The 71,282-nt window shown below is 44.5% G+C and overlaps 1 protein-coding gene, 1 long non-coding RNA gene and 2 pseudogenes across 4 annotated transcripts; 3 read left to right on the forward strand and 1 right to left on the reverse strand.

The window, feature by feature from the left end:
* The first annotated feature begins 525 nt into the window (after positions 1-525).
* LOC129043558 (interleukin-9 receptor-like) lies at positions 526-8,261 on the forward strand (annotated as a pseudogene).
* A 3,667-nt stretch (positions 8,262-11,928) lies between these two features.
* Positions 11,929-38,771, forward strand: LOC129044269 (tubulin beta-8 chain). Of its 3 annotated transcripts, XM_054502067.1 has the most exons (5): positions 11,929-12,108; positions 35,778-36,281; positions 36,776-36,884; positions 36,962-37,072; positions 37,542-38,771. In XM_054502067.1, the coding sequence occupies exons 2-5, from the start codon at positions 36,126-36,128 to the stop codon at positions 38,597-38,599; spliced, it is 1,434 nt and encodes a 477-aa protein (XP_054358042.1). In that variant the 5' UTR covers positions 11,929-12,108; positions 35,778-36,125; the 3' UTR covers positions 38,600-38,771. The 3 variants fall into 3 exon arrangements, with proteins under 3 accessions (XP_054358042.1, XP_054358043.1, XP_054358045.1); XM_054502068.1 differs by lacking the exons at positions 11,929-12,108; positions 35,778-36,281 and adding an exon at positions 36,451-36,507; XM_054502070.1 differs by lacking the exons at positions 11,929-12,108; positions 35,778-36,281; positions 36,962-37,072 and adding an exon at positions 36,451-36,507.
* Positions 38,772-52,037: 13,266 nt separating this feature from the next.
* LOC129043407 (uncharacterized) lies at positions 52,038-56,413 on the reverse strand. The gene is made up of 3 exons (XR_008504457.1): positions 56,378-56,413; positions 54,619-54,820; positions 52,038-52,351 (listed from the first exon to the last, which is right to left on the reverse strand). It is a non-coding gene; the product is annotated as an uncharacterized LOC129043407 (long non-coding RNA).
* Positions 56,414-65,249: 8,836 nt separating this feature from the next.
* On the forward strand, positions 65,250-69,235 carry LOC129044223 (large ribosomal subunit protein uL23-like; annotated as a pseudogene).
* Positions 69,236-71,282: the final 2,047 nt, after the last annotated feature.

Here is a 71,282-nt window from a genome sequence, read left to right on the forward strand (position 1 = left end):
CTGGGCAACAGAGGGAGACTCTGTCTCAAAAATAAATAAATAAATAAGTAAATAAATAAATGCATAGAGGTTGTCTATGTGACCCTGGGCAAGTGATTTCTCCTCCTTCCCTTCCTGGGACTCAGCTCCTTGCTTGTGAACGGGGACAGTGCTTCTCCATTACAGAGCTGTTGTGAGAATTAAAGTAGAAAATGCACCTGTGGTGGTTGTCGGTAGTGAGTGGTTCCCCCAATCCTGACTCCCCTGCAGGATGGGCCCAGGACAGGGGATGGGCTGGCAGAGGATGCCTGTCCCACAGAGGAGCCTTCTTGGCAGACGTGGAGATCTAGCTGAGTCAGAGTCCAGGATCTAAGTTTGAGGGTGCATCTTACAGCCTGCAATCATGAGTCTTTGGCAGGGTCAAGTGGCCTTTCTGAGCTTCAGTTCCTTATCAGTAAACCCTGGGCAGTGGTGCCCAGCGTCTTTCACAGGACACTGTGTGAGTGCAGATGGAGACCCACTGAGCACTCTGCTGGGGAGCAATTCATGGGGAGCACCCCTCCAGAGAGGGATGGCTCGCACAGGCCCTCAGCCCAGCCCCTTGCAGGCTGGACCTTGGAGAGTGAGGCCCTGAGGCGAGACATGGGCACCTGGCTCCTGGCCTGCACCTGTGTCTGCACCTGTGTCTGCTCGGGAGTCTCTGTCTCGGGGGATGGATGAGGTGACGGCTAGGCACTAGTGTCTGTATGAGGTGGGTGGAGAACTAGGGTATGTTTAGGGGATTGGGTTGTCTGATGTCGAGCCCCTAGGGAAAGGTTTGGCCCAAACTGTGCTAGGGCATGTCCTCTAGGGGTCAGCCTGGACCTCTGTCTCTAGTCTCCCTTCCTTTACCTCCCTACCTCCGGTCCCTGGACCGACCCTTCCTTCACCCTCTTGACACCTCTCTGGTTCTGACTTGCCCATGTACCATGGGTCAGAGCCCACCACTTCCCAGGCCTCCCAGTGCTTCCCTGGACAGATTGTGGGATCATTCACTGGTGACTGCCCTGCTAGGATGTCAGCTGTTGGATCTCCCCCAACCCCCCAACTCAGCTCTCTTCTGAAGCACTCACTGTGGGCTCCCAGCTGTCACTGTCTCCAGGGCCAAGGGCTGGAACCTTCACCTGCCTCACCAACAACATTCTCAGGATTGATTGCCACTGGTCTGCCCCAGAGCTGGGCCAGGGCTCCAGCCGCTGGCTCCCCTTCATCAGGTGAGGGTGGAGGGCCATGCCTATCTAGACAGGGATGAAGGTGAGGATTGTAACAGCTGCACCAGGATAGTGTAGCAGCCCCGTGGTGCTAACACATGCCCTTTTCAGCAACCAGGCTCCTGGTGGCACACAGAAGTGCATCTGGCAGGGCAGTGAGTGCACCATAGTGCTGCCGCCCAAGGGAGCACTCCTGCCATCTGACAATTTCATCATCACTTTCTACCACCGCGTGTCCGGGAGGGATCAGGTCAGCCTGGTGGACCTGTAGTACCTGCCCTGGAGACACGGTGAACAGCAGCTATAGGCCTGGGGCAGGGCCCCCTGGCAAGAACATCCTGGCTTCCTGGAGGCTGGGAGAAAGGCCCTGCAGCCTGTGACCCCTGTGGCCCAGTGAGTGTTCTCAGTCCCCGCCCAGTGAGGTCCAGGGAAGGGAGGGTCAGTCCCCGCCCAGTGAGGTCCAGGGAAGGGAGGGTCAGTCCCCGCCCAGTGAGGTCCAGGGAAGGGAGGGTCAGTCCCCGCCCAGTGAGGTCCAGGGAAGGGAGGGTCAGTCCCCGCCCAGTGAGGTCCAGGGAAGGGAGGGTCAGTCCCCGCCCAGTGAGGTCCAGGGAAGGGAGGGTCAGTCCCCGCCCAGTGAGGTCCAGGGAAGGGAGGGTCAGTCCCCGCCCAGTGAGGTCCAGGGAAGGGAGGGTCAGTCCCCGCCCAGTGAGGTCCAGGGAAGGGAGGGTCAGTCCCCGCCCAGTGAGGTCCAGGGAAGGGAGGGTCAGTCCCCGCCCAGTGAGGTCCAGGGAAGGGAGGGTCAGTCCCCGCCCAGTGAGGTCCAGGGAAGGGAGGGTCAGTCCCCGCCCAGTGAGGTCCAGGGAAGGGAGGGTCAGTCCCCGCCCAGTGAGGTCCAGGGAAGGGAGGGTCAGTCCCCGCCCAGTGAGGTCCAGGGAAGGGAGGGTCAGTCCCCGCCCAGTGAGGTCCAGGGAAGGGAGGGTCAGTCCCCGCCCAGTGAGGTCCAGGGAAGGGAGGGTCAGTCCCCGCCCAGTGAGGTCCAGGGAAGGGAGGGTCAGTCCCCGCCCAGTGAGGTCCAGGGAAGGGAGGGTCAGTCCCCGCCCAGTGAGGTCCAGGGAAGGGAGGGTCAGTCCCCGCCCAGTGAGGTCCAGGGAAGGGAGGGTCAGTCCCCGCCCAGTGAGGTCCAGGGAAGGGAGGGTCAGTCCCCGCCCAGTGAGGTCCAGGGAAGGGAGGGTCAGTCCCCGCCCAGTGAGGTCCAGGGAAGGGAGGGTCAGTCCCCGCCCAGTGAGGTCCAGGGAAGGGAGGGTCAGTCCCTGCCCAGTGAGGTCCAGGGAAGGGAGGGTCAGTCCCTGCCAAGTGAGGTCCAGGGCTGGGGGCAGGCTTGGCCCCTGGGAAGGGAGGGTCAGTCCCTGCCAAGTGAGATCCAGGGCTGGGGCCAGGCTTGGCCCCTGGGAAGGGAGGGTCAGTCCTTGCCCAGTGAGGTCCAGGGAAGGGAGGGTCAGTCCCTGCCCAGTGAGGTCCAGGGCTGGGGCCAGGCTTGGCCCCTGGGAAGGGAGGGTCAGTCCCTGCCCAGTGAGATCCAGGGCTGGGGGCAGGCTTGGCCCCTGGGAAGGGAGGGTCCACATGGTTAGTGCAGGGGCCAGAGGAAGTCACTGCTGTCCTGTCCCGCCTGGGGCTTTTCTGGACCAGTCTCCCAGTGAGGTGTCTGGTCTGAGAGGGTCTTGACCATGCCCCTTGGGAATCTTTCAGATCCCCAGTCTTGGGTGTGCTGACTGACACACCCAGACCCATGGGGCTTCAGCCTTACATGGATTCTCTCTGTTCCCGTGAAGCTGGACCCACTCTCTGACTTGCAGAGCACGTCAGCTCTGGCCACTGCACCCTGACCTGGAGCCTCAGTCCGCCTTGGAGTCAATGAGCACACTTTTCAGCTATGAGCTGGCCTTCAAGAGGCAGGAAGAGGCCTGGGAGGTGACACTTTGGCTGGCTTCTCTCCTGGGGGCCTCTCTCGTGGGAGCAGCAGTCCAGGGCAGACTCCCCACTCTAAATAAGGCGAGGCCAACTTGGAGTGATGAGGAGGGGAGGAACTGGAGCCAGGTGTGTGTGTGCGCACACACATGCTGACATGCACATGTGTGCGCTTCGTGTGTGTGTATGTGAGTAGGGTGAGTGTGCCTGTGTCTCTGTGAGTGTGTGCACATAAGTGTGGTAAGTGTGCATGTGTTTGTGTGCACATACAAGTGTGCCCATGTTTGTGTTTGTATGTAAGTGTACATGAGTGTGTCTGTGCCTTGTGTTTGTATGTGTGAGTGTGCACATGGGCATGCCTATGTGTACATGTATGTGAGTGTGGTGAGTTGCTTCTGTGCACACACTTGTGTATATGAGTGTGCATGTAAGTGTGATGAGTGTGAAAGTTGCCTGTAGACATGTTTTCCTGTGGGTGCATATGTGTATTTGTGGGCAAACGCAGCTGTATCTGTGTGTGAGTGTGAGTGTGCCTTCTCTGTGTGTGTGTGCACGTGAACTTGGCGAGTGTGCCTGTGTGAACACAGGTGCGTTCATGTGTGTGTTATGTGAGCGTGTGCATGTGTGTATTCTCAAGGGCTGAGGGACCCAGCCCCACCTTCAGCACCTGCCAACTGTCCCCACCCCCACAGCGGGCCCAGCACAGGGATCACATTGTCAGTATCACACCTGGCTCATACTTGAAGCCTTTGAGCTGGACCCTGGCTTTATCCTTGAGGCCAGGCTGCGTGTCCAGATGGCCATGCTGGAGGATGACGTGGCACAGGAGGAGCGTTACACAGGCCAGTGGAGCGAGTGGAGCTAGCCTGTGTGCTTCCAGTTTCCCCAGAGACAAGGTGGCCGCTGCTATGGCTGCTGCACTTCCAGAGTCTGGGCTGGGCATCCTCTCCCCTGACACCTCACCCCCGCACCCTTTCAGCCTCCTGGAAGCCCCTCCCTGAGGCAGCCGTGCCCCAGTTGACCCCCTTCCTCTCGAGGTCCGAGGTCTGTAGGGAGGACACAAACACCTGCCAACTCTGGGGCTTCCTGGGAACCTGTAGTCAGTGGCTCCTGTTAGGAATGAGGGTGGCAGGGCTGCACACCAGGGCTGGTGCTCCTGCCTGGAGACTGGACATGACCTCAGTGTCCTTAGTGAGGGCTGCACTGACCCTTGCACACTGCAATGCTGAGACGGTCCAGGGACCTTATGACCCACCGTGTGGCAGATGGGAAGAGTGAGGCCCAGGAGTGTGGCTCACACAAGGTCCTTCAGCAGGTGACACAAACCTCCAAGGCCCATCACAAACCTTCCACTTTGGCCCAGGGCACTAAAGGGTGCACTTTTGCCAGGTAGGTTTGGGGGGGATCCTCCTGGCACTGAGGCTGCTCACAGCCCTGGGCCCTTCCTGCCCATGGGCCCTCTGATCCCACCCTGGGGGCGGCCAGGCAACACCTTTGTTGCTGTGTCTCTCTTTCTCCTGCTGACTGGCCTGACCTACCTCCTGTTCAAGCTGTCACCCAGGTAGGTAGCTGATGTGTGTGTGTGTACATGTGTGAGTGTGTAAGAGTGTACATGTTAGTGTATGTGTGAGTGTGTGGTGGGTGGGCCATCAAGGGCCACCCTTGTCTGGTTCCTCCCCTCCCCTCTCCACTGCCCGGTCCTGGATGGGAATGGGCTTTACAAGTCTCCACTCTGGGCCAATAGAGAGTTGTCAAGTTGCTAGGGGAGAGAAGGGAAGGGGAATCTGAGGCAGAGGCTGAAGATAAGGGCAGCTTGGTCCCAACCAGTCCCAGAGTCACCGAGATCAAGAGCCCGGGGTCCTAGTCTTCTGCCTCTGGAGGAGCTTGGTTTGTTCATTTGTTCACATGTTCTACGAAACGACAGTTGGGGCATCTGGTGTACTGAGGACCCTGTTCTCACCCTGGCAGATGCCTTAGAGAACAAGATAGACAAGGGCCCTCCTTAAATAAAACGTCACGCCTCATGCACCACATGTCAGGTTACAAGATGGGGTGCAGGGGCCATGTCAGGCCTCGGATGTGAGGAAGAGGGTGTGGGGAGAGGGGTATTGGGTCGGGCTAAGCGAGAGGGTGATTGGCTTCTTCTTGGAGCAAAGGAGAGTGTGAAACTGTGTAACACGACCTAGTTTGTTTTGAGGAATGGATTGCTGGGAAAAGGGGGCATAGGGGAGCTGCTGGGGGCCAGTGGGGTGCCCACAGGGAGGTGATTTGGCATGAGCCAGTGAAAGAAGTGGAGGTAGAGCAAGGTGGAGGAAATTGCAGGGTCTTAGGAGAAGAAATAGAGGGGACATGTGGCTGGATGAGATATAAGTGGTGACCCCTGAGGTGGGGAAATGGGGCACAGCCTTGGGGGAAGGTTGGCAAGGTCTATTTACACCTGTTGGGTTGGAGCCCCAGGTGACATCCTTATGAGAGGATCAGTGGATCCTTGGCAGCAAGTCAGGTGCTCAGGGAGACACTGGGTGGGGTGGGAGCCACAGATGTGCTGATGGCAAAGACAGAGTTCCTGGAGGTGCGGCTCCCTCTGTGGGCTGAGGATCTAGCTGATAACTCCCCGTTCTGAACCCGCCATCGCAGCTCACACTGTAAAGGACGCGCGCCTCAGTATAAATCAGTCCTGTGAGGCCGTTAGGCAAGGAGGCCCAGTTGGGTCCTGTCCTGAGAGTGGGTTGGAATGTGATGAGATGGGAGAGAGGCAGCAGTAGGGATGAGCTGGGCGGGCCTCCTGCTGATGGAAGGAAGCTCAGCCTCTGCAGTGACCTCAGGCCGCCTGGGTCCCCATAGGCCTCTGACTGGCCTCTCCTGGCCTCAGGGTGAAGAGAACCTTCTACTAGAATGTGCCCTCTCCAGCGGTGTTCTTCTAGCCCCTCTACGGTGTGCACAATGGGAACTTCCAGGTGTGTGCAGAGACCACAGCAGGGCGTCGGGGGCAGGTGTTGCCCAGAGCTCTGGCCTGCCCGAGATGTTGGCTTTCATGAGAGTTGGCGGCCAGAATGGGAGCTTTGTCAGTGCTTGGAGCCTTTTTTGTATATTCAGTGTATTTCAATTTATACGCTGTGTCTCAAGTGGGGAAAAACTAGCTTTATTCTCCATTACTGATTTATTTTTGTTCTCATGTCTCCAGTTCCGCTGTTGATGGAAAAATGTAAATTTCTCATGACTTATCTCTGTCCCCTCTGGTTTGCGGCTGTCTGCACGCACCATGTGCCTCACCTCCTCCTTCTGCAAAGGTGTCTGTCCTGTGGCCATGGGGAAGGGTCTGTGGTATGTGTGCTGCCCTTGGGGCTGTCACTGCCTCTGGGCTCCTGCTCTGCTTGGTCCCCTGGTCCCCTGGTCCCCACGGATCGCATGCTGGCACCACAGCTGTGGAGCGGGCTCTGCAATTCCCCATCTGTGGCCCTGTTGGGCCCCCACAGCCCAGGAACCAGTGAGCAACTTGGGGGTTGCATCAGCCCCTCCCCTCCCTGCTGGGCTGGGGGTTCATGCCCCCTGGGTGGGAGGAGGGGGAGAGGGAGGGCTCCATTGAATGGTCTCTGGTTTTTTCCCTCAGACTCCTCACTTTGGGCAAAGGACAAGAGGCAGTGAGGGCCCCTCCCTGGGGTCTGGGCCAAGCTGACCCCTCTTCTCCAGGATCTTCCCTCCCTGTGCCCTAGGGCATCCCTGGGCCCTGTGTGGCAAGGATGTTCCCTCCACACCGCGGCTCCAGCTTACTTTGCAGAAAAATCCTTTTTTCTCTAAATGACGAGCCTAGTTTTCAAGAATTTTTGTCCACATGTTCAATTTGAACCATAAACCGGGCACCTGGCTCTCGGCAGAGTCTCCCCCTTTCCCCAAGGTGGTAGGTGTGACTGTCACGGGCCTGGGCAGCCGAGTACAAGGCTGAGCAGGACACAGATCATGACTGTCCCCCGGACTGTCATCCTGTTGCAGGCACCAGCCCTTCCCTAGAGAATCAGGGCACCTGCCAGGGGTTATTTAGACCCGCGGGTGGGGATCTGGTGCCGTAGGTTTGTCTCCAGGGAGCAGTGCAGTGATGGAGGGTGTGTTGTGGGTTTAGGGAGCAGTGCAGTGATGGAGGTGTGTTGTGTGTTGTGCATGGGATGGAGGTTCCTGGTCTCACCAAGGGAAGAGCTTCCTTTTGGAGGCGGGGGCCTCCTGTGTCCCCACAGAAAGATCCAGGTCTGCTAGCCTTAGCCCAGTGCTTTGAAAGTCACCAGTCCTGACGGCGACTCGTGTGTGTGTGTGTGTGTGTGTGTGTGTACGTGTGGTGGGAATGCCCAGTCTCTGCAGCTGCTGAAAGGCCTTGAGGCACATGCCATCAGGAGTTGGCTCTGTCCTGGGCAGACATCACCATCTGTACCTTGGTTCAGGCTGCTGTGAGCACCAGGCCCTGTGCTGGCGGAGTGGTGAGGAGCCTGAAGGGACTCAGGATCCCATGATGAGGCTGGGCTGGCACATGGAGGAAAGACAGAATGTCCAAGACACAGGCGCTGCTTGGCCTCTGGGTGTGGACCTCAGGAGGGCTTCCTGGAGGAGGAGGGCTTCCTGGAGGAGGAGGGCTTCCTAGAGGAGGAGGGAGGCTGGGCTTGCCAGAAAGGAGGCAGCTGCTCCCAGGATGAGTTCCGAACATGCTACCTGAGCCCTTCCCTCCTCCTGCACTCTGTTCCAGACTTGGATGGGGGCCCACAGGGCTGGTGTGCTGCTGAGCCAGGACTGTGCTGGCACCCGACGAGGAGCCTCAGAGTCCTGTGTCCAGGAGGCCACTGCACTGTTCACCTGTGGCCCAGCAAGTCCTTGGAAATCTGTGGGCCTGGAGGAAGAGCAGGAAGGTGCTGGGACCTGAGCTCAGAGCATGTGCTGCCAGCAGGGTGTACGGAGTGGAGGGTACAGCCACTTGCCTATCTGCCACGGGAGGACTGGGCCCCCACGTCCCCCACCAGGGCATGTTACTCCCTTCTGTCCTTAGCAAGGCTGGGTCCTGGAGGTTCTAAGTCCCTGACTTGCTAGATGAATCATGTCCGTTTTGGGAAAATGGACTTAAGTCTCCGGAGCCCTTGTCTGGGACTGAACCTCCTGAGAATGGGCCCCTAGCAGTGGTCGGAGGTCCTGTCTGGATGGAGACTCAGGGGCAGCTTCAGGGAGGAAGGATCCCTCCGCTCAGTGCCTGTAGGGAGGAACCTCTACCCCCAGCATCCTGCCCACAGGTTCCTCCTTCGGCTGTCCCTTTTCTTTATCCCTGGCCTCTCTGAGAAGACGGGTGTGGTTTCTCAGCTGTTCCACCATCATCCCCTTAAAGGGCCAGCCTGGGCCCAGTGGACACAGGTAAGGCACCATGACCACCTGGTGTGACCTCTCTGTGCCTTCCTGAGGCACCTTTCTAGAGATTAAAAGGGGCTTCATGGCTGTTCCAAAGTGCTGATGCCTGGGAAGAGGGGCCAGAGGAGGAGTGAGGGGTGAGGTTTGGCCAGCCCTAGGCTTTCTGGGCTCTAGGGACAGCGCAGTGGATGCTCAATGACAGTTTCGGGGACAGCAGGGTGGAAGCTCAGGGGCAGCTCTGGGGACAGCAGGGTGGAGGCTCGGGGCAGCTCTGGGCTGAGGTCAGGGTGGAGGCTCAGGGGCAGCTTCAAGGACAGCAGGGTGGAGGTTCAGGGACAGTTCCTGGGAGGCCAGAGCCCTCATTCCTCCTTGTCCTCATCCTCCCACTCGCTTCTGGAAACTGAGAGCTGAGGCTGGAGCTCCCAGACAGTCAGTGCTGGAAGTGTCCATCCAGCAGTGATGGTGGCCTGTGAAGGGTCCTGCTTCTGTCCTCAGCCTCTCATGGGGTGGGCTTGGGGAAGAGCTGTGGTCTGGAGAGAGCGGCAGATGGAGCAGAACGTGCCTGCATTTGTTTCCTGGGGCTGCCGTAACAAAGTGCCACAAAATGGGTAGCTTAGAACCACAGAGATTTATTTCTCAGTTCTGAAGTCCAGAAGTTGGAAATAAAGATGTTGGCAGTGTTCCTGACTACATATTCTTAGGCTCCCATGAAACAGAAGTTGATACAAGGCCAAGCAAGTTTCCCAGACAAGGCTTTATTAAGTCTTATGTCCCTAAAGGTTGAGCAGAAGAGAGACATACTAAGTCTTATGCCCTAAAGGTTGGCCAGGAGGAAGGATTCTTGGCTGGCTCCCCAAGGGGAGTGCATTGTGGTGTCTTGAGGGTGACATGCATAATTTATGAGTTAGGTGAGTGTCATTACACCTACGGGGTGGAGTGAAGGGTGCTCAGATGCAGTAAAGAATCGTGCTGACGCATACGTTGCATGATCAGAAAATAGGTGAAAAGCCCATACCTGGGTGGGGAATTTAGTATTATAATGAGGCCAGGGGTAAGGATCGGTCATTCTCCTGGCCTCATGCACAAGTGGGTGATAGAGTCAACTCCCTTGAGTAAGACTTACGGCGAGACGCTGCTTATCTTAGTGTATTTCAGACAGTTGGCAAGGTCTGGCCAGTGAGTATGGCACCTGGAGGGTGGCGCTGCAAGGGCTGGTGGTCAGCGGGCATGTACGGAACAACACGTTAGTGGGGGTGGGCTGAGTCCCATTTCTACTCTGTCTCAGTAGGGCCATGCTCCCTCTGAAGGCACTAGGGAAGGATCCGTTTCGGGCCTCTCTTCAGCTTCTCTTAGTTTCTTGGCTTGTGACAGCAAAACTCCATTTTTTTTTTTTTTAAGATGGCATCTTGGTCTGTCACCCAGGCTGAAGTGCAGTGGCGTGATCTCAGCTCTCTGCAACCTCTGCCTCCCCGGTTCAAGTGATTCTCCTGCCTCCACCTCCCAGGTAGCTGGGATTACAGGCGTGAGCCACCACGCCCAGCTAATTTTTGTATTTTTAGTAGATACAGGATTTTGCCATGTTGGCCAGGCTGGTCTCAAATTCCTGGCCTCAAGTGATTGCCTGCCTCCTCTTCCCAAAGTGCTGAGATTACAGACATGAGCCACTGCACCTGGGCATGTCATCTGTATATCTTTTTTGGTGAGGTGTCTATCTTTTAATTGGGTTGTTTTTCTTTTTGTTATTAGAATTTGTTTGTATATTTTGCACACAAGTCTTTTTCAGGTTTGTTTTTTAAATATTTTCTCTCAGTCTGTGGCTTGTTTTTTGATTCTCTTAATGGGATATTTCACAGAATAGTCATTTTAAATTTTAATAAAGTCCACATTATCTTTTTTTATTTTATGAACTGGCTTTTGGTATTGTATCTAAAGACTCATCACCAATCCAAAGTCATATGGATTTTCTTCTATAACTTTTACAATTTTGTATTTGAAAATTTAAGTCTACAGACTATCTTGAGTGATTTTTTTAGGGGTGAGCTATGAAGTTTGTATCTACATTCATTTTTTTCCCTGTGGTTTCCGATTGTTCTGTCGCCATCTGTGGAACAGACTTTTCTTTCCCCATTGAATATTTTTGCCCCTTTGACAAAAGCAGTTGACTATATTTATTTGGGTCTTTTGGATTCAGTATTCTATTCTGTTTATCTATTTGTCCATTCCTTCACCAATATCACTGTCTTCATTACTTTAGCTTTGTGGTAAAGCTAACAGTAATGAGTGTACTGCTCCTAAACAATGAGTATCTGCATTTATTTGTATATTTTTTATTCTTCTCAACCATGATCCAAGGTTTTCTGAATGCATATTTAGATGTATTGTGTTACATTTATACTTAATAAATTCAATTTTGGGGGTGCTATTGTAAATGGTATTTTTTTTTATTTGAAGTTCAAATTATTCCTATACATTATTGCTGATAGAAAGAAAGTCAGGCAGTTCATGGTGGCTCACGCATGTAATCCTAGCACTTTGGGAGGCTGAGTTGGGAGGATCACTTGAGCTTGGGAGTTCTAGACCAGCCTGGGCAATATAGTGAGACCCACCCCCCCAATAAAAAGTAAAATAAAACAATTAAAATAAATAAATAATAATTAAAAGAAAATCAGGTGGGGCTGGGCACGGTGGTTCACACCTCTAATTTCAGTGCTTTGGGAGGCTGAGGTTGGACAATCTCTTGAAGCCGGGAGCTGGAAGCTGAACCCAGGAGCTGTGATTATGCCACTGTCCTCAAGCCTGGGTAACAGAACGAGACCCTGTCTCTTAAAAAGAAAGAAAATCAATTTAGTTTTGTCTACTGGCCATTTTCTTTTTCTTTCTTTCTTTTTTCTTTTTTTTGAGAAGGAGTCTCGCTCTGTTGCTCAAGCTGGAGTGCAGTGGCACAATCTCAGCTCACTGCAACCTCTGCCTCCCGGGTTCAAGCGATTCTCCTGCCTCAGCCTCCAAAGTAGCTGGGATGCCAGGCACGCGCCATCATGCCTGCTAATTTTTGTATTTTTAGTAGAGATGAGGGTTCACCACGTTGGCCAGGCTGGTCTCGAACTCCTGACCTCAAGTGATCCGCCCGCCTCAGCCTCTCAAAGTGCTGGGATTACAGGCGTGAACTGGCCATCTTCCTTGATTACTATCTCAATGCGTTCCCGTCAAGGCACGGGATGGCGGGCTCCATTTCAGTTGAAATTTCCAAAATCTCGGCCTGGAAAAATCCAGACGCAGATTTTCGGAGATTCTCCAGAGCTGCCGCGAGGGGGCGCGCGGCCCCGCCAAACCCGGAGGGCTGCGCGCGCGAACCGGGTCCGAAGCGCACGGCGGCGTCCTGGGGGGTCCACTGTGAGGACGGAGCTTCCTCTCAGCACCCACCCAGGAGGGGCCGGGGCTTGGGACACGTGGGGCCACGTCCGCTGTGAGCACAGGGAGACGCTCCGGGACACCTGGGGCCGCCGAGGAGAAAGTGAGAAAAAGGCTTCCTGCCCGCGCTGTGACTGCGGCGGAGCGAGCGCGGCGCGTTTCCCGTCTGGCCATTTGTACCCGGACTTCACTTTGTACGAGCGTCCCTTCATGGCGGCTTGGGCGGGTCACCCCCAGCACAGGACAAGATGCCGGTTAAGGATGCGATTTTGTTTCTGGGAAGAGATCTTGGTCCCGAGAGAAGAGGAGGAACGTGGAGACGCCGTCGGGCGGTCGGGATGTTGGGGACTGGCAGGCGCCACAGCCTGAGGTCGAGGAAACAGGCGCCCCCAGATCAGTGCTCATTTTTTGTTTTGTTTTGTTTTGTTTTGTTTGAGACGGACTTTCGCTCGTTTCCCAGGTTGGAGTGCAATGGCGCGATGTCGGCTCACTGCAACCTCCGCCTCCCGGGTTCAAGTGATTCTCCTACCTCAGCCTCTCCAGTAGCTGGGATTACAGGCGCCTGCCATCACGCCCGGCTAATTTTGTAATTTTAGTAGAGACAAGGTTTCTCCATGTTGGTCAGGCTGATCTCGAACTGCCAACCTCATCAGGTGATCCACCCACCTCGGCCTCCCAAAGTGCTGGGATTACAGGCATCAGCCACCTGGCCTGGTCAGTGCTCCGTGTATTCAGGCTCATTTGTTAACAGAGTGGAAACAACACAGGAAAATGGAAAAGTAGGCACATTATCATGCTCACGCCACTGCACTCAAGCCCTGGGCAACAGAGCGAGACCTTGTCTCAAAAAACAAAAACAAATGAAAACAAAACCAAAAAAGCCATTGTGTGCGTCTAACGGAAGTGAACTCGTCAACAACAGTTTTTCTTTTGTTGAGAAAGTCTGTTTAATTTGCAGTGTATTTGTAATGGTACATAAAATGACGTGTGTTTTATAAACATTCGCATCCTAAGTTAGTTGAAATGTATTAACTATATCAAGCTTTGACATGATACCATAAAATTAATTGAAGAAAGTCACTACTCTTTTCTTCCTTGGCCTTGACCATTTTAAATAAAATCAGATTTCGTTAAGGTCACTTAATACTGAGCTGTAAACCTGTATGGCCCTGCGGTGTCTTCTCTTATCTTTTTTTTTTCTCTTGTTTTTTTTTGAGATGGAGTCTCGCTCTGTCTTCCGGGCTGGAGTGCAGTGGCGTGATCTCAGCTCGCTGTAACCTCCACCTCCCAGGTTGAAGCAATGCTGTCTCAGCCTCCCCAAGAGCTGGGATTACAGGCACCTGCCACAACGCCCAGCTAATTTTTTTGTATTTTTAGTAGAGATGGGGTTTCACCAATTTGGCCAGGCTGGTCTTGCACTTCTGACCTCGTGATCCACCCGCCTTGGCCTCCCAAAGTGTTGGGATTACACGCGTGAGCCACTGAGCCCAGCCTCTTCTCTTTTTTTGACATGGAGTCTCACTTTGTTGCCCAGGCTGGACTGCAGTGGCACGATCTCAGCTCACTGCAATCTCCGCCTTCTGGGTTCAAGCACTTCTCCTGCATCAGCCTCCTGAGTAGCTGGGATTACAGGCCTGCATCACCACGCCGGGCTAATTTTGTATTTTTAATAGAGGTGGGGTTTCACCATGTTGGCCAGGCTGGTCTCGAACCCCTGACCTCAAGTGATCCACCCGCCTCGGCCTCCCAAAGTGCTGGGATTGCAGGCAGGCCTGAGCCACCATGCCAGGCTGCTTTTTTTTTAAGAAAATTTTGTTTGTTTGTTTTTTGAGATAGAGTTTAGCTCCTGTTGCCCAGGCTAAAGTGCAATGTCCTGATCTTGGCTCACTGCAACCTCTGCCTCCTGGGTTCAAGCAATTCTCCTACCTCAGCCTTCTGAGTAGCTGGGAATACAGGTGTGCACCAGAATGCCTGGCTAATTTTGTATTTTTAGTAGAGATGGGGTTTCACCAGGTTGGTCAGGCTGATCTCTAACTCCTGACCTCAAGTGATCCACCTGCCTCTGCCTCCCAAATTATTGGGATTATAGGTGTGAGCCACTGCACCCAGCCTTTACATCTTTATTGATTGATTTTTTTTTTTTTTTTTAAGAGAGAAGGTCTTGCTCTGTCACCCAGGCTGAAGTGCAGTGGTGTGATCATGGCTCACTGCAGCCTCAACCTCCTGGGCTCCAGCAATCCTGCCTCAGCCTCCCAAGTAGCTTGGACTATAGGCACCAGCCACCATGCACTACTAATTTAAGCAGGATCTTTACGTCGCTCAGGTTTGTCTTGAACTCCTGGGCTCAAATGATCCTTACACGTCAGCCTCCCAAAGTGCTGGGATTACAGGCGTGAGCCACTGTACCCAGCCTAAGGTCTCCCCCACTTTTTTTTTTTTGAGATAGATTTTCACTCTTTTTTCCCAGGCTGGAGTGCAATGGTGAGATCTTGGCTCACTGCAACCTCTGACTCCTGGGTTCAAACGATTCTCCTGTCTCAGCCTCCCAAGTAGCTGGGATTACAGGCCTGCGGCTAATTTTGTATTTTTAGTAGAGATGGGGTTTTACCATATTGGTCAGGCTTGTCTCAAACTCCAGACCTCAGGTGATCCCCCCGCCTCAGCCTCCCCAAAGTGCTGGGGATTACAGGTGTGAGCTACTGTGCCCGGCCCTGTGGTATTTTTCTTTTTTCTTTTTCTTTTTTTTTGAGATGCAGTCTCACTCTGTTGCCCAGGCTAGGGTGTAGTGGCACGATCTCCGCTCACTGCAACCTCCCCTTCCTGGACTCAAGCGATTCTCCTGCCTCAGCCTCTGAAGTAGCTGGGACTACAAGTGTGCGCCATGATGCCCAGGTAATTTTTTGTGTGTTTTTAGTAGAGGTGGGGTTTCACCGTGTTGGCAAGGCTGGTCTCAAACTCCTTACCTCCAGTGATCTGCCCGCCTTGTCCTCCCAAAGTGTTGGGATTACAGGCATGAGCCACCACGGCCTGCCCCTGGGGTCCTTTTTTAATGGGGATCTCTAAGGGTCACTCCAAGCTTTTCTATGCTAATCGGTGTATTTAAATTTTCCTTATTTTAGAGTCCATTTTGTTAATGTGTATTTTTAATAGGAAATCACCCATTTTCTCTTGGTTTCCAGTTTGATTCAATATGTTTCTCCTTTTTTTTATTTTTTTGAGACGGGGTTTTGCTCTGTCTCCCAAGCTGGAGTGCAGTGGTGCAGTGGAGATCTTGGCTGACTGCAGCCCCCACCTCCTGTGTTCAAGCAATTCGTCCTCAGCCTCTTGAGTAGCTGGGATTACAGGTCTGCACCACCATGCCCAGCTGATTATTGTATTTTTAGTAGAGACTGGGTTTTGCCATGTTGGCCATGCCATTCTCAAACTCCTGACCTCAGCTGATCCGCCCGCCTGTGCCTCCCAAAATACTGTGATTACAGGCATGAGCCACCGTGCCTGGCCAATAAGTTTCTCTTATTTGACTTCTAATTTATCTCTTTCTAGTTTTCGGCAGAATTCTTAATCCTATATATTTCTGCTATTTGTTTCCATCAATAATATTTTAAAAATATACTTCTTAGTTTATCTTGTTTTCAATTGAGGGAATTGTTATATTAAACAATTTCTTATGACCCAATGACATAATTATTTTAATTATTTTAAAATAATTCCTGCTTAACGCAACACCTTTTGCAGGAACCAACTGTCAGTGGTATTTGTTACTGACTAGAGTTTCTTGGCTCTCCAGTAATAGAAATTGACAGGAGGATGAGCAAGTTTCCCAGACAAAGCTTTTATTTAGGTGTTTTGTTTAGCTTGGTTAAATTTATTTCACAAAGCTTTTATTTTTGTGTTTTATATTCAAACACAAAGGAGGCAGCAGAAGAGAGAGAATTCTCTGTCTGGCTCCCTGAAGAATCAGGAGGAGAGTGTTTCTAAGGTCTGGCCTGATTGCCCAGGCTGGAGTGCTCTGGCACCATCTCGGCTCACTGCATCCTCCCGGGCTCAAGCCATCCTCCCACTTCAGCCTCCCGAGTAGCTGGGACTACAGGTATATACAACCGTGCTCAGCTAATTTTTGTATTTTTTTTTGTAGAGACGAGGTTTTGCCATGTTGCCCAGGCTGGCCTCAGACCCCCACAAAGTGCTGGGATTACAAGCATGAGCCACCATGCCTGGCCCAGTGTGTTCTTATTGAATTTCAGTAGTTAGTTGTGCCATTTGCCTTTTGTTCAACACTGAGATTTCGTTTTTCTTTCCTAATTATCTCATATATGGACTTTGATTCCATTAAACTATTATTTCCTTGATCTACAAATTGCAGGTGATTCTTGCAGATTATCTAAGAAATAATTATGTTTTGTTTTTAGACAAACCACATTATTAACTTTACTACTTTAGATACCACAACTGCTGTGACTTTAAGGATTTTGCTGGACAATGTCTTAGACAATTTGCTAAGGGTGGATATTGGGTGAATGGCTTGAGGGAATATGCATTAAATACTCAAGACACCCAAGAGGCTGCTGTGTCCCCATAAGAGAGGGCATACGAGACTGCAGGCCACTGGGGTTGAGCCTTGGAAAGGGCAGCTGCTGTGTCCCTGTAAGAGAGGGCATACGAGACTGCAGGCCATTGGGGTTGAGCCTTGGAAAGGGCAGCTGCTGTGTCCCTATAAGAGAGGGCATACGAGACTGCAGGCCATTGGGGTTGAGCCTTGGAAAGGGCAGCTGCTGTGTCCCTGTAAGAGAGGGCATACGAGACTGCAGGCCATTGGGGTTGAATGCCTTGGAAAGGGCAGCTGCTGTGTTCCCCGTAAGAGAGGGCATACGAGACTGCAGGCCATTGGGGTTGAATGCCTTGGGAAGGGCAGCTGCTGTGTCCCCGTAAGAGAGAGCATACGAGACTGCAGGCCATTGGGGTTGAGCCTTGGAAAGGGCAGCTGCTGTGTCCCTGTAAGAGAGGGCATACGAGACTGCAGGCCATTGGGGTTGAGCCTTGGAAAGGGCAGCTGCTGTGTCCCCGTAAGTGAGGGCATACGAGACTGCAGGCCATTGGGGTTGAGCCTTGGAAAGGGCAGCTGCTGTGTCCCCGTAAGTGAGGGCATACGAGACTGCAGGCCATTGGGGTTGAGCCTTGGAAAGGGCAGCTGCTGTGTCCCCGTAAGAGAGGGCATACGAGACTGCGGGCCATTGGGGTTGAGCCTTGGAAAGGGCAGCTGCTGTGTCCCCGTAAGAGAGAGCATAGGAGACTGCGGGCCATTGGGGTTGAGCCTTGGAAAGGGCAGTGGCTGTGTCCCCGTAAGAGAGAGTATACGAGACTGCAGGCCATTGGGGTTGAGCCTTGGAAAGGGCAGCGTGCAGGAGCACGCAGTGTGTGGAGGTCATGGTCAGTCCTGTGGTCCTTGTTCTAAGGCCAGTGGGAACCCATTGTAAAAGTTAAATCAGAGAGTGACATGATGAACCTTGGGTTTGAAAATGAGAATTCTGCCATTATAAAGTTGAGATCACCAGTTGTGGGCAGGTGGATTGTGCTCTTTCTGGTGGGTTGCACTGAGGAGAGCAAGCACTGGGCTGAGGTGTTTCCCCTGGGAACGCAGGGTCTGCATCTGCTCAGGAGGAAACACGGAGCAGACCCAGCTTGGAGTTATCTGCCAAAGTTGTGAAACTGAGGGACAGCTCAGGAACATTCCAGAAAAAGGAAAACCCAATCCAAATGGAAAGAGACCTTTTCTCCCAGTTGGGGCAGGCAGCGAAGTGAAATGGGACTGTGGATTGGATTGTCAGGTAGAGACCTTGCATTTCCTGATTTGGGAGTTACGTGGTGGTTAGCTGGGAGGCTGTCTTTGCTTTGGTAAAATACACTGGAGTGTTTTGTGTGGAGTTGCTGTAACTGCTGAGGAATCTAAGAGAAGGGATAAGTTACACTTTACACTGCTATTGCAAGATTCCTAGAAGTATGAAATTACTGTAAAGTAAATTATAAACAACCACAGTAATACCATGTCAGTAAAGCAGAGACGACATCAAACTTCACTATAGAGGCCAAACCCAATCCAAATTCAGGTCAGTGGAAGCTGTGTACCAAGCACCCCGGTGAGAGTCTGGGTGCTGTATCCGTATTGCGGCTGAAATATCAGTATTGAGGGTGTCACATGAGTCTTAGGGGTGTGATAGCAGTATTGTGGGTGTCATATCAGTATTTCAGTTGTCATATCTGTATTGTGTGTGTCATATCAGTATTGCAGGTGTCCTGACAGTCTTACAAGTGTCGTATCAGCCTTATAGGTGTCATATCAGTATTATGGGTGTCATATGAGTCTTAGGAGTGTCATGAATCTTGTGGGCTTCACATCAGTCTTATGGGTGTCATAGCAGTCTTGCAGGTATCATCTGCATTGTGAACATCACATCAGTCTTACGGGTGTCACAGCAGTCTTGTGGGTGTCATATCAGTATTACGATATGCCGTGATATGTTATACCAGTATGATACCTCTTCTGAAAACACCTTCACAGACATACCCACACATAGTGCTTTAACAGCTCTCTGTGTATCCCTTAATCTAGTAAAGTTGACACCTAAAATTAACCATCACAGTAATTATGCCTGATTCATGGCTAAAATTTCAGAATTTTTAAAAATTTTAGAATGAAAGCCGGGCACCATAGCCAGACACCGTCCCTACAGAAATATTAAAAAGTTAACTGGTTGTGCTTGCACGCATATGTAGTTTAAGTTACTCTAGAGGCTGAGGTGGGAAGATCTTTTGAGCCCAGGAGATTGATGCTGAAGAGCTAGGATTGTGGCACTGCATTCCAGCCTGGGTGACAGTGTGAGACTCTCTCAAAAAACAATCAACAGTAATAATATTCTTTGGAATAAATTTAACCAAGGTACAAGACTTGTACATGAGGCTGGGCATGGTGGCTCACGCCTGTAATCCTAGCACTTTGGAAGGCCAAGGCGGGTGGATCCACGAGATCAGGAGATCGATACCATCCTGGCTAACAAGGTGAAACCCCGTCTGTACTAAAAATACAAAACATTAGCTGGGCATGGTGGCATGCGCATGTCATCCTAGCTACTTGGGAGGCTGAGGCAGGAGAATTGCTTGAACCCAGGAGGCAGAGGTTGCAGTGAGCCGAGATCTCGCCACTGCACTCCACTCTGGGTGACAGGGTGAGACTCCGTTTCTGGAAAAAACAAAAAAAAAACAACAGCAAAATAACTTGTGCATGGAAAATTTCAAAACACTGCTGAATTCAAGAAAGCTTACATAAATTTAAAGACACCTCATATTCATAAAGTAGAAGACTTAATAATTCTTAAGGTGGCAGTACTACACAAAGCCATCTACAGATTCTTTGTGATTACTGTTACAATCTCAACGTCCTTTTGGCAGAAATCAACAGGCTGATCTTGTCATTTATATGAAATTTCAAGGGATGCAGAATAGCCGAAATAGTGTCAAAAAACAACAACAACAACAACAACTCAGAGGTTCACATTTCCAAATTTCAAATCTTACTACAAAGCAACAGTAATAAAATCAACATGATTCTGGTACAATCAATTGAATAAATCAATGGAACTGAATTTTGAGTTCAGAAATCAACCCATATTTCTATGAGCAATTGCTTTATTTTTATTTTTTTGAGACAGGGTCTCACTCTGTCTCCCAGGCTGGAGTGCTGTGGCACAGTCATGGCTCACTGCAACCTCTGTCTCCTGGGCTCAAGTGATCCTCCTGCCTCAGCCTCCAAGTAGGTGGGACTACAGGTGTGCACCACCACATCTGGCTAATTTTTTGATTTTTTGTACAGGTAGGGTCTTGCTGTCCTGCCCAAGCTGGCCTCAACCTGCTGTTCTCAAGTGATACTCCTCTGTTGGCCTCCCAAAGCATTGGGATTACAGGTGTCAGCCACCATGTCCAGCCTGTTGATTTTTTAAAATGTAATTTCTTTTTCTTTCTTTTTCAAGGCATGGTTTTGCCCTGTTGGCCACGTTGGAGTGCAGTGGTGCGAACGTGGCTTATTGCAGTCTAAACTTCCTGGGCTCAAGCAATCCTCCCTCCTCTGTCACCCAAGTAACTATGACTACAGACATGCACCATCACACCTAGCTAATTTTTAAGTTATTTGTAGAGAGTGTTTTCCTTTGTTGGCCAGACTGGCCTGAAACTCCTGGGTTCAAAAGATCTTCCCACCTCAGCATCTCAAAGTGCTGATATTACAGGTATGAGCCACCACCCCCAGCCTGGAATGGTTTTCATAATTACATTCTCATGTTGTTTGTTGCTAGTGTCTGGAAATACAGCCGATTACTATGTATCGACATTTTGTGTTGTAATTTTGTGTTGTACTTTACTAGTTTTGATAACGTTTTGGGGGTTTGTTATGATATTTCTGTACTTAAGATAGCTCCTGTGATCTGTGAGTAGCCATTTTTACTGCTTCCTAACACATGTAAGTTCTCTTTACTTCCTTTTCTCTCCTACTTGTTGTGGATGGGACTTCCCGTACAGTGTTGAATACAGTGATGAAAATGAGCGTTGGTGCCTTGGTCCTGATCTTAGGAGTAAAGCACTGGGCCCTGACAGTGGAGATGGTGCTAAAGTCCTATTGTGGTGTTTAGAAAATTCCTATGCCTGGTTTGTTGGGTGTTTTTATGATGAAATGGTATTGACTTTGTTTAAAGCACTTCCTGCATCTATTGAAATTAGTATGTGGTTTCTTCTTTATTCTGTTTATTTGATGTTCATTTGCAGTGATTGCTTTAGTATGCCAAACCAGCTTGATTTTCTGAGAAAAGGATGTAGTGATCATGTTGTGTAATCCTCAAAATACGTGCTAGTATGAAATTACAATTATTTTCTTGAGAATTTTTTTTTTTTTTAATTTTTTTGAGACAGAGTCTCACTCTTGTCGCCCATGCTGGAGTGCAATGGCGTGATCTCGGCTCATTGCAACCTCTGGCTCCCAGGTTCAAGCGATTCTCCTGCCTCCGCCACCTAAGTAGCTAGGATCACAGGCTTCCGCCACCACGCCTGGCTAATTTTTGTATTTTTAGTAGAGACAGGGCTTCACCATGTTGGCAAGACTGGTCTCAAACTCCTCACCTCAGGTGATCTGTCCACCTTGGCCTCCCAAAGTGCTGGGATTTCAGGTGTGAGACACCGCACCTGGCCTCTTGAGCGTTATTAATTGAATAATTATACTAGACATTGATCTGTACCTTTCTGTTCTCGTGATGTCAAGTCCTAGTGTGGTTTAGTATTAAATTGGGGATGGGATTGGGTATGGGTTGGTTAACTATTTATCATATTAAGTGTTAGAAGTTTAGGGGAAAAAAACTCGCAGAAAGAAGACATACCTGAGGAATTGTGGGGAAGAGTATGATGAGGTCTGGGTCAAAGTCAGGATTTAGGGTTAGCAAGAGAGTGCCTGTAGCCTTTGCCAACAGTAAATATCAGTCCTTTTCTTGAGACAGGTTCTTGCTCTGTTGCCCAGGGTGGAGTGCACTGGCGCAGTCTTGGCTTATAGCAACCTCTGACTCCCAGGTTCAAACGATTTTTAGGCCTCAGCCTTCCAAGTAGCTGGGAACACAGGCACATGCCAACATGCCCAACTATTTTTTTTTTTTTTTTTAGTGGAGATGGGGGTTTCCCCATGTTGACCAGGCTGGTCTCAAGCTTCTGGCCTCAAGTGATCCACTCACTTCTGCCTCCCAAAGTGCTGCGATTATAGGCAGGAGCCACCACGCCCAGCCTGCACACAGGCAGGCAAAGATATTTTAATGTTCTTTTAATTGGCACTTCCTTCAGTATTAGTCAGTGTAAGCAACTTTTCATTTATTTGTTAGTTGAGAGTTCTTTGGGTCACAAATCAGATGACATTTCAGTATGTGTAGGGGTATGCATATGTGAGTGTGTTGATGTGTATGTGTGAGAGGAAGTGAAAACCTAAGTATGACAGAATGAATATGCACACCTCTGCTCTTGTGTGCCTAGTGTGTTAGGGTTTGCTTAGACTTTGATTTAGGGTTGGGGTAATGGTTAGGTTTAGGTTATGGAGAAGGGTTAGATGGTTAGTATTAGGGTTAGGGTGAGGGTGAGGGTGAGGGTTAGGGTTAGGGGTTAGTGTTGGGGTTGGGGTTAGGGTTTTAGGGTTAGGGTTAAGGTTAGGGTTAAGGGTTAGGGTTGGGGGTTGGGGTCAGTGGTTAGGGGTCATGGTTAAGGGTTAAGAATTGGGGTTAGGGGTTAGGGTTAGGGTTAGGTTAAGGGTTAGGGCTAAGGCTAGGGCTAGGGTTAGCATTTGGGGTTAGGGTTAGGGTTAGGGCTAGGGCTAGGGCTTTGAATAAACTTATATGGTAGTCAAGTTGTGATTACAGTGGGCCTTGGGTGAGACCAAGTTCTGTGCCTACTTCAAGTGTGAACCAGCACAGTCTCAGTGGTGGTGGCCTCTGGGGTGTTTATGTTACCCCAACTCCAGCTCCACATGCCTCAGCACAGAAAGAGAGACTGCTGGTTTCAGAGAAAGAAAGGGAAGAGAACAAGAATCTCTGCTTGATAAATCAAGAGAATTTTTCTTGATGTTAATCCAAGGCCACCAAAGCAGTACCTCTATGTGTTTGCTACTGTGTTATTGGGCTTGGGACCTAAGTCTCTTTGAACACCTGGAAAGTGTTCCCAAAAATAATGGGCACAAACAAGCCCAGACTGTGAAGACTACAATAAAGACTGAACTCTTCAATGCCCAGATACAGATGAACATCTACAAGTATCAAGGCCATCCAGGAAAACATGACCTCACCAAACAAGCTAAATAAGGCACCAGGGGCAAATCCTGGAAAAATAGTGATATGTAACCTTTCATACAGGAAATCCAAAATAGCTGGTTGAGGTAATTCAAAGAAATTCGATATAACACAGAGAAGGAATTCAAAATTCTATCAGATAAATTTAAGAATGAGATTGAAATAAAAAGAATAAAGCAGAAATTCTGAAGTTAAAATGCAATTATCATGCTGAAGAATGCATCAGAGTTACTTAAAAAAATTGATCAAGGAGAAGATAGATTTAGTGAACTTGAAGTCAGACTATTTGAAAAGACAAAGTCAGCGGAGACAAAAAAGAAAAAAATAAAGCATGCCTACAGAATCTAAAAAATAGCCTCAAAATAGAAATCTAAGAGTTATTGGCCTTAAAGAGGTGGTAGAAAAAGAGATAAGAGTTAAACATTTATTGGCCCGGTGCAGCGGCTCATGCCTGTAATCCCAGCACTTTCAGAGGCCAAGGCGGGTGGATCACAAGGTCAAGAGATCAAGACCATCCTGGCTAACACAGTGAAATCCTGTCTCTGCTAAAAATACAAAAAGAAATTAGCTGGGTGTGGTGGTGGGTGCCTGTAGTCCCAACTCCTTGGGAGGCTGAGGCAGGAAAATGGCATGAACCCAGGAGGCAGAGCTTGCAGTGAGCTGAGATCACGCCATGGCACTCCAGCCTGGGCTACAGAGCGAGACTCTGTCAAAAAAAAAAAAAAACAAAACATATATTTAAAGAAATAATATTAAATAATATTAAACAATTCCTCAACATTTGATATCAACATTCAAGTACAAGAAAGTTACAGAACATCAAGCAGATTTAACCCAAAGAAGACCACCTCAAGGCACTTAACTGAACTCCCAAAGGTTAAGGATAAAGAAATGATTCTAAAAGCAGCAAGAAAAGAGACACAAATAACATTCAGTGGAACTCCAATACATCTGATAGCAGACTTTTCAGGGGAAAATTTACAGGCTGAGAGAGTGACATGACATATTAAAAAAGCTGAAGGAAAAAAAAAAGACTTTTACTTTAGAATAATGTATCTGGCAAAAAGTCCTTTAAACTTGACAGAGAAATAAGAACTTTTTCCGACAAACAAAAACTGAGGTATTTCATTAACACCAGACCTGTCCTACAAGAAATGCTAAAGGGAGTTCTTAGCCTGAAAGAAAAAAAGTGAGTGAGCAATAAGAAGTCATCTGAAGGTACAAAACTCACTAGTAATAGCACATGGAAAAACACAGAATATTATAACATGGTAATTATGGTATGCAAAAATCTCAGAAAGAGTAAACAATAAACCAATAAAAAATAACTACAACATATTTCCAAGACATAGACAGTAAAATAGGGAAGGAAGAGAAACAACAAAAAGTTTAAAAGAATGGCAATGCAGTTAAAGTGTAGAGTTTTTATTAGTTGCTTTGCTTGTTTCTTTGTTTATGCAATCAATGTTAAATTGTCCACAGTCTAAAATGATGTGTTATAAGATATTATATTCAAGCCTCATGGTAATTTTAAATCAAAAAGCATACCACAGATGTACAAAAAGTAAAAAGCAATCAATTAGATAATACTAAAAGATAAATCACCTTCGCTAAAAGGAAGACAGAAAGAAAGAAAAGAACGATGAGAGGACAAAAATCAATCAGAAAACAAGTAACAAAATGGCAGGAGTAAGTGCTTATCAATAATAACATTGAATGTACATGAACTGAATACTCCAATCAAAAGACAAATAGTGGATGAATGGATAGAGAAGCAAGACAATAATCTGTGACCTACAAAAAAAATACTTTACCTAAAAGATACATTTAGACTGAAAATAAAACGATGGAAAAAGTTACTCCATGCCAAAAGAAACCAAAAAAGAGCAGAAATAGCTTTACTTATACCAGACAAAAATAGATTTCAACAAAAGACTGTAGGAAGATATTAAGAAGGTCATTATATAATAATAAAGAGATCAATTCTTCAAGAGGATATAATTGGAAATATATATGCACCCAACACTAAAGCACCTAGATAAATGAAGCAAATACTATAAGAGCTAAAGAAAGAGACATCAATACAATAATGGCTGGACACTTCAACACCCTACTTTAGTCATTGGATAGACCTTCCAGGCAGAAAATCAACAAAGAAACATCAGACTTAATTGCGCTATAGAACAAATGAACCTAATAGATATTTACAGAAAATTTCATCCAACAGCTGCAGAATACACATTCTTCTTCTCTGCACATGGGTTATTTTCAAGGATAGACCATTAAGTAACAAGTTTAAAAACATTTAAAAAAATTGAAGTAATATCAAGCATTTTCTCTGACCACAATGGAACAAACTAGAAATCAATTAAAAAATGAATTTCAGAAACCATACAAACACTTGGACATTAAACAATATGCTCTTGAATGATCAGTAGGTCAATAAAAATGTTAAAAAGAAAATGGAAAAATTTGAAACAAATGATAATAGAAACATAGCATAGCAAAACCTGTGGAACATGGTAAAAAAGGTACTATTATAAAAGGAAAATTTATAACTGTAAGTTCCTATATAAAAATCAGAAAAGCTGCAAATAACCTAACAATACATCATAATTCACTAGAATAAAAAGGCCAAACCAAACTCAAAATTAGAAGAAAAATAATAAAAATTAGAGCAGAAATAAAATGAAGAGAACAGTGCAAAAGATCAGTGAACCAAAAAGTTGATTTTTTGAAAAGTAAAACAATTGACAAATATTTAGACAGGCTAGCTAAAAAACAGAGAAGATACAATTTAATAAAATCAAAGGTGAAAAAGGAGACATTACAAGTAACATTTCAGAAAATCAAAGGATCATTAGTGGCTACTATGAGTAATTGTATGCCAACAAATTAGAAAACCTAGAGGAAATTAATTCTTAGACACACACAACTTACCAAGAGTGAACTAGGAAAAAATCCAAAACCTGAACAGACCAATAACAAGTAACAAAATTAAAGCCATAATAAAAAAAAATGTCTGTAGGACCAGACTGAAAAATAGAGAAGGAAAGAACATTTCCAAACTCATTCTTTGAGGCTAGTATTACAGTGATATCGAAACAAGACAAAGACACATTTAAAAAGCAAACTACGGGCCCATATTTGAGAATATTGATGCAAAAATTTGCAAAAAACCTAGCAAACTCAATTAAACAATGCATAAATAGGTAATTCATAATGACCAAGTAGAATTTATCCCAGAGATACAAGGATGGTTCAACATGCAAATCAGTCAATGTGATATATCATATAAACAGAATGAAGGGGCCAGGAGCAGTGGCTCACGCCTGTAATCCCAGCACTTTTGGAAGCTGAGGTAGGTGGATCACCTGAGTTCAGGAGTTCAAAACCAGCCTGGCCAACATGTCAAAACCCCATCTCTACTAAAAATACAAAAATTAGCCAGGTGGAGTGGTGGGCACCTGTAATCCCAGCTACTTCAAAGGCTGAGGCAGGAGAATCACTTGAACCAGGGAGGCAGAGGTTGCAGTGAGCTGAGATCATGCCATTGCACTCCAGCCTGGGTGACAGAGGAAGACTTCATCTCAAAAAAAAAAAAAAAAAAAAAAGAATGAAGGACAAAATCCATATAATCATTTCCATTATGCTAAAAAAGTATTTGATAAAATTTAATATTCTTTAATAATAAACCCTTTGAAAACTGGGTATGGAGTGAACATATCTCAATGTAATAAAAGTCATATACGACAGACCCCCAGCTAGTGTCATACTAAGTGGGGAAAAACTAAAAGCCTTTCCTCCAAAATCTGGAAGATGACAAGAATATCCACTTTTACCAGTATTATTCAACATAATTCTGAAAGTCCTATCTGGAGCAATCAGACAGGAGAAAGCAATAAAATGCATCCCAATTGGAAAAGAAGTCAAATTATTGCTTTTGCCAGTGATATAATCTTATATTTGGAAAAACGTAAAGACTCCTCTGATAGGGTTTGAATGTGTGTCGCCTCCCAAATTTCATATTTAAATGTAATTCTCAATGTTGGAGCTGGGCCAGGTGAAAGGTGATGTAACCATTGGGGTGGATTACTCATAAATGGCTTAGCACCATCCCATTTGGTACTACCTTCATGATAGTGAGTGAGTTCCCGTAAGACCTGGTTATTTAAAGGTGTGTAACAACTCGCCCCTCTGTTTTTTGCTCCGCTTTTTGCCCTATGATGTGCAAGATTCTGCTTCAACTTTTGCCATGACTGGAAACTTCCAGAGGCCTTCCCAGAAGTGCATGCCAGTGCTGTGTCTTCTCTACAGCCTGTAGAATCATGAGCCACTTAAACCTCCTTTTTAAAAAATAAATTACCCAGTCTCAGGTATTTATAGTGATGGGAAAAAAGCTTAATACAAAAAATTGGCACAAAGGAGTGGAAAATTGTTATAAGAATACCTGAAAATGTGGAATCAGCTTTGTAATTGTGTAAACAGGCAGAGGTTGGAAGAGTTTGTAGGACTCAGAAGAAGACAGAAAAATGAGGGAAAGTTGAGATTTTCTTAACTTTGAATGACTGTGACCAAAATGCTAATAGCGATCTGGACAGTGAAGGCTGAGCTGAGGAGGTCTCAGATGAAAATTAGAAACTTATTAGGACCGAAGCAAAGGTCATTCATGTTGTCTTAGCAAAGTGGTTGGCTGAATTTCTTTCATGCCCTAGGGATATATAAAAGTTTGAATTTGAAAGTGATGATTTAGGGTTTCTGTTGGAAAAATGTCTAAGCACCAAAGCATTCGAGATGTGGCCTGGCTGCTTCTAACAACCCATGCTCACATGTTGGAGCAAAAAAAAGTAAGTTGTAATTTATTTTTACTTACAAGGGAAGCATAGCATAAAAGCTTAAAAACTTTGCAGCCTAGTCATGTGGCAGAAAAATAAAAAGCTTTTACAAGAGAGGAACTCGAGCAGGCTGTGGAGCAGTCACTTGTTAGAGATATTTGTATAACTTAAAAAAAAGTGTTGATAGCCAAGACAATGGGGAAGAGGAATTGAAGACATTATAGAAATCTAAAAGGCAGCGCCCATCACAGACCCTGAAGCCTAAAAGAAGAGAACAGTTTCTGGGATGAGGCCCAGGACCTGCTGCCTTGGGTAGCTTTGGAACATGGCTCCCTGCATCCTGGCCACTGCTCCAGCTCCAGGTGTAGCACAAATTGGCCCAGTTACAACTCCAGTCACTGCTTCAGAGGGTGCAAGCCATAAGCCTTGGTAGCTTTCATATGGTATTAGGCCTGTGAGTGTACAAAATGCAAGAGTTGAGACTTGGGAGCCTCCACCTTTACTTCAAATAATGTATAAAAAAGCCAGGGTGTGCAGGCAGAAGCATGCTGCAGGGGTGGAGCCCTCATGGAGAACCTCTACTAAAACAATGCAGAGAAGAAATGTAGGGTTACAGTCCCCATGTGGGTTCCCCACTGGGGCATGGCCTAGTAGATCTGTGAGGAGAGGATCACTGTCCTCCAGACCCCAGAATGGTAGATTTAGCTACAGCTTGCACTTTGCACCTGGAAAAACCAGAAGCACACAAAACCAGCCAGAGGCACACAATACCAGCCCATGAGAGCAGCTGTGGGGCTGAACCATGCAAAGCCACAAGGTCTAAACATCCCAAGGCATTAGTGTGCCCTGTAAATGGGACATAGAGTCAAAAATAATTATTTTAGAGCCTTAAAATTCAATAACTCCCCTTCTGGGCTTCAGACTTGTATGGGTCCTGTGGCTTCTTTTTTTTAGCTGATTTCTTCCTTTTAGAATAGGAGTATTTACCCAATGCCTATGCCCCATTTGTGTCTTGGAAGCACTTAATTTGTTTTTTATTTTACAGGCTTATAGGAGGAATAAACTAGCTTTGTCTTAGATGAGACTTTTGACTTTTGAATTAAGGCTGAAATGAGTTAAGACTTTGGGGATTATCGGGGTGTCATGATTGTATTTTGAAATATGAGAAGGATATGAGATTTGGAATGGCCAGGGGCAAAATGATATAGTTTAGATGTGTGTTCCCACCAAAATCTTATATTGAAATGTAATCCTCAATGTTGGAAGTGGGCCTAGTGGGAAGGTGATTGAATCATGAGGGCAGGATTTCCATGAACAGTTTGGCATCATTTCCTTTGGTGCCATTCTCACAATAGTAAGTTTTCATGAGAGCTGGTTATCTACAAGTGTGTAGCACTTCCCCCCTGCCCTCGCACTTACCATGTGATGTGCAAGCACTGGATTTATTTTTCACCTTGATTGTCAGTTGTCAGAGGCTTCACCAGAAGCAGAAGCCAGTGCTATGCTTTCTGTACAGCCTGTAGAGCCATGAGCCAATTAAACCTATTTCCTTTATAAATTAACCAGTCATCAATTATTTTTACAGCAATGTGAGAATGGCCTAATATATCCATCAAAAAACTATTAGAAGTAATAACTTGAGTCAATTTGCAGAATACAAAATCAACATATACAAATCAATAGGATTTCTATATGCCAACAGTCAACAAACTGAAAAAGAATTCAAAAAAGTAATCCTATTTGCAATAGCCACAAATGAAACAAAATGTGTGGGAATTTACCAAAGAAATGAAAGTTCTCAACAATTAAAAATGTAAAACACTGATAAAAGAAATGAAAGAGAAGACAAAAAAATTGAAAGTTATTTCTATGTTCACAGATTGGAAGAATCAGTATTTTAAAAAATGTCCATACGATCCAAAGCAATCTATACATTTCATGCCATCTCTATCAAAATAACAATGACATTCCTCACAGAAATAGAAAAAAAAATCTGAAATATATATGGAACCACAAAACACCATAATAGTCAAAGCAATTCTGAGTATATAAACCAAAACTGGAGGAATCCCATTACCTGGTTTTAAATTATACTATCAAGCTATAGTAATTAAAACAGCATGACACTAGAATAAGAAGACATAAAGACAAATGGAATGAAACAGAGAACTTAGAAACAAACTCATACAGCTAAACTAATTTTCAACAAAAGTGTCAATAACATACAACAAAAAACAAGACAGTTTCTGTAATAAATAGGGCTGGGAAAACTGGCAAGCCATAGGCAGAAGAATGAAACTAGAACCCTATTTCTTGCCACATACAAAAATCAAATTAAAATGAATTAAGGACTTAAACCTAACACTTCAAACTATCAAAATTTTACAAGAAAACACTGGGGAAACTCTTTAGGGCATTGGTTTGGGCAAAAATTTCTTAAATAATGCCCCATAAGCACAGACAACCAAAGCAAACATGGACAAATGGAATTACAGCAAGTCAGAAAGCTTTTTTAAAGTGAAGGAAACAATAAACAAAGTGAAGAGAAAACCCACAGAATGGGAGAAAATATTTGTAAATTACCCATCTGAAAAGCAATTAATAGCTACCTGATATAGTTAGGCTTTGTGTCCCCACCCAAATCTCGTATTGAATTGTAATCCCCCGGTGTTGAGGGAGAGACCTGGTAGAAGGTGATTAGATCATGGGATTGGTTTCCCCCAGGCTGTTCTTCTGATAATGAGTGAGTTCTCATGAAATCTGATGGTTTTATAAGGGGCTCTTCCCCCTTTGCTTCACATACATGCTCTCGCACCTGCTGTCATGGAAGAGGTGCCTGCTTCCGCATCTGCCATGACTGTAAGTTTCCTGAGGTCTCCCCAGCCATGTGGAACTGTGACTCAGTTAAACCTGTTTCCTTTATAAATTACCGAGTCTCGCCAGGCGCAGTGGCTCATGCCTGTAATCCCAGCACTTTGGGAGGCTGCAGCGGGTGGATCACAAGGTCAGGAGTTCAAGACCAGCCTGGCCAAGATGGTGAAATCCCGACTCTACTAAAAATACAAAACTTAGCTGGGCATGGTGTCAGGTGCCTGTAATCTCAGCTACTCAAGAGGCTGAGGCAGAGAATTGCTTGAACCTAGGAGGTGGAGGTTGCAGTGAACCGAGATCATACCAGTGCACTCCATCCTGGGTGACAGAGCAAGACTTCATCTCAATAAATAAATAAATAAATAAATAACCCAGTCTCAGTTTTTTTATAGCAGTGCAGAAACAGACTAATACACTACAATATATTGAGTTCAAAACATTGTATAGAAAAAAATATAATCAATTAAAGAGTGGACAAAAATTTAAATGGACATTTATGAAAAGAAGACATACAAATGGCAAACAGGCAAATGAAAAGGTGCTCCACATTACTGATCATCATAGAACTGCAAATCAAACCCAAAATGAGATATCATTTCACCTCAGTTAAGGTGGCTTTTATCCAGAAGTCAGTCAAAAACAAATGTTGCTAATAGCCAAGATTTGGAAGAAACCTAAATGTCCATCAACAGATGACTGGATAGAGAAAATGTGGTACATATACACAATGGAGTACTATTCAGCTATAAGAAAGAATGAGAGTCTGTCATTTGCAGTAACAGAAATGGAACTGAAAGTCTTTATGTTAGGTGAAATAAGTCGGGCACAGAAAGACAAATGTCACATGTTCTCACTTATTTGTGGGTGCTAAAATTTGAAACAATTGATGTCATAGAGATAGAGAGTATAAGGATGGTTACCAGAGGCTGGGAAGGGCAGTGGGGGAACAGGGGGTTAGCGGGGATGCGAAATCGGTACAAAAAATTGTTAGAAAGAATGAATAAGACAGTATTTGATAGCACAACAGGGTGATTATGGTAAAAAATTAATTATACATTTTATAAAAACTAAAATAGTGTAATTGGATTGTTTATAACACAAGCTATAAATGCTTGAGGGGATGGATACCCTGTTTTTTATTATGTATTACTCATTACATGCCTGTATCAAAGTATGTCATGTACACCCATAAATATATACACCAACTATGTACCCACAAAAATAAATTAAAAATTAAAATTAAAACCAAAAGGAGGAGAGTCTAATGAGGCAGGTGTGACCCACGGCTTGAACTAGCTTTTCAGGTTAACTTTGGAATGTCCTTATCCAAGAAGAGGGGTCCATTTAGCCAATAGGGGCTTAGAAATTAATTTTTAGTTTATAAGTGGAAAAAAGAAGAATTTTTAATCCTGAGCCATAGCTCTCAGTCAGCCAGTCCCTGCAGGGAACCCTGTTCTTTACTCTGGAGATAAACACTAGTTTTCTTTCCCACTGAATAACACCACATTTCAAAATGAGGGGAAACATCTTGAAACTAAGAGGTATGGCCTTATTAAATTTGATTTGGTTTCCATTGTAATTAATTTAATCACATGTGTTCTAGAGTTTGTCCTCAGTCTTCTCCTACTTTAGGCCCATGATCTGTTGAACTTGCTCAGCTCCCTGCTCAACAGCAGGAAATTAGAATTATCTAAAAACCTCACTGTGGCTGGGAGCAGTGGCTCATGCCTGTAATCCCAGCAATTGGGGAGGCCAAGGTGGGCAGATCACTTGTTGTCAGGGGTTTGAGACCAGCCTGGCCAATAAAGTGAAACCCCATTTCTACTAAAGATACAAAAATTAGCTGGGTGTGGTGATTCATACCTGTAATCCCAGTTACTTGGGAGGCTGAGGCAGGAGAATCACTTCAACCTGGGAGGCAGAGGTTTCAGTGAGGCAAGATGGTGCACTGCACTCCAGCCTGGGCAACAGACCAAGACTGTGTCTCAAAATAATAATAATAGATAAAAATAAAAATCTCGTGTTTCAAACAAAGTTTCTTTTGCATATCAACTGTGTCAACTTGCATATTAACAATAATCATTTTGTTTACTTTATATCCAATCTTGAGAAATCTTTGAGGGCTAATTTCACTCTTTTCTGCCATTTTGGTAAACATACCAAATGCCATCAAACAAAATGCACAAAATTCCTGAGAAATACATTTTCTCCTTGAGGAGTAGACTTGCTGTGTTAGAGGAACTCATGGTTATCAAGCTTTTAGTTTAATAGACACGACTAGAATACTCTGTCTTAATATGAGTAGCTAGGTACTCACAAGGCATCTAGAAGGTTAATACTTACGGTCTGAAAATAGCCACATTTTTTTACTGGCCACAAATTACAATTGCAGAATATTTATGGCCATACAAGACATCTTCCACCAAGCCTGAAAAATGTGTAAATGTCCTAGGAGTGCAGCATTTTTTCTTAAAGATAATATTAATGAGCTAGCTTAGGTTAACAGGTTTATGGTCATTGTTAAAACCAATAGCCCCGACTTTAGTGAGTACATCTGCACCTTCCAAGTTTAATTATAACTCTTTCTCTTTATAGTTAGAGTAGAGACACTAAGACAATGCATCCCTGCTCTTGTTTTCTGAGGATGTCCAACTCTAATGGAGTCATTTCTAGTAAACTTGCTTCTTTCACCTCATATTTCTTCCTGCACAAGATCTAAGAATCCTACTTTGTGGTCTGTATCAGGACCCTCTTTTCCAGCAACATCTTTCAGCAACACCATGAAGGGACACCAAGACAAGATCCCCACTCCAAGGAAAACAATCCACACAGAATCAATCAGCTGGCAAGTGGGCTGTCTTTTAGAGTCATGAAGCCATTCAGGTTGGCAAGAATGATTATCCACTATTACTTAAGTGAGAGGCCCTAGGGTATAGTATTAGGGTGAGAGACTCAGCCCCAAGTTAGAGACTGGGGTGTCATACTCAGATTAGAGGCCAAGCTCACAGGGTTAGAGGCCCTGGGGAATATTGAGAAGAATGGATTTGGCTAAACAAGATGTTTGCCACTTTCTGTTTTTGGACTGTCCACCTTGTGCTGTTTGTCCCTCACCTGAGTGCTCTGCATATTGTTGCCTTTCTGCTCACCGCCTCCGTTTTGTAGTAGCCTGGAGGCTGCCCCAGGAAAGAGGCCCCAAACAGTTTAGCTTTTACTTTCCTCAGCGATCCTCTGACTTTTAGCCTTGATGTCTTAGAGCTATTGCTGCTACCACTTTTCTAGTTGGCAAAGCTAATAAACTAACATTAGAACAGCACCTACAGATTTTTGACCTCACACCAAGGGAAGGTGGTCCTAGAAGCTAAAGGGCACCAGTGGATAATAGGAGAATATTTATGAAAGTAATAGGCCTTATTGCTAGACACTCCAGACATAACCCTTAAAGCCTGCCAAACCACAAACCCAGCTACTTATCTGTCAGAGTCCACAGGTGCTCCCAGCCTTTCTGGCATACAGGTTGTATTAGTCTGTTCTCATGCTGCTAATAAAGACATATCTGATGCTGGGTAATTTGTAAAGAAAAGAGGTTTGATTGACTCACAGTTGCACATGGTCGGAGAGGCCTCACACTCATGGCAGAAGGCAAGTGAGGAACAAAGTCACATCTCTTACATGGCAACAGGCAAAAGAGCTTGTGTAGGGAAACTCCCCTTTATGAAACCATCAGCTGTGATCCCAGCACTTTGGGAGTCCACGGCAGTGGATGACCTGAGGTGAGGAGATCGAGGCCAGCCTGGCCAACATGGTGAAACCCCGTCTATACTAAAAGTACAAAAATTAGACAGGCATGGTGATGGGCGCCTGTAATCCCAGCTACTTTGGGAGGCTGAGACAGGAGAATCGCTTGAACCCAGGAATCAGAGGTTGCAGTGAGCCAAGATCATGATAATGCACTCCAGCCTGAGCAACAGAGCAAGACTCTGTCTCAAAAATAAATAAATAAATAAACCATCAGATCTCATGAGGCTTATTCACTGTCACAAGAACAGCATGGGAAAGACCCATCCCCCGATTCAATTACCTCCCACTGGGCCCCTCCCACGATATATGGGAATTATGGGAGCTAAAATTCAAGATAAGATTTGACTGGGGACACAGCCAAAGCATGTCACAGGTTATGAAACGAATTTATTCTAGCAGGCCAGACTTAAGAGAGATGAGCCCCTTGACCATCCCAAGGCAGAGTGGTTAACAGATGCAAGTTGTTTTATGCATCAGGAAAACAGGAGGGCTAGATATGCTATTAGTAGTCAGCACAAGAGAATCAAGGCACAAGCCTTGCTGGCCTCGACCTCAGCTCAAAAAGCTGAGTTAATTGAACTTACTAGGCCCCTGCAGTTGGAAAGGATTTAAAAGTTAACATTTACACTGATTCCAAGTATGATTTTTTAGTGCTTCATGCTTATGCTGCAATTTGGAATGGGTAGGGACTTCTGACCCCAAAGGGCTTTTCCATACAATGTCATTCAGATTTTGAGCTTGTTAGAATGCTGCTTTGCTGCCAAAAAGTGACTATAATTAATTGCAGAGGACATCAGAAGAGAGACTGACCATGTAAAAGGAAATGCCCTTGTAGATGCCGCAGCCAAGGCCCCTGCACTGAAAGGGCCAATGAAGCTTATGGACGTGCTGGTCAGCATACATAGAACTGGGCCAGAACACTCTGAAGAAGAACAAAAATGGGCCAGGGATTGCATTTCAGTCCAGGGCCCCTCGGGCTGGCTGAATGTTAGTAATAAATTACTAATGCCAAGTACCAATCACAGGAATATAACTCAGCACTTTCATGGTTCTTTTCATCCAACAGAAACAAAGAAGGGATTCTTTGTTTCTGTTAATGTCTCATTTGTTTATAGGGGTAAATCTTTTCAAGACACTAAAACAGGTGACTCAGCCCTGTGAGCTCTGTGCCTGACATGACCCAAACGGCCAGCAATTTTCTCCTTCTCCAGTTAAACCTGTCCAAAGTTGAGGAACCTATCCAGGTGAGAACTGGCAACTCTAATGTACCCCAATGCCTTTCTGCAGGAGATTCAAATATTTGCTAATGCATACTGATACCTTCACTGGTTAGATCGAGGCATTCCCCACCCCATCTGAAAAATGTTTACCAGAAGAAATAACTCCTCAGTTCGGGTAATCTAAAAGCTTGCAAAGTGGCAATGGCCCATCTTTCACAGCAGGCGTATCCCAACACCTATCCTCAGCTTTAAGAATCCAATATTACCTTCACTCTGCGTGGAGACCGCAGTCCTCTGGAAAGATGAAAGGGCTAATCCTACTCTAAAGAAGACTCTAGCTAAGTCAGAGGCCTGACTATCTCTAACACCCATAGCTTACGGAGGGTTTGAACTGCTCCAAAGTAAAACTTATAATTAAGTCCTGTTGAGTTAACATATGGAAGGCCTTTCCTAACCACAGATCTCCTAATAGATGAAAAGACGCATCCATTACAAAAATATGTCATCAATCTAGGACAGGTGCAAAGGCACTTTGTGAATACGGAAACAAGAGTCTTCCCCTCCCACATGGGAGGAAAATTCAGTTTCAGCTCAGCTAGGGATCTAGTCTTACTAAAGACGTGGGAGGAAGTTCTCCAGCTGAGCAGCTTTCCCCAACGTGGAAAGGACCAGGCAAGGACACCTGAGCTTTCCAACAGACGTTCAACGCCAAGGGATTCACAGGTGGGTGCACCTGTGTAGAAGTAAAGCTGTTGCTTATTCTGGGAGCCGAATCCGAGGCTGGGGGAGGTGGGCGCAGGGCTATTTAAGCGTTGGCGGAGGGCGGGCTGGGTCGCTGCGCGTCTTCTCCTGCTTCTCGCGCTTCTGCTGCCGCCCTAATCCCGTCTTGGCCATGAGGGAGATAGTGCTCACGCAGGCCGGGCAGTGCGGGAACCAGATCGGGGCCAAGGTTGGCAGCCGGGGCTCTGAGGGCCCAGCCCGGGCCTGCCGGGGGCTGGGGAAGATGTTGGCAGTGGCGGGGGCGGTGTCCCTGCATTGCGGCCCCTGGGCTCCCTGCTGGGGACGGTGGAACTGGGCGGCTGGCGAGGCGGCCGGGGTGGACCCCAGGGACACGGCGGCCTAGGGATGGGGGTGCGGATGAGGGTCGGGGTGCGAGGGGGGCTGGGGCGCCTCCGTGATTCAGCCCTGGCCTGTCTGGTCCCTCCCGTCTCTGGCAGTTCTGGGAGGTGATCTCTGATGAGCACGCCATCGACTCCGCTGGCACCTACCACGGGGACAGCCACCTACAGCTGGAGCGCATCAACGTGTACTACAACGAGGCCAGCGGTGAGATCCCCGTCCTTCCCCACCGCCCTCCTGGGAACGCGGCCCTCCCCTCGCTCATGCGCTCCCGCCCCACTCAGGTGGCAGGTACGTGCCCCGCGCTGTGCTGGTGGATCTGGAGCCGGGTACTATGGACTCTGTGCGCTCGGGGCCCTTCGGGCAGGTCTTCAGGCCAGATAATTTCATCTTCGGTGAGCTGCCGGCGAGGACTGGGGTGGGCTCCTTAGCCAGGGCAGCCCAAAATCCAGGAGTGCCCCAAGGTCATCGCTGTGGGAACTGTGGAGCCAGGGCCCTTGAGTCGCTCAATCCGCCTCTCCTAAACGGGCTTCGGGAGGAAGGCCCGGGTGTCTCCTCAAGGCGAGGAGCTACTGATGTCCCTGCCGGGAGCTGAGCTGGGGCGGTGGCTACTGCCGTCCCTGAAAATGGGCAGGAGCCACCTGCAGCGAGGTCTGTTAGCCCGTCTCAGGTTTGACGCCTGTCTTAATTTCTAACAGGGGAAGCCGCTGTCCTGTAACTGGGAGAGGGGGTTTCATTTGCTCCACCTGCAGGGCGAATGGTGCTTTCACCTCACACGTGACACGTGGCCCTTTTTGCATCATGGTGGAGACCACCGATGACTGTACACCTGGCCGTCGAGTGACCGGCTGTACTGTCTTACAGGTCAGTGTGGGGCCGGAAACAACTGGGCCAAGGGACACTACACAGAAGGCGCGGAGCTGATGGAGTCAGTGATGGACGTCGTCAGAAAGGAGGCTGAGAGCTGTGACTGCCTGCAGGGTTTCCAGCTGACCCACTCCCTGGGTGGGGGGACGGGGTCTGGGATGGGTACCCTTCTGCTCAGTAAGATCCGGGAGGAGTACCCAGACAGGATCATAAACACATTCAGCATCCTGCCCTCGCCCAAGGTGTCGGACACCGTGGTGGAGCCCTACAACGCCACCCTCTCAGTCCACCAGCTCATAGAAAACGCGGATGAGACCTTCTGCATAGATAACGAAGCGCTGTATGACATATGTTCCAGGACCCTAAAGCTGCCCACACCCACCTATGGTGACCTGAACCACCTGGTGTCTGCGACCATGAGCGGGGTCACCACGTGCCTGCGCTTCCCAGGCCAGCTGAATGCCGACCTGCGGAAGCTGGCCGTGAACATGGTCCCGTTTCCCCGGCTGCACTTCTTCATGCCCGGCTTCGCCCCACTGACCAGCCGGGGCAGCCAGCAGTACCGGGCCTTGACCGTGGCTGAGCTCACCCAGCAGATGTTTGATGCTAAAAACATGATGGCGGCCTGCGACCCCCGCCATGGCCGCTACCTGACGGCGGCCGCCATTTTCAGGGGTCGCATGCCCATGAGGGAGGTGGATGAACAGATGTTCAACATTCAAGATAAGAACAGCAGCTACTTTGCTGACTGGCTCCCCAACAACGTAAAAACAGCCGTCTGTGACATCCCACCCCGGGGGCTGAAAATGTCGGCCACCTTCATTGGGAATAACACAGCCATCCAGGAACTCTTCAGGCGTGTCTCAGAGCAGTTTACAGCAATGTTCAGGCGCAAGGCCTTCCTCCACTGGTACACGGGCGAGGGCATGGATGAGATGGAATTCACTGAGGCCGAGAGCAACATGAATGACCTGGTGTCTGAATATCAGCAATATCAGGATGCCACGGCCGAGGAGGAGGAGTTTGAGGAGGATGCTGAGGAGGAGGTGGCCTAGAACGCCCCTTTCCTAGGTAAAGAGGGGAAGCAGTGTGGATTCTTTACTGTGTTCTGACAGCCATGTGTCACTACACACTTGTTCGTTTCTGTCTTCACATCTCCTCCTGCTGCATTTTAAAGCATTTTTATAGTATGCGGTTTTGACTAATAAAGTGTTCTCATAGCATCTGGTTTCACCTCTGACTTCTTTCTATGGGCCCTCCGGCTACTGCTGCCAGATGCGCACAGTTGTCCCGCAAGGCTGAAGCTGTCTGGGTTTATCACATGCCCAGGAACAAGCATTCCAGTGGCTCCAGGAGGGGTCGGTGTGGGCTGTGGACATGGCAGGCAGGCTTCATACGAACTTGGGGATGCCCTTGGCCTTGGGCAGTGACGTGGTAGAAAACCTGTTCCTGAAGGCAAGCCTTGGCTTATCCTATGTGCCAAACTTCTAGGGGACCAGCTGGCCATGTGTCTGGAACTTTAAAAGGGGTCAGCGACCCTGGTGGACAATGTCCCCAAAGTCCCATCTCGGGGTAGGAATGTGGTCAGACAGCTGGCTCTGAACCAGCAATGAAGGCTGGGCAAGTGGGACCCCAGCCACTCCATCACCATGACGGCCTGGGTGTGTTTGTGGCCTCATTCTCTTAATGAGGTGGGCATGGGATTTCTGGCAGGGACTAGGCAGGAATCAAGCTCAGTGTCTGCTAACAAGCACTGAACCCTATGTAGAAGGGGATTAGGTCCTGGGGGCTGTAGATGTGGTTGCTGGGCCTGTGACATGCACTGAACCCCATGTAGAACGGGATTAGGTCCTGGGGGTCATAGATGGTGGTTGCTGGGCCTGTGTGCTCAGGGCAGTCTCTCCAAAAGCACAGATGGGTTTTCTGAACAGGACCTGGGGAGACAGGCAGGTGCTCACAAATGCTGCTTCCCCCAACTGGCAACCAGTGAGAAAAACGCCTGAGTGGAGGTCTGACTTGCCCCAGTCTGGAGGGCTGATGCTCTCCGGAAAGGTGGCTAATGCGTACTGTCTGCTGTCTCCCTATCCCCCACTCCAAAACTTCAGGGCAAAAATAACCCAAGATTGTCAGGATGAGCCTGGTGAGGGTGGCACCTTTGGGGACAGGCCCTTCAGCCTGGCAGAGTCTCCTCCCCAGTCTTCTTGGGGAGCCTGGACTGCAAAGCCTGCTTTGGGGAAGCTGTCAAATGAGAGATGTGTGTGTGAGCTGGGTGCTGGGCAGCATGCACGGACAGGGCCCTTCTCCCTGGCTCTTGTAGAACTTGTCCACGGCCTGTGTGATGGTCTCTTGGTAATTCCCACCCCTACCCCCACCCCCATCACACAGATAAGATGAAGCCAGCATAGCCTGGGGTTGGGCAGATGTACAAGGTCTACCCCAGGTCCCCTGGGAATGCCCACCTGCCTCCGACGTGTCAGGGAAAACAGGTGAGGCCCCTTTTTGTTCTCTGAATGTTGGCAATGGTCTATTGCAGCCAAATGGGAACAGGCAGGCAGAAGAGTGTCTCATCTCGAAAGAAGTGGCTCCTGGAAGCAGCTGGGAGGTGGGAGAGGTTCCCCATACTCCCCCAACCTGTTCTAGGAGCAGGAAAAGGGACCTCTTTGACAGCCCCCCTCAGCGGCTCTCACTGTCTGAGGGTGTCCTTGCCCAGCCCAGGTGCGCACGTATCTGAGATGGCCTTGCATGGACCTGGTTGGGAAGGTTCAGCTGCAGCAACCACTGGAACCTGCCCACACCTGGTGTCTCCACTCACGCGTGGGGCTAGATGTTCCTCCCTCCTGTAGTGGTACAGCCAGTGGCAGAGGGGGCAAGTCACTGCTGCAGTTCCCACCTGGGTCTGAGTGGGGGTCAGGCTTGGTGCCCATGTATTTTCCAATTACCTGGTTCCATGTGGGGGCTTCATGGACAGGAGTGGTGCTTTTCCAGGCCTCTTTTCCACATGCCAGCTACAGGCCCAGGTTTCCCGAGTTTCTGGAGCCCCTCTTCCAGCCTGGCAAGCATGGCGTGTTGTAGGGGAAGGACATCAGGCCTACAGGCAGCAGAACCTGTCTGGGTATGTTCTCTACCCCTGGAGGCCCCTGGTTGTTTACCTCTTTGGGTGAGAGTCGGCTTAGGATCTCAACATTATTGTAGGACTTCAGAACCGTACAGACAGGGGCCCCAGGAAGGAACAGGGGCTGGGACTGGCAGCTAACCAGAGTGGTGGGGGTTGTAGGGCTCAGTTGGTCTTGCAGGGAATTCAGTTTGGTCTTGCAGGGAATTCAGAGAGGCTTGGATTTGCTGAAGCTCTAGACGAGCTTGGGCTTCGATATGGAAACAGCATAGAGCAGGGGCCCTTCTGCACGCTGGACTCTGAGTAGTTGCACCCTGGTGCATCCATAGGTGTTCCCCACCTGGAGCACAGCTGTGGATAGAAGCCTGGAGAGCTGTGGAGGGAAGAGGAGGAGGAGGGAGTCTCAGGGCAGCCCCAGCATCCAGGCAGGGCCTCTGCAAGTGAGATGCAGATCCAGCCTGTTGGCCACTTAGCAGCTGCTTGGTCAGCTGCAGATCACCTGACCTCTGCTCCCCAGTAAATGGGGGTTGCAGTAGCACTTACCTTCTGGGACTCCTGCAGCTTGAAGGGGCAGCACACACCACGTGCTGAGAAAGCAATGAACTACTAAAAATACAAAAGTTAGCCAGGCACGGTGGCAGGAACCTGTAATCCCAGTTACTCCGGAGGCTGAGGCAGAGGAATCGCTTGAACCAGGGTGGTGGAGGTTGCAGTGAGCCGAGATCTAGCCACTGTACTCCAGCCTGGGCGGCAGAGTAAGACTCTGTCTCAAAAAAAAAAAAAAAAAAAGTTACATTATGTTGAGATTAAAAAAATAAATGACATGATTTGTCTACAGATCTTCATTACTATACCTCATTTACATTAAATTTATGAACAACTTATAAAATAACACACAGGGCTTTTATTATTATTATTGTGATAATTTCTTTGTCAAGATCATTTTTACCATATTGTATAAAGAGCATTGTAAGACCTGTGACTGGTCATTGACAATATATACAATATGTGTATGTTTGTACACAGGATCTAGCTCTGTCATTCTTGCTGGAGTGCAGTGGCACAATCAGAGATCACTCCAGATTCAAGCACCTAAGCTCAAGCCGTTCTCCCACCTCAGCCTCCCTGGTGGCTGGGACTACAGGCATACACCGCCACAGTCGGCTAGCTTAAAAAGAAATTGTAGAGACAGGGTCTTGCTATGTTGCCCAGGCTAGTCTTGAGCTCCTGGCCTCAAGTGATCCTCCAACATTGGCCTCCCTAAGTGCTGGGATTACAGGTTTGAGCCACCATGCCCTGCCTGCTCATATATTCTTCAATAATGAGATAAGAAAAACCTATCACCAGGCAGGATTTTTAGAGGTTTCCAAAAATGGTAACATATGACTTGTGATCAAGCCCTTCCACTGTTTTCTGTCTTTTATCTCTGCAATAACAGTTCTGCTACATTTTTCCTCAACGAGCTAAGAATTAAATGTCTCAAGATCACAAATGTCTATGTTAGTAAACATTGTGATTCTGGCTGCACCCTGCATTAAGTTAAATTGTCAGAGAAATTGAGATGTATTTTAGTTATTTGGTTATTGTCTTATAATTATTCTTTTGGCATTTCTGCATTTCACAAGGTTCTTTTCATGGAAACATCTAGTGAGAAAGAATAATACTTTTCTAAAATTGTGAGCTCAGTTTATCAGGTTGCCAACTATTGCCACTGCACTAACCAACCTTCCTTCATCTGTCACATGAAACTCTCATAATCACTTTATGTTGTTGATAACCAGTGATAGGTCTCACAGTGCCGTTTATAGAATATGATCAAAGTAGTGTTGACCAAGAAATTATCAATATAATAATAAAACAGCCCGGTATTTTATTATATAAGTTGTATATACATTTAATTTAAGCCAGACAGAGTACAAAGATCTGTAGACAAATTGTGCCATTTTAAAAAAATCTCAACAAATTTGACATTATTATGAAGATGAAGAAACAGATTTATCAAGCTCTATTTTCTTTAAATTATTTTTTATTACACTCTCTTTCTTTGCTTCAGACATCTGATCTAAACATCTGCAGTATTTGTGATCAGTCTTTTGTTTTGGTACATTTAATGGTGTTATTTTCCCCATAACTACTCATGATTATGTATATGCTTAGGGACTTACACAATTTTGAAGGTTAAGCAAGCACAGTGAGAATGAACTTGATTTGCATTGTCTGTCTCTGAGAGTGCTCAGGGACTTCACCCTCAGCCCAAGGACAATCTGGTTGCCACGTCTCCTGGTGAGAGCTGAGATGTACATCGTGATTTATATTTTTGATGTATCATATGGGACTCAGTTTTCTTTTATACTCTTACCAACCCATATGACCTCTAAGGATTTTTATTTTATTCTTTTTTCTTCACATCTGTACAATGTTATTGTAAATCCTATGATACTTCTAAAATGAATGTGTCAGATTTACTGAAAGAAAATATAAGGAACACAGTGAAGTTTAAAATTGGGATGAGCAATGAATAACATTTTAGTATAGCTAAGCAATATTTGCATATTTGTGTGTAATGTGTTTAAGCAAGTATTGGAAGGTATTTATACAAATAATAACATTACCTACCCAAAATTCAAATGGAGTCGTGTCTTATAATTTTTTAATTTTTAATTTTTGTGGGTACATAGGTGTATATATTTATAACATAAACAAGATGTTTTGATACAGACATACAAAGTTAAATAATCACATCACAAAGAATGGGACATCCATCCCCTCAAGCATTTATTTTTTGAGTTGTGAACAATCTAATTACACCCTTTAAGTTATTTTAAAATGTACAATTACGTTATTATTGACCATTGTCACCCTATTGTGCTATCATAGCGACTCTCATTCATTCTAATTATTTTTTGTACCCATGAACAATGACCACCTCACCCTAGCTCCCCACTATCCTTCCCAGCCTCTGGTAATCATCCTTCTCTCTATGTTCATGAGTTCAAGTGGGTTGATTTTGAGATCCCACAAATAAGTGAGAACATGTGATGTCTGTCTTTCTGTGCCTGGCTATTTCACTTGACACAATGATTTCCAGTTCCATCCATGGTCTTGCAGATGACTGGTTCTCATTGTTTTTTAGGGCTGAATAGTACTCCATTGTGTATATGTACCACATTTTTTAATCCATTCTTGATGGACACTCAGGTTGCTTCCAAATCTTAGCTATTGTAAATAGTGCTGCAACAAACACAGGAGTACAGATATCTCAACATACTGATTTCCTTTCTTTTGGGTACATACCCAACAGTAGGATTGTTGGATAATGTGGTAGCTCAATTTTTAGTTTCTTGAGGAACCTCCAAACTGTTCTTTATAGTGGTTGTACTAATTTACATTCCCACCAACAGTAAATGAGGGTTCCCTTTTCTCCAAATTCTTGCTAGCATTTGTTATTTCCTGTATTTTGAATATAAGCCATTTTAATTCCAGTGAGATGATATCGCACTGCAGTTTCAACTTGCATTTCTCTATCAATGATGTTGAGCGCCTTTTCATATGCCTGTTTGCCATGTGTATGTCTTCTTTTGCAAAATATATATTCAAATCTTTTTGGCCATTTTTGACCAGGTTATTAGATTTTTTCTTGTAGAGTTGTTTGAGCTTCTTATATATTGCAGTTATTAATACTTTGTCAGATGGATAGTTTGCAATCATTTTTTTCCCATTCTGTGGATTATCTCTTCACTTTCTTGGTGTGTTATATTTTATTTTTCACTTATTATTTTTATTTTTTCATAAGTTATCGGGGTACAGATGGTGTTTGGTTACATGAGTAACTTCCTTAGCGGTGAGTTGTGAGATTACGGTGTACCCATTACCCAAGCTGTATACACTGCACCATATTCATAGTCTTTTATTGCTCGCCTCCCTCCCACTCTTCCTCCCAAGTCCCCAAAGTCCATTGCATCATTCTTATGCCTTTGTGTCCTCAGAGCTTAGCTCCTACATATCAGTGAGAACATATGATGTTGAGTTTTCCATTCCTGGGTTACATCACTTAGAACAATAGTCTCCAATCTCATCCAGATCACAGCAAATGCTGTTAATTCATTCCTTTCTATGGCTACATAGTATTCCATTATATACATATATATATATATATATATATATATATGTATCTCACAGTTTCTTTATCCACTTGTTGACTGATGGGCACTTGGGTTGGTTCCACCATTTTGCAATTGTGAATTGTGCTGCTATAAACATGCATGTGCAAGCATCTTTTTTGAATAATGATTTATTTTCCTTTGAGTAGATACCTAGTAGTGGGATTGCTGGATCAAATGGTAGTTCTACTTTTAGTTATTTAAGGAATCTCCATATTATTTTTCATAGTGGCATACTAGTTTACATTCCCACCAGCAGTGTAGAAGTTTTCCCTGTTTACTGCATCCACGGCAACATCTACTGTTTTTTTATTTTTGGGTTGCAGGAGGTAAGGTGGTATCGCATTGTGGTTTTCATTTGCATTTCCCTGATCATTAGTGATATTGAGCATTTTTATTTATGCTTGTTGGCCATTTGCATATCTTCTTTTGAGAACTGTCCATTCATGTCCTTAGCCCATTTTTTTGATGGGGTTGTTTGTTTCTTTCATTCTGATTTGTTCGAGTTTGTTGTGGATTCTGGTTATTAGTCCTCTGTCAGATGTATAGATTATGAAGATTTTCTCCCACTCTGTGGGTTTTCTATTTACTCTGCTGACTGTTCCCTTTGCCATGCAAAAGCTCTTTAGTTTAATTAAGTCCCAGCTATTTATCTTTGTTTTTATTGCATTTGCATTTGGGTTCTTGGTCATGAAATCCTTGCCTATGCCAATGTCTAGAAGGGTTTATCCAGTGTTATCGTCTAGAATTTTTATAGTTCAGGAATTAGGTTTAAGTTCTTAATCCATCTTGAGTGGATTTTTGTATAAGGTGAGAGATGAGAATCCAATTTTATTCTCCTACATGTGGCTCACCAGTTATCCCAACATCATGTGTTGAAAAGGGTGTCCTTTCCCCACTTTATGTTTTTGTTTACTTTGTCGAAGATCAGTTGGCTGTAAGTATTTGGGTTAATTTCTGTGTTCTCTCTTCTGTTCCGTTGTTCTATGTGCCTATTTTTAAACCAGTACCATGCTGTTTTGTTAACTATGGCCTTATTGTACAATTTGAAATCAAGTAGCGTGATGCCTCCAGGTTTGTTCTTTTTGCTTAGACTTGGTTTTGCTACATGGCTCTCTTTTGGTTCCATATTAATTTTAGAATTGTTTTTGTAATCCTGTGAAGAATGATGGTGGTATTCAGATGGGGATTGCATTGAATTTGTAGATTGCCTTTAACAGAATGGTAATTTTCACAATATTGGTTCTACCCATCCATGAGCATGGGGGTGTGTTTCCATTTGTTTGTGTCATCTATGATTTCTTTTCTTTCTTGTTTTTTTTTTTTTTTCCAGAGGGAGTTTTGCTTTTGTCGCCGAGGGGGGAGTGCAATGGTGTGATCTCGGCTCACTACAACTTCTGCCTCCCGGGTTCAAGCGATTCTCTTGCCTCAGCTTCCCGAGTAGCTGGGATTATAGGCATGTACCACCATGCTTGGCTCCATCTATGATTTCTTTCAGCAGTGTTTTGTAATTTTCATTGTAGATGTCTTTTGATTCCTTTGCTAGGTATATTCCTAAGTTTTGTTTTGTTTTTTGTTTTTTGCAGCTATTGTAAAAGGGGTTGAGTTCTTGATGTGATTCTCTGCTTGGTAGCTGTTGATGTATAGAAGAGCTACTGATTTGTGTACATTAATCTTGTATCTGGAAACTTTGCTGAATTCTTTTATCAGTTCTAGGAGCTTTCTGGAGGAGTCAGTAGGGTCTTCAAGGTGAAAGATCATATTGTCAGCAACCAGTGACAGTTTGATTTCCTCTTTACCGATTTGAATTTCCTCTGTTTCCTTCTTTTGTCTGATTGCTCTGGCTAGGACTTCCAGTACTATGTTGAAGAGGAGTGGTGAGAGTGGGCTCCTCATCTTGTTCCAGTTCTCAAAGGGAATGATTTCACCTTTTCCCCATTCAGTATTATGTTGGCTGTGGGTTTGTCATAGATGGCTTTTATTACATTAAGGTATGTCCCTTGTATGCCTATTTTGCTGAGAGCTTTAATCATAAAGCAATGCTAGATTTTGTGGAATGCTTTTTCTGCATCTGTTGATATAATCATGTGAGTTTTTTTAATTCTGCTTATTTGGTGTATCACATTTACTGACTTGCATATGTTAAACCATTCCTGTATCACTGGTATGAAGCCCACTTGATCATGGTGGATTATCTTTTTGATATGTTGTTGGATTCAGTTAGATAGTATTTTGTTAAGGATTTTGGCATCTGCATTCATCAAGGATATTGGTCTGTAGTTTTCTTTTTTGGTTATGTCCTTTCATGGTTTTGGTATTAGGGTGATGCTGGCTTCATAGAATGAATCAGGGAGGGTTTCTTCTTTCTCTGTCTTGTGGAATAGTGTGAAAGGATTGGTATCATTTCTTCTTTGAATGAAAGAAGACATTCTTTGAATGTCTGGTAGAATTCTGCTGTGAATCTGTCTGGTCCTCGGCTTTTTTTGTTGGTAATTTTAAAGTTACCATTTCAATCTTGCTGCTTGCTTTATTGGTCTGCTTGGGGTATCTAATCCTTCCTGATTTAAGCTAGGAGGGTTGTATTTTTCCAGGAATTTATCCAACTCTTCAAGGTTTTCTAGTTTATGTGCCAAAAGGTATTCATAGTGCCCTTGAATAATCTTTAATATTTCAGTGGTGTCAGTTGTAATATCCCCTGTTTCATTTCTTAGTGAGGTTATTTGGATTTTCTCTCTTCTTTTCTTGGTTAATCTTGCTAATGGTCTATCAATTTTATTTATCTTTTGAAATAACCAACTTTTTGTTTTATTTATGTTTTGTATTTTTTTGTTGTTGTTGTGTCAATTTCATTTAGTTCTGCTCTGATCTTGGTTATTTCCTTTGTTTGCTGGGATTGGGTTTGGCTTGTTCCTGCTTCTCTAGTTCCCTGAGATGTGAACTTAGATTGTCTTTTTGTGCTCTTTCAGACTTTTTGACGTAGGTATTTAGGGTTATAAACTTTCCTCTTAGCACTGCTTTGCTGTATCCCAGAGGTCATGATAGGTTGTGTCATCCAGTTTGAAGAAATTTTTTACATTTCCATCTTGATTTTGTTTTTCACCCAGTGCTCATTCAGGAGCAGGTTATTTAATTTCCATGTATTTGCATGGTTTTGAAGATTCCTTTTGGAGTTGATTTTCAGTTTTATTCCACTGTGATCTGAGAGACTTAAATTTATTGAGACTCGTTTTATGGCCTATCATATGGTCTATCTTGGAGAAAATTCCATGTGCTGTTGAATAGAATGTGTATTCTGTGGTTGTTGGATGAAATGTTCTGTATATATCTGTTAAGTCCATTTGTTCCAAAGTATAGTTTAAATCCATTGTTTCTTTGTTGACTTTCTGTCTTGATGACCTGTCTAGTGCTGTCAGTGGAGTATTGAAGTCCCCCACTATTATTGTGTTGCTGTCTATCTCATTTCTTATGTCTACTAGTAATTGTTTTATAAATTTGGGAGCTCCAGTGTTAGGTTCATGTATGTTTAGGATTGTCATATTTTTCTGTTGGATGAGACCTTTAACATTATATACGGTCTCTCTTTGTCTCTTTTAGCTACTGTTGCTTTAAAGTTTGTTTTGTCTCATATGAGAATAGCTACTGCTGCTCGCTTTTGGTGTCCATTTGCATGAAATGCCTTTTTCTACCACTTTCCTTAAGTTTATGTAAGTCGTTATGTGTTAGGTGAGTCTCCTGAAGGCAGCAGATAGTTGGTGAGTTCTTATCCATTCTGTGGTTCTGTATCTTGTAAGTGGAGCATTTAAGCTATTTACGATCAACATTAGTATTAAAAAGTGAGGTACCATTGCTTTCATCATGCTCTTTGTTGCCTCTGTACTTTGTTTTTGTTTTTTGTTTTTGCTTTTTAACTTGTATTTTTGTTTTATAGGTCTTGTGTGATTTATGCTTTAATGAAGTTCTGTTTTGATGTGTTTCCAGGATTTGTTTCATGATTTAGAGCTCCTTTTAGCAGTTCTTACAGTGCTGGTTTGGTAATGGCAAATTCTGTCAGCATTTGTTTGTCTGAAAATGACTGTATCTTTCCTTCATATATGATGTTTAGTTTTGCTGGATACAAAATTCTTGGCTGATAATTGTTCTGAGGAGGCTGAAGAAAGGGCCCCAATCCCATCTAGCTTGTAATGTTTCTGCTGCAAAATCTGCTGTTAGTTTGATAGGTTTTCCTTTATAGGTTACCTAGTGCTTCTGTCTCACAGCTCTTAAGATTCTTTCCTTTGTCTTCACTGTGGATAACCTAACGACAATGTGCCTAGGCTAAGATATTTTTGTGATGAATTTCCCAGGTGTTATTTGTGCTTGTGGTATTTGGATGTCTAGGTCTCTCACAAGGCCACGGAAGTTTTCCTTGATTATTCCCCCAAATATGTTTTCCTGGCTTTTAGAATTCACTTCTTCCTCAGGTACACCAATTAGTCTTAGGTTTCATCATTTAACAGAATGCCAGACTCCTTGGAGTCTTTGTTCATGTTTTCTTATTCTTTTTTCTTTGTGTTTATTGGATTGGGTTAAATCAAAGACCTTGTCTTCAAATTCTGAATTTCTTTCTTCTACTTGTTCAGCTCTATTGCTGAGAGTTTCCAGAGCATTTCACATTTCTAAAAGTGCATCCAAAGTTTCCTGATTTTTTATTTTTTATTTTTTTTAAATTTAAGCTATCTATTTCCTTGAATATTTCTCCTTTCACTTATTGTATCATTTTTTGGATTTTCTTGCATTGGGCTTCACCTTTCTCTGGCCCCTCCCTGATTGGCTTAGTAACTAACCTGAAGTCTTTTTCAGATAAATCAGTGATTTCTTCTTTGTTTGGATCCATTGGTGATGAACTGGTGTGATTTTATGGGGGGTGTTGAAGAGTCTTGTTTTGTCAGATTAGCAGGGTTGGTTTTCTGGTTCCTTCTCATTTTGGTAGACTCTGTCAGAGGAAAGGTCTAGGGCTGAAGACTGTTGTTCAGACTCTTTTGTCCCACGGGGTGTTCCCTTGATGTAGTACTCTCCCCCTTTTCCTATGGGCATGGCTTCCTGTGAGCTGAAGTGCATTCACTGTTGTCTGTTTTCTGGGTCTAGCCACCCAGCAGGTCTACCTGGCTTTAGGCTGGTACTAGGGGTTGTCTGCATAGAGCCCTTTGATGTGAACCATCTATGGGTCTCTCAGCCATGGATACCAGCGCCTGTTCCAGTGGAGGTGGTGAAGGGTGCAACAGACTCTGTGAGGGTCCTTAGCTTTGGTGGTTTAATGCTCTATATTTGTGCTGGTTGGCCTCCTGCCAAGAGGTGGTGCTTTCCAGGAAGCATCAGCTGTAGTAGTGTGGAGGGACTGGCAGTGGGCAGGGCCCTAGGACTCCCAAGATTATATGTCCTTTGTCTTCCACTACCAACTTAAACATTTGTGACAATTTCAATATCCGAAACTTATGTGTAATTGAATTTACTCTGGTAGCTTAAGTTCTGGTAGCTTATTTTCTTATATGCTTCAATCTTTATAATTTAGTTCTCACATGAGGGAGATCTAATATTGGAAATATTTTCAATCTGTATGTTTATGTATTTATTCTCATTGTCCTGGCACAAGGTTATCAATGTTGCTATGTGACCAGCCATTGGCTTTTCACATTTACAACTCCTCTGAATTTTTTCTTGCCTCATTTCTGGTGCTGGGAAATTCCGATATTTTCTCCTCATCTCCATTGTACATTTTAGGGATTCTTGAAACTTTTGATGTACAAACATCCACACTTTCCACATAAGTAAAATATTTTATTTAGGTATTTTCTAGCAGACACTGAGTTCTCATGAGAAATCCTCAGTCTCTTTATTTGGAACACTCCCTCCCCAATACTCCATATGGAGTAGTTATGTGTAGAATGTGATTACTTCATTAATATGTCAAAGTATGGATACATTTTGAACATATTTCTGAAGCTGTAATCCCTTTCTTGATGAATAGTACCTGCACATGAGCAGAATTGATGTTTTCTCTGGAGCAGTAAGTTAGCACTGGTAGAATCTGTTCTGTAATCCCAGGTCCTTGGGCTCCAGTGTCAATGCTTCCTCCTTAGATCCTCCCTGACCCTGTAAATTTACCTCAGTCTCTATTTCTTAATCCAACAGCTATTTAAATTGATCTTCAATTACTTTGTATGTGGCCAGATATTATTTACGAGTTATATTCTAATTCATATTTTTCTGATGTAATTTCAGAGAGCCTAGAAAATATCACCTAGTGAATATCTACTTCCATGAAGTCAGCGACACATTTTTAGGTCTTAAACTTCAGTATTTAAAATATTTGTCTCTGGAATTTGAAAATAATATGTATGCCTTGTTTACTGGATAAAAAGGCTAATCACTTGTTCATCTGATTAGTAATCAAAGTTTCTAAAATTTATTTAGTACTTGATGTTACTTTATGTTTTATATAAATCTGTATTTCTATGACAGTTTTAGTGTCACCTAATATTATTTTCAATTTTGTAATTTTTATTTATATGAATCTTTGTATTATATATTTTAATGTCATTGGTATTAAAACTACATGTGCAAATAGCTTGAAATAGCACCTAACACATCATGGATTCTATGTAAATATTCACCACTCTATTTCATCACATTTTAACCAATTCATACCATTCTTCATTTGATAACATTTTGTTTGTCCTCATTCAAATTTGTGTTGGTGTCCTGTCTACATATTAATAAAAGTGAGGAGGTAGACCCAGACTTACATCTTGATTAAATACTAAAACAAATGGCACATTTTCCTAGTTCTACATTACATTTGTCTCACACTGTAAATATGAGTATTCAGTTAAGTACAGCAAAATAGTAATAATAATAATCTTAACCTTCCTACAGCAGATGTTGGGATATTCACGGATTGTCCACAACTTCCTTCTCCCAACATTATTTTTATTCTTACGTCTCAACTGCCATGAAAACCTAGAAGCATGAAATACTACAAATTAGAAACAAATTCCCTGCTATACACAAATTGTAAAAGTAAACCAAGAAGAACGAGAATATATGCGTACTCATACAGCAAGTAAATAGATTAGACTAATGAAAACTCTTCATCAGTCTATCCCAGGCTCACATAGCTTCACTAGTGAATTCTGTGAAACACTTAATGAATAACCAATCCTTCACAAACACTTGCAAAGCAGAGAAGCAGGAAAACATCAATTCATTTTTGAGGCCAGTATTACCCAGATAACAAATCAGATAAAAGCATCACAAGAAAATAAATGTGCAGACTATTATCCCTCATGAATGAAGACAGAAATCTCCAAAAACTCTAGCAAACTGGATGAAACAACACATAAAAATGTTAGACAAGCCCGGCATGGCGGTGCACACCTGTAGTCTCAGCTACTTAGGAGGCTGAGGTGGCAGGATCACTTGAGCCCAGGAGTTTGAGGTTACAGTGAGCTGTGACTGTGCCACTCCACCCCAACCTGGGTGACAGAGTGAGGCCTCATCTCTAATAAAAATTAAAGAAAATTAGAAAAAAAGTTAGACAATATAACCAAGCGGAATTATCTTATCAATACAAATTTAAAAATCAATCAGTGTAATACACCATATTAATAGAATAAAGGAAAAGACTATGATGATTTCAATGGATGTCTGACAATGTCTGACACTCATTCCTGACAAATCTTCCTGAAATCTAGCAATAGAAATAACTTCCCGAACATCCTAAAGGACATCCATGAAAATTGAATAAATTCCACAAAGGTATATTGAAAGGCATATTGATACTTCCAACTCTATGGTTTTAAAAATTAACAATGAAATGAGAACTAATAACAGTAATCTATCCATCTGGAAAACATTAAATACCTTTCTAACAATATTTCTTTTGTATGTGATGAAGGTAAAAATCCAGATTTAATAAGAGGAGTGCTTTTGAGAGGACTGAAATTTGGTGTTCCTAATTCTTCTGACTTATTAGCAATTAGAATCTAATTATCAATAATGCCAAGAAGACAGGAGTACTCTCCAAAGACATTAAAATGTATAACATGAAGATTTATAGTTAGGCATAACATGTAACACAAAGATTCATTGCTTGGCGTAACAGCATTTCATATTTGAATCATTTAATAATATTGTCATCATTGCGTATTCTCCTGGAAATAACACACAATACAGACTTCAAAAAATCAGAGCTTTTGCTGGGGATATATGCTCCTTCCAAAGGCGATTGATTGTGTGCAATATTCTGAGAATTAATTCCTCCAAAGGTAAAGTGTGGCTATCTGGGCTTCTGGGAATATTCCGAAAATCCACATATTCTAAGAATCTTTTCCACTACAAACCACCATAAATGCTGGACAACAGAATATGTGCTCAACTGCGCAAATTATACTTTGGGGCTTTTGTACAGTTTTTGCACAGAAATATTTAAGTGAATATAAATTAATTGAAATGTTTTCCAGGTGGATATTGAGGGAGAAACAGAAAAATCCAAGATAATCCCCTGTGGAAGAAAATTCTCCAACCCAAAACTCAACCGAACTCAAAGCGCTGAAGAGTGCATCAATTAAGACCTGTCAAATATAATCACATGATCTAATAGTTTTAAATATGCAAAATAAAGAGCACCAAAGTCAATGTCATTCAGAAATAGCAACAACAAAACCAGAGCACCCTGATGCAATTAGGCCTCAAGGAATTCCAAAGTAGTGTATTAGGTATAGAAAATATATATGTAATTAGAAATGTTTACAGAAATTAGAGAGATGTGTTTTTAAAAAAGATTTGGCCTCTAAAACAGTTAACAATTCCAGTAAAGAAGAAAACAGAAATTCAATGTTTGATATACATACATAAAAATAAATTTTAGGAAAATGAAAGATCTGTGTGACGACAGAATCCAAATTATATAAAATGTAGAAATCTCAATATTTGTTTTTACACATTTTAAGGAAAAAACAACCCTGAAAGCATAAAATGCAGAAAATTATGTTAATAAGTCTTGAGTTTTCAAGTCCCTCTCACTGACTTTGGCACTTAGAGAACAGCCAGCACAGGCTCAGGATCCCCTAACGGGCATTTCTGCCAAGGAGACCATCCTCATGAAAATGGAGCAGAAAGCTATGTGCACAAGATGGATGGATGCTCCTCTCCCAGAGACCAGAAGGTGCAGGTGTAGAGGGAGTGGGCCAGGGAGGGGCTGTGAGCACCAACCCGGGAGGGGTGGCTAGACCTCCATTGGACCCTCCTGTCCGCAGGGGCCTCAGAGGGTTCCAGCAGAGGCGAGTCGTAGGTTCCCTGTCCCATGGCTGGCCCCTGAGACTTGCTTCACCTGCCAGCTCTTTCCACAAAGACATCAAGATGGCAAACCCAACCCAGCCCCCTCACAGAGAAAGGGGATTAATGTCAGGGCCCACGCCCATCCTGGCCTTTTCAGTAACTGTTTAAGTAGTGAATAGGTTAGGCCAGAATGTGCTGCTGTGGCCCCTGGGATCACATCCCTGGAGGGAATTTGCCTGGGGTTGTGAACTGAAGGGTGAGGCTGGATAGCCCACTTGGGGTTCAGTTAGCTGAGACTTAGTTTTCAGCTCAGTTCCCTCTGCCACTCCTGGGGGACTTGGGCTTGTCTAGAACAGGCATTGAGGATGGCATACAGCAGAGATGCTGAGCTGTCAGGTGGGTGCCAAAGGGTGAGCATGAGGCATCCCGAGGGTTGGAGCCATCAGAAGGCCCTCAGGTCAGCTCAGAGCCAGCCCAACCTCTGTACCTGGAGCTGCAGGGTGGGCGCTGTGTAGTGGGCTGGTCAGAGTGGACTTAGAAGCCAGTCAGGGAGGGGCTTTCATTGCCCATTTTCCTGCGGTGTAAATCAAGTCCCCAAGGCCACAAGCCAGGTGGGGCAGAAACACTGGGCTGAGGCATCGCCTTCTCTCCTCTTGGCTCACATAGGCCCCTGACTTTCCTGGGCTTGCCTGAAAGTGAGAGAAGATCCCTCTTCTTGTGAGGGTGGACACAGAAGTCACCAGTCACGTGTGGTGAGGGGGGCTCAGGCACCCCCAGAGTCTTTGCAGGGCAGCACCCACTACTTGCTGGCTGGACCGGGAGGCCAGGCTGGGACATTGTGGGAACTGAGGTCGCCAGTCCCCGCTATACCTCGAATCTATCCCCACCCTGCAACATTGGGCCAGCTCAGGCTCTGCCACCAGCTCCCCACATCGTCGTCCCTCAGAGCCCTAGGGTTGGTTCCCCCTACCTAGTGTCTCTGGCGCCTGCTCCTCACTCTCAGGCCTGACAAGCACCCAACCCCCACACCTGTGTCTTCCTGAAGGCGTGGGTGTTGGGACCCCTGGCACAGAACTCACAGCTTAGCTACATGTGTGTCCCAGACTTGCTTAATCAATGGAGCAGTGAACCCGCAGCTTCTGGGGTGCAGTCTCCTGCATTTCATGGGTCAGGCAGACAGGCTGCTTCCCCTTCACCCTCAGGTGTGCGCACACACAGTCATCTCCACCTGCAATCCAGTCCCAGCTGAAGCCGCACGCTGTGCAACAGAGGCCTGTGCACGACCTCGCTGTGCACACAGCAGGGGCTGCCTTCCGTCCCTCCCTCTCCCCTAAGGCCCCTGCCTCCCAGCCCCACGACCCACAGGAGGAGCCAGTCCCCTAGCTCAGGGAGCCAGGGTGGGTGCGGCCTGGGGACTGGGCGTGGCAAGCTGGCCTATAGGGTCGTCCCTAGCACCTGCCAGAGCGCGTACGAGGGAGCCGAGGCTGCAGCGCCAGGTGGGCAGCGAGCTCCCCGGAGACCCACGCAGCGGGTCAGGCGCCAGCGGCCTCCAGGTCTGGGCGCGGGCCGGGCCACCACGGCGCGGCTTCCCGCTCTGGAGAGTTTATGGCTTCTGTCCTGGGACGGCTCCGCAGCCGCCAGGGAGGGACTGGAGGGACCGCGGCGGGGACAGGCTGCTGCGCCAGACGGCCCTGGACCGCCGCTTCCGCCCCTAAGCCGCCCTCCCAGCCCAGGTGACCCGTCGCCCTACCCGGGGAGCATCGCCCTCCTCCGCCGGGGCCCGAGCCCGGCGTGGGGGTTGCAGGCCGGCGCCACAGCCTGAGGACACCGCGACCTCTGCCCCGGGGAGCGCGCCGAATGCCGGGTGGGGCTGCTGTTGCGGGCCGTGGAGCCGCAGCCCCGCTGGAGGGCAGGGTCCGGCTGGGCGTCGGGGCCCTGGCAGAGACCGCGGCGAGGGCAGGAGCAGGTGCACCGGCCGCTGCACAGGCGCCGCCAGGCTCCCGGACATCGCGGGCGCGCCCCCTGGTGGCGGCCGGCTCCGGAGCCGCGGGAGGGCGGTGCCCAGTTCCCAGCCAGGCGGCAGCGCGAAGCTCCTTCCCCGCGTGGGGGAGTGGGCGTGGCCCAGCAGCCCGAGTGGCTCGCTAGTGAAAAAGCTGGGGTTGGAGCTGCCACGGAGGGAGGTGTGGGGGCCTGGGGGGCTCTGCCTGGACCTTCTGGGTGTCCTCCTGCGACCTCAGGTTCCTCACCTGTCCCAGAGGACTGATGGGCTGCTATGGCAGGGTTGTTCGGAGGATTAAACCAGATAGTCCCAGTAAAGCCCCATTAGCTCCCCTGGCCTCTGGATTTTTTTTTAATATTATTTTTCTGGCTTTCTTAGGAAACTTTGCGGAATGTGTCCAGGTGTTGAAGCGGGAAGGCTGGACCCCCTCCCTTGGCGTCGCTGTTCCTTCCAGACGCCCCCTCTTCTTAGGCTCTTTTGAAGCGTACACCTGGCAACATGTGCTCTACCCAAGAGGGCTTCACAGATCTTCCTATGGGTCTAAAACCGGAACGCTTTGTTCCCTGACCCCTGCCCTCATGTCACCCCAAACCCAAGACTTTTGGTGGAGCGGGCTTCAGACTCGAGTGTCAGTTTAATGCTTGTTCCCTAAGGTCTGCCCAGCGCTCTTATGACGGGGTTAGGGTTAGGGGTTAGGATTAGTGTTAGGGTTAGGGTCAGGGTCACGGTTAGGGTTAGGGTCAGGGTCAGGGGTTAGGGTCAGGGGTCAGGGGTTAGAGTTAGGGTTAGGGGTTAGGGTTTGGGGTTAGGAGTTAGGGTTAGGAGTTAAGGTTAGGGGTTAGGGTTGGGGTTAGGGTTAGAATAGGGTCAGGGTCGGGGTCGGGGTTGGTGTCGGGTTCGGGGTCAGGGGTCGGGGTTAGGTTTAGGGTTAGGGTTGGGTTAGGGTTAGGGTTAGGGTAATGTAAATAATTTCACATTATTACTACTAATAAATTATTATTTATATTACACTATTACATAATGTAAAGGCTATTAAAACATGTTTGTCTTCAAAGAATGGCCTTGGTTTCTGTTTGCAGTGTCTCCTCATGGAAAGGTAGTGCGTTCCTGCTAAATCATGGACAAAACGGGCCTCCAGGAGCTACAGGCTGCAGCAGCAGCTTCTCTTCTACGTCCTTCACTGCCTGATACTGTTGTTGACTTTGAAAGCTTCTTTCGGTCTAGTTTTATCAACAGAGCTAGTATTTCATGAGGATCTACTACATACCAGGTTCCAGAAAGCTAAATGCCTTTTGTTTGTTATTATTCACTAAATACAAATTACAACTCTCTTCTCATTACTCATACAACAAAATTTAGCTGAGGGAGATTGAGTGACTTTCCCAGGGTCACACAGCTACTAAGAGCAGAGTCATATTTAGATTCATGTGGGAATACTGAACGCAGAAACGAACCAGCGGAAACATCCTACGTTCCAAAAGCCTACTCAAGCCATTTGTTCTTATTTTAAGGAAAATCTTTAGGCTAATTTTAAATTCCAAATACCTATGAATGGCAGAGATCTACAGATTTGATTCTGATGTAAGAAATGATGCTCACCTGCTGGTTACTGCTACCACCCCACAACCCTGAGCATACTGGACAAATGTCTAAGCCTCATGGTTAGTGGGGACAATGCTGGTGGAGTCTGAAGTTGTCATGCAGTGACTCACTCAAGCTTAGGCAGATTTGGTGATATATGACACAGAGATGCAAAGAAATGCTGTAGCTGATACACACAGGATGGCTCTGGGAGATGCAGAAGGAGCACATCACCCAAAATAGAGCCAGACAGACATCTTTAAGGAAGGAGCAAAGGGGCTGCATCTTAAAGAATGAAGAAGGGTTTTGTCATGAGAGATGGGGCAGGAAGTTCTTGAGAGGCAGAGGGAGAGCATGAGAATGTTGGGAAGGGAGGAGAGATTCTTATACTTCTGGGAAGCTGACAATCCATCAGCATGTCCAGAAGGAAAATAAGGTGGAGGAGCAGAAATAGATGAGGCTGGATATAGAAGCAGGGCTGAAGCTGTGTCGATTGTGGTAAAGAGATGTGATTCTATCCAGAAGGCAATAGGTAGCATTCTAAACAGAGATCTTTTAAAACACGAGTCAGCAAATATTTTCTGTAAAGGGCTAAATGTTACATATTTTAAGTTTTCCAAACCATATGTTCTCTCTCTCAACGACTCAGCTCTTCCATTATACCATGAAAGTAGCCAGAGATATTATATAACACATGTATTGGCTGTGTCCCAATACAACTTTACTTACAAACGCAGACTGTGTCAGACATGGTCCATGCATAGTAGTTTGCCACACCCTGTTTTAGAAAGCTCAGGTTTATGATGTGATGGAGAATGCCTACAAGAGCTCTTGTTTTAAATGGTAGAGTGAACATACACTGGAATTCTATCCTGCTTGACCCAAGCTCTTGATAGTGAAAGGTAGAAAAGATAGATAGTAAATAGATAGATAGATGATAGGCAGGTAGATAGATAGATGATAGATAAAGAAAATACGTAGCTGTTCCAGAAAGCAGAAATGGATAACTTCATGAACCAAAAGCAGAGTAATATACTTTAGAAAGGAAGCAGGCTGCAAAACCCACAGTGGCAAAGCAAATTGAATTTCCAACTGCCTCTTGTAGCCCCTTCCTGCAAGTAGTCATAGCCCAGGGTGTTCGACTTCTTCCTCTGTTTTTTGTTTGTTTGTTGTTTGCTTTTCTGTGGGGTTTTTGTTGTTGTTGTTGGTTTTTGTTTTTGTTTTTTTAAATTCCCTTTCCCTGCTTTTTTGTCACAGCAGCCTTTGTCACTTCAAACACCGCAAGTGTTCTTTAAAAAAAAATTATATCAACCTTTCAATTAAAATGCAACATGTCTGAAACTTGGTATCTGGAGAGGTGAGATGGACAAAGGAGCCCTTGTTACTGCACGTTTTCATTCTCCAAACTTCACCTTGCACACAGTAACAGACAATGCACAAAGCCACTTCCTCATGGACTGAAATTCTGAAATCCTTTTATGCCTGGCCTTTCCATCCTTCAACTTCCCCTCTCCCACGCTGTGAATGATTGTACTGGACATTTTTGTTTTAATCTCAGTGGCAGGGGAACACAGGTAGCTCTAATATAGCTGTGACCCAGATGCTTCTGTTTCTAGCATGTTTTTATTTTGCAGCAAACATTTACATCCATGATTTTTCACTGTCTTTTGAAAATAATTAGGCAATATCTCATCTGAGGTAGGATGTTTCTAGTGGTTGTGTTCTGAGGGAGAAAAACTAATCTGTTCTCTTTCCACAGCATTCTAGGAACAGTAAGAGGACTTTGTGCAAGAATAATTTGTTTCCACACTACAGAGTGGGTAATAAGCAGATTAGTAAAAACAATTCTGCTTCACTTCAATAACAGCCTCCTCCAACTCATTTTTTCTCAACAAACTTATTTTTCCAGCAGAAGAATCCCAGACTTCTTAGAGAACCCAGTGACTTTTTGCACCTTAAATCTGTGAAATCCTCATGTTTTCTTCTGCCATATCCATAGTTCAAACAAAGATGAGGCAAAGCTAGACACATTCCTGAAGGAACCCAAGAAATTCCTTTCCTTCTCTCTCTGGAATGAAACGAATTCTCTAGACTGCCAGTTCTAACCTTCAAAAACCAAACCTGTTTGTGAGATCTCCTTCAAATACTACCGTAGACCCCAGTGTTTATTCATTAATTTTTTTAAATATTTGTTTTATTTGGAATCAAAGTATTTGTAATTTTAGTATTTGTATTAATATAAGGGAGAAATGTTTAAATCTGTCTATGCCATATGTGCCTCTGGCTTATTGCTCAATTAATTGTAGCCTCAGGCTAAACTTTGGTTTCTGTCTTTAATTTTTGTGAGAAGAAATATAACTGATCTCAAAACATCTGCTTTTATTGTAGGGACTTGTGCTGCCATCTCCATTCCTCACTCTTTTCTTGCAATCTGGGTGGAGGTTCTTTAATATGAACACTTCAACCACCTTCACTCTCCCGTGTCCACTATCAGCACATTCAAACTTATCCAGCCAAGGCTGTCATCTTAGGCCAGGGATTTTTTAGGAATCTATTTTGCTGTGATGTGGCTGGCACCCCTTTGACTCACAGTATCACCCCAGGGTTCTTTTCATTTTAGAAGCCCAAGAGGGCAGAAAAAGAAGTAGGTGAGCAATTAAACACTCTGAGTCAGGAGCATCTCCCCTTGTGTTAAGCAATGTTGTAGAACATCGTATTTAGTAAGCTCTTTGCAGATGAGCCACGTGGCTGCTGAGCACACGTGGCTGCTGAGCACACATGCCTGCTTGCTGCTGTGAGCTCAGACACCATCATCATTAGTCTTTTCCACCTCTGGAGGGAATTGTAAGGGCCACTTAATAACCTGTAAATCATAGAGAGTTAAAGGTGCTTCCCCAAAACACTGATGACAGAATGAAAGGTGAAGAGTGTTAGCCACAGGTCAAAAGTGCAGGAAAGTCTCTCAGTGTGGGTTGTTGAAGAAATGCAGGTCTTTTTCTTTTGGAAGTCTCCCTAGAATGGGGTCAAGGGCCCTGCCCATTCTAGGATGAAAAATTGGGATATTAGACACCCTCAGATATTTATCCCAAGCTTTCATTTTGGGCTTTTAATTAGTTTGTTCATCCATCACAGTCTCAAATGCTAAGCAAGGCATTTGAATCTCTCCACAGTCCAAATCAGCACCGTCCTTTAAAGTTGAGTTTCTTATTATTCTCACTGGATATACCTTATTTATCCCACACCCACCCCAATAACATATCGTGCCCACTGTTATCTTTGAGAAAACACTTGAATTTTACTCAGCCTGGAGCGCTCTTCACATGTCTTGTCCAGATCCAGTTCGGACTCATTCTTCAGCCGTGCATCAGTCAATGGGGGTTAGGTTAAATTGTGGTGACAAACAACCTCTAAATTTCAGTGGCTCAAAAATCTTATTCCTCATTTATTTACATCTCATCACTGGTCAGGTGAGAGGTAGCTGTGTGCTGTGTCATCCTAACACAGGAATCCATACGGAAGGAGGGACCATCAATAAGGTCCCCATTGCTATAGAAAAGAGAAAAAAGCATGCAGAATAGAACTCTGTTTCTTGGAGATTTCTCCTGAAAAAGTCACATGTTATTTCTTCTCACCTCCATTGGCAAAAAAAAAAAAAAAAAAAAAAAGTCATGTGGCCATGGGAAAATTTAAGTAGGTGGGATGGAACAGTCAGAATGCATTCATAAGAAATGAACTAAAAATATTTAGAGAACAGCACCAATGACTATCATGAATGCCAACATACATCCCTAACAACCCAGTGCTGTTACCCTCCACACTTTTTATGTCTTTCAAAGTATTAGAACTTCATATCTGAAGCCATACCACTCAGAGGGAATGCAAAATACATAATGACATCTCCTTTAGGATGTCCTTAGAGAATTCAAGGGAAAGAAGTTAAATAATTTAAAAGTGCTTTTGGGTACAGCTATTTAGCACTAGATGGTAAGATTAGACATAGATTGTAAAGATAATAATAGGGTTAGGGATAGGATTAGGATCTGGGTCAGAGTCAGGGCTGGAAGTATGGTTAGAGGTGGGGTCATGGTCAGGGTCAAGATCAAAGCCAGGGTCAAAGTAAGGGTCAGAATTAGGGACCAGGGTAGGGATCAGGGTTTAGGTTCAGGGTCAAAGTCTTGGGACAGGGTTAGGGTTAGGATTAGAACCAGAGCTTTGTTCTCCTCAGGACCCACCCGAGGGTGGGTCACCATGGCTTTGGAGCACCTGGTAGCATGTCCACAGTGAAGACCAGAGTTTCATTGTCCTTCAGACTGATCTGGGGAGACGTGGCTGCAGGCCATTGAGGAAGGTGAGGCAAAAGCTTCCTGTCTGCTCCCCATGTGCTGAGGAGGGAGCTCTGCCATGGGCTTTACTTTCACACATTATATTCCACAAGTCTTCTTTTACAAAAGCATCCCTTCCTTGAGGCTTCAGCTGCTCATCGCTGCTCATCATCATAACGTGCCATAACATACGGTAAGATTGAGGTTTGTTTCTGGGGAGAGATCTTGGAATAGAGAAAGGAGAAATGCTTACAGCCACCATCAGGACAGTTGGAATGAAAGCTGGGGATAGGCAGAGGCTGGAGGAAACGTGCACCCACAGTAAACACTTTTATTCATGTTTTAATTACTCATTTTTCTTACAGTGTTAAATTAGTAAAAATAGTATTGAAAAATTAAAAAGTAGGCATATTAAAACTTGCAACACTATTTAAGCTTAGATATATTATTTGTACCTCATCAACATTTTTTATTTTGTTGAGAATGTCTAAGGTTAATTGGCAGCATATTTCTAATAGTAGATAGAATAATGTCTGTTTTATAAACATTGACATCCTACATTACACGTGTGAACCTGAAAATCTGAGACAGCTCTCAGATTTTTTAGAAAGTTTATTTTGCCCATCTTGAGGATGTGCACCCGTGATGCATCCTCAGGAGGTCCTGACAACATGGGCCCAAGGTGGTCGGGGCACAGCTTGGTTTTATACACTTTAGGGAGACATGAGACATCAATCAATATGTGTAAGATGTACATTGGTTCAGTCCAGAAAGGTAAGAAGGCCAGACAGGGGGCTTCCAGGTCATAGCTAGGTAAGAGACAAATGGTTTCATTCTTTTGCATTGCTGATTACCGTCTCCAAATAAGGCAATCAGATATGCATTTATCTCGGTGAGCAGATGGGTGTCTTTGGATAGAATGGGAGGCAGATTTGCCCTAAGCAGTTCCCAGCTTGACTTTTTCCCTTCAGCTTAGGGATTTTGGGTCCCCAAGATTTGTTTTCCCTTCATAAGGTGTTCCTATGAAAATTAATTATTCATTGTGTATTTTATTACACAAATAAGGCACAGATTTTTAAAAAATCATCAACTTCATGGCTACCTATATAGACATAATTATATAGAAGCTCAACTAAATTGCAAACATTCCAGATTTTGGGTTTCCAATAATTCTTTGTGATTCTTTAAAAGGTAAAGTATTTTTTTCCATAAAACATAGCAACATTTAAAATCACCCGTAGAATGCCCTGCCATTTTTGTTTTTCTAGTTTCCTCATTTTCTGCAAAGCCTCGCTGACGAAATGGACTTTCCTTTTATACTCTTCTGTTTTAGAAAGCATTGTGGTAAAACATTGAATCATGATGGTCATAAGTTCTGTTCACATTTTTTCTTTCTTTGAATATTTTTTCCCAGTGGCCAATATTTGATTCTGTTGTATTATGGCTAAAAGGTAGGCATGGCAACAAAATAAAGGCAAGAAGTCTTTGGAATAAGTGATCCCATCACAATCAATCAGTTTGCCATTGGAACATATTTTTACAAAGTCACTCTTTTGAAAATATTTAGCTATGAATTGAAACAGAGTCTGTAAGGTTAATATTTTTCCTGGTCTAAGGTGAACAGCATTTTAGGTTGTGTCCATGAACCCAGGACACAACCACAGCACAAGAAACAAATACGATAATTAAATTTACACATATGTGTTACTACTGTAACAGAAAATGTGTAAAGAACATTTGTTTTGATTTATATATCAGTCTGCACTGTTTAATTTTTTGTGTCATAAATGCTGTTATTTAAAAAAACAGGACTAGTTAACAGTGTCAATTACTAGTCATTCATGGTATAAATAATTAAACAAGGAAGTGTTAAAAAAACAGTGTTTTAAATAAAGTTTTATTTTACATCTTTTTTTTACTTACACAGAAATTGTCAAAAAAAAAAAAAAAAAGCAGAGATTTCCCACGTGGCCGCAACCTAGTTTCCTCTCTTATTAACATCTTCTATCAGTGTGTCTCACATGGCTTATTAATATCTTACATAATTTGTCACAGTAAATGAACCAATACTGATAGACTATTATTAACTAAAGTTCATATTTCATTTGGATTCCCTTAGTTCTTCCTCTGACCCAGGATCCCATCCAGGATCCCACATGACAGGTAGTCATCACGTGGGCTCTTCCTGCCTGTGACAGTGTGTCAGGCTTTCCATCTCATGATGACCTTGATAGTACTGAGGAGGATTGGTCAGGCATTTTGTAGAATGTCCCCCATTGTCACTTCATGTTCTCAAGGTGAACTGTCCGCTTTGATGTTCACTTGGATCATTTGGCAGAGCTACTGTTTGTCAGATTTCTTCACTGTGAAGTTATTTTTCCTCCTTGTCCATACTGCATGTGTTCTTTTGGAGCAAGTCACTATGCAGAGCCCACACTTACGGAGTGAGGAGTTGGCTCCACCTTCTTGATGGCTGAGTGTCTACATCAATTATTTGGAATACTTTTGCAAAGGAGATTTCTATGCAACTCCATTTGCTTATTCACCTATGTATACATATACAGACACCTAGATAATTACTTTAAGCTTTAGTTATTATTCGACACTACAGCATTATGTTGCACAATTCATTCCTGTGTTGGCCGTTGGTAGCTGTTTTTATTGGCTCTTATTTTTCTTTGATATATTTTAATTTTTTTTAGTACTTACTTACTTTCTGATACTTCAAGGTTATCCTGGCTCCTATATTTACTGTCCCAGTTCTAGTATCAGACATTTCTTCAAAGAGCCTGATGTCTTTCAGAATGGTAGGAAAACTTACATCTGGCTGCTGAATTAGCACATTGTATCTTGTCCCTCATTAGCAATGCTAGGAAGTATATGTATGTATCTAACCTGCCTACACACACCTAATTATAAAGTTTTCTATGTAGAACTGTGTGTCTATATTAAACTAAACATAAGTTTACATTGATGTCTCCACCTCTGATCTACTATCACATGAATCATCCTAGACTTCTTGCTTTGCTAATTTGTAACCTCCCACTTCAACACTGAGAAACCTGGTTCCTACCATCTGCGACTTATGTAAGTCATTGTTTTATTCCAGATACAGATACTGTGGTTTTACAATTGTTCACAATTGCTTCTGTTGGAAAGGACTTTATAAAATGGAATCCAGTGATGAAGTATAGTTCATTTTCCTTCAGCCTACAGATTCTATTCATTTTCAAAGTGACTTAGGTCAACACCATTTTCTCTGCACCTTCAGTGAGTTTTTACCTACATTTGTGTCTTGGTCTATTTTGTGCTTCTGTAACAGAATACCTGAGGCTGGGTAATTTATAAGTAAAAAAGGTTCATTTGGCTCACAGTACTGGTGGCTGGAATGTCTGAGATTGGGCAGTTGCATCTGGTGGGGCCTCAGTCTTTTTCACCTCATGGTGGAAAGTGGAAGGGGAGCAAGGGGTGCACCAGAGATCACATAGCAAAAGTGAAAGCAAGAGGGAAGCCAAGGAAGCCAGACTCTTTTTAACTACTTACTGCTGCAGGAATTAATCCATTCCTGTGAGAGCAGAACTCACTCACCCCCATGGGAGTACATTAATCTATTCATGAGGGATCCATCACCATGATGCAAACACCTTCCACTAGGCCCCACCGCCCCACACTGACACAGTGGGGGTCAAATTTCAACATGAGTTTTTGCGGGGACAAACCACATCCAAACCATAGTAATTTGTAGCATAGTTAAATTCTTTTTCACATGATGTATTCTGTCCTGGGATACTCCACACCCTGAGTAATTTTATTTAATTTGAATAGAGTTTGATTTACCCATTTGGCCATAAAATTCTGTGTATTTTGACAAATGCATTGTGGCAGGTATCCCACTATTAAAGTATCATATGGAATGCTTCAAACCCCCACCCCATGGAGCCAATGGCTTCCCATCTGTGTAGTTTGCCTTCTCCAGTGTCTCATTAAATGAGGTCACACTGTGTGTATCCTCCTCAGACTGTCTTCTTCCACTTAGCAATGTGCATGCAAGATTCACTCATGTCTTTGTGTGAGTTGATAGCTTGTTCCTTTCTATGGCTAAATAGTACTCCATTGCATGAATGTACCACAATTTGGTTATGCATTATGGGGAGTAAAACCTTCCTCTTCTGACTTTGTTCCAGGGTTGAAGACCTTCAAATTAACTGACAATAGATATATTAGTAGGAGAGACAATACTTGGCTTCTTATTCCACAAGTATCATTGTAGGACAAAATTCATCAGATGGCAGGATCCAGTTTACAAAGAGGTAAAAATAGCCCAAAAACAAGAAACAAGACTAGAATCTGATAATCCACAATAGCTATAGTTTTCCTTTGAAAAAAATTTTTTTTGAGACAGGCTGTTGCCCAGGCTGGGGTGCAAAGGTGCAATCTCAGCTCACTGCAACCTCTACCTCCTGGGTGCAAGTGATCCTCCCTCCTCAGCTTCCTGATTAGCTGGGACTACAGGCACATGCCATCATGCCCATCTCATTTTTGTATTTTTGGTAGAGATGGGGTTTCACCATGTTGACCGCTGGCCTTGAACTCCTGGCCTCCCAAAGTGCTGCAATTATAGGCACGTGCCACCATGCCCTGCTAAGTTATAGTTTTCCATTGAAACGTAAAATTTCTCTCTGTAATAACCATCATTTTTTATCATAATCAAAGTAAGACTATTCTTGTTTTAAAAATAAGTGTAGTTTTGTCAGATTTTGCTTGATTATTTATGTAAGTGCAGCAAGAACAGGAGATGACCACATAGGTGCTTTCAAGTTCCTTTGCTGGAAGTTTTCATACAGAATCTTAGATTTGACTTTCAAAAGCCTTATTCAGGCTAAAAGCCAAGCTAAGAACATACTATCAAATTTCAGCTGCAGTCCTTATAGCTTTGTGTGAATTCCTCTCTTCCTGAAGCCCCCAAAATATCCCTAAATTCCTGGGATTATGTCCTGTTATAAGGTTCTTATTGGACTTTTGATAACAACTATATCATCATGAAAATAAGAGTATTCAGTAAGAATTTCAAAATTCTGGAGAAATCAGGCAGAGAAAAAAAGATAAATGCGTCATTTCTGTTTACAAAAGTATAATCTACTAAATTGTTGTAAGTTACAGTTAGATTAAGAGAAAGAGATTTCTTAAATCCAGAAACTAGAACATTAAAGAACCAAAAATGCTCCAAAAAGCTATAAAATTATAATCAATTTTCAACAGTTCATTCAGTGCCATGTAATCAATTCCAGTCTTGTTGGATCTTGGGTTAGCAGTGTCATGAACCCATCAATTTCCCAACCAGACTTCTGGAGACCTTCACTGAGTCAAGTGTATGGTCTTAAAGTTATTTAAGCAATGTCATCAGAACCCTATAACCAGAGTACCTGTCATAGTCTTCTCCGTGAGTCTCAGAGGGAGTCCTGTGTTGGAGATGAACATTCTGACCTGTAGCTGATTGCAGGAGTTTTCAGGAAAGCATCAGAGGGAAGTAATATCTAAATGACAAAGAGTATGAAATGGCTGTGATGAAAGATCTGAAGAGAGTTCATTCTACCACAACTGACAAGGATATTCAATTTTTTCTGTGGCATACAACATTTATTTATTTATTTAGAGACAGAGTCTTGCTCTGTCGCCCAGGCTGGAGTGCAGTGGCACGATCTCGGCTCACTGCAAGCTCTGTCTCCCGGGTTCATGCCATTCTCCTGCCTCAGCCTCCTGAGTAGCTGGGACTACAGACGCCGCCACCACGCCCAGGTAATTTTTTGTATTTTTAATAGAGACGGGGATTCACTGGGTTAGCCAGGATGGTCTGGATCTCCTGACCTTGTGATCCACCCGCCTCAGCCTCCCAAAGTGCTGGGATTACAGGCGTGAGCCACTGCGCCCGGCACAACATTTAAAATAATAATTGGAATTATGACTCATTACTCTATACTGGCACATAGCATGGATAAGGAGGACATTGACAAATTTCCAGGAATTTTATATAATTTCTGAAAACATAAAATTTTACCCACACAACTATAACACAGGGAAGGTTAGGTATCTCTTTTTATTTGTATCTTATGTATCATTTTCCTTATAAAAAATACAACCTACTTTACTTGCAAAACATGCCCCATTTTTCTTGCATGCTTTGCATAGAGTTGTTTCTAGTTATTCTATTATTTCTAGTAGTTTTATTTACATGTATTGATTATAATTTTAATCTTAGTAATCTTTTATTTTCCAGAGAAAACTAGGAAGTAGACAGTTATAAACTGACATACATTAGGTTAGAAAATGTATGAATATACCATCTCCCAATATCTAGAGGGATGTGTTTCCTCATAACACAATTCCTCAGTGTGGCAGAAAAAAACATGTTTATTAATGGGCCAAAATATCTTTAGTCTCTCTGTAAAAATAGGAAGCCAAAAGTATATAAACTTGAATTATTTATGTTCAGTAATTAATGTTTTAGTATTGTATCTTATTTATAAATTGGCTAGATAGTTAATGCAAATCTTTTACTTAGCCTAACTTTAAGGTTAAAAATTACCAAAAGTACTTTGGAAACTACTATTAGGCAGATTTACTGTGAACAAATTATTTTTGAAATAGTGTTTTTCGCGTTTCACAAGATGGCACCGAAAGCGAAGGAAGCTTCTGCTCCTCCTAAAGCCGAAGCCAAAGCTAAGGCTCTAAAGGCCAAGAAGGCAGTGTTGAAAGGTGTCCACAGCCACACGCAAAAAAGAAGATCCACATGTCACTCACATTCAGGCAGCCCAAGACACTGTGACTCCAGAGGCAGCCCAAATATCCTCGGAAGAGCACCCCCAGGAGAACAAGCTTGACCACTATGCTATCATCAAGTTTCCGCTGACTGCTGAGTCGGCCATCAAGAAGAGAGAAGAAAACAACACACTTGTGTTCATTGTGGATGTTAAAGCCAACAAGCACCAGATCAAACAGGCTGTGAAGAAGCTCTATGACAGTGATATGGCCAAGGTCACCACCCTGATTTGTCCTGATAAAGAGAAGAAGGCATATGTTCGACTGGCTCCTGATTATGATGCTTTGGATGTTGCAACAAAATTGAGATCATCTAAACTGAGTCCAGCTGGCTAACTCTAAATATATGTGTATCTTTTCACTATAAAAAAATGCTTTTCATAAGAATGACAACTTAATTAGAATCAAATCTATAAGCTTTAAGATTTTATGTTTCTAGTAAGTATAATATTAGCTTATTTGACTAGAACTCAAGCAGAATGGGAATTTATGCTTGTTTTATATTCAATAGTGATAACTTTGAAGACATAGTTGTTTTATTACACCAAAAATATTATATTAATCTTATTTAACTAAGTTTTATCCAAATCGTGTTAACTTAAAAAACATTTGATCAGTTCCTATATTGCTAGGAGCTTGGTGAATATTTATTTGTAAATGCTTATTTTTTTCCAAGCCAAGTTAGAATAGACCACTTTTAGAGGATTTTATAAATGAATTTTGCAATGCTATCCGGAGTTAAGAAAATATCACATATACATAACATACATTAATAGATATACAAACACAAATAGAGATTTCATAGCTTTCATCCTGAAATTTCAGCCATGAATCAGGCATAAATATTCTGATGGTTAATTTTAGACCTCTACTTGATTGGATTAAGAGGCACACATAGCTGGTAAAACACAATTTCTGGGCATATCTGTGAAGGTGTTTCTGGAAGACACTGAGATAACCATGACCCAATGTGGATGGGCACTGATATGGTTTGGCTGTGTCCACACCCAGATCTCATCTTGAATTGTAGTTCCTATAATCCCTACATGTCGTGGGAGGGACCCAGTGGGAGGTTATTGAATCATAGTGGTGGTTACTGCCATGCTGTTTCATGATAGTGAATGAGTTCTCATGATCTGATGGTTTTATAAGGGGCTTTTCCCCTTTGGCTCAGCACTTCTCCTTGTTGCTGCCATGTGAAGAAAGACTGCTTTGCTTCCCCTTCTGCCATGATTGTGAGGCCCCTGCAGCAATGTGGAACTGTCAGCCCATTAAACCTCTTTGTTCTTTATCAATTGCTCAGACTCAGGTATTTCTTCATAGCTCTATAAAAATGGATGAATACAGGCACCATCCAATTGGTTGAGAGCCCAGATAGAACAACAAGGAAGAGGAAAGGTGAATTATCTCCTTCTGAAACGGAAACATCCTTCTGCTCCTGCCCTTGACATCAGAACTTCAGGGTCTCAGACCTTTGGCCTCAGAATCAGAGTTACACCATTGGCTTCCCTGATTCTGAGTCCTTTGTATCTGGAGTGAGCTATGCTACCAGCTTTCCTGGTTCTCCAACTTGGAGACAGGCTATTGTGGAACTTCTCAGCCTCCATAATTACGTGAACCAATTCCCCTAATGAATCTTCTCTCATCTGTCTATCTACATATATCCTATTGATTCTGCCTTTCTGGAGAACCCTGACTAATGTGATAACAATAATACAAAATTCACTAGTTTACATTGAAGACTTGGTTTTTGTCTTTGCCCCATTTTATATTTGTATTATAACTGTGTATCTGGAAAATGGAACAATTTTTTTTCTTCTTCATATGAGGGCTAAAGCTTTTTTCTCACCAATATTTTTGGAGATTTTTAAGATTTTCTTTTGTTTTGACATACAATCTTATGGAGGCTGAGAAATAAATTTTTTTTTCTATTTTATTTTTCAGCCCCAGGTGTTTGCTTTTGCAGATTCTTGAGCACATTGAGAGCCTCCAAGGCATGGAGCAGGGTTCCTAAAGTTTCAGTGATTATAGGGAGTTGAGAGACTCAAGTGGGAAAGGAAAAGTCTAAAAGGAGGCAATTTGGAGATAAAAATTTTCTCAAAGGAGCCATTAAAGTTCTAAATAATTCTTAGTAGAGTCATGCAAACAGGAAAGGAAGTAGGATTAGTTCCATATTGGTGGAACAGAGTCAGCAGAGGTTTGAGAAGGGAGAATTTAGTCAACTGAGAAGTTCCCATGAAAGGATCAAGAACAAGATGACAGAGACGCCTTGAAACAAAAAGCCAGGAATAACTTCCAACCCAAGACGAGAACAGAGAGGCCTCAAAACCAAAGCTAGGATAAGAAACTTGTAGCCCAAGAGTTACCTTCCAGACAAAGAAGCCTGAGATTCCAACCCAGCTTCAGAGAGTACTCACTCAAAATGTTACTGAA

Source organism: Pongo pygmaeus, chromosome 13 (assembly GCF_028885625.2).
Source record: "Pongo pygmaeus isolate AG05252 chromosome 13, NHGRI_mPonPyg2-v2.0_pri, whole genome shotgun sequence".
NCBI classification, from domain to species: Eukaryota; Metazoa; Chordata; class Mammalia; order Primates; family Hominidae; genus Pongo; species Pongo pygmaeus.

Coding starts and splice junctions, on each gene's coding strand:
- LOC129044269 (XM_054502067.1), top strand. CDS start 36,126: ATGGGAGGAAAATTCAGTTTCAGCTCAGCTAGGGATCTAGTCTTACTA. Junction 36,282..36,775: donor CAACGCCAAGGGATTCACAG/GTGGGTGCACCT, acceptor CGTCTCTGGCAG/TTCTGGGAGGTGATCTCTGA. Junction 37,073..37,541: donor GCCAGATAATTTCATCTTCG/GTGAGCTGCCGG, acceptor ACTGTCTTACAG/GTCAGTGTGGGGCCGGAAAC.